This window comes from Chaetodon auriga, chromosome 6 (genome assembly GCF_051107435.1).
Source record: "Chaetodon auriga isolate fChaAug3 chromosome 6, fChaAug3.hap1, whole genome shotgun sequence".
NCBI lineage: Eukaryota > Metazoa > Chordata > Actinopteri > Chaetodontiformes > Chaetodontidae > Chaetodon > Chaetodon auriga.
Genome location: NC_135079.1, coordinates 5478324 through 5530472, shown reverse-complemented (window position 1 = coordinate 5530472; position 52149 = coordinate 5478324). Strand labels below are relative to the sequence as shown.

Here is a 52149-nt window from a genome sequence, read left to right as displayed (position 1 = left end):
AGCTTGTCATTAAATTAACATCACAGCAGGCGCGCGCCCTGGCCCTTGCTTCCCGGAGCATTGTGGTGCACTGAGGAGGAAACTCATTCTTTCAGGGGATACCAGGTCAAAAAGCAGGGGTGGTATAGACTCGTCCCAGCAGCCTTGGCGTTGAGGAATGGGAACAGTCGCCGTGCCACTGTGTTGGTCCTCGCAAGGCCGAGTGTTGAAAGGACAACCTTTTAATCCCTGGCAGCCGTGAAGGACAGAGACAGATTTGCTTTTTGTTTTTGATGTTGTGCCACTTTCTCGCCATATCCACCCCGAGGACAGGACTGTAGTCCACGCCAAGGCCTCTGACCACTGCTGTGCCTGCTACACTTTTCATTGCAGCGAGGCCGTGTTGGCCCGGATCAGAGATTCATGAGCTGTGCACCTGCTCCGAGGAAGTGTCTCGAATGGGTTCCCCAATGGTTTTCCAATAGAAAGATTTGTATGGTGGTAGTGCACTGCCTGGCTCCTGCACCAAAACAGTGAATTGGCTCCTGAGCAGCACTGAAACGCCGTTTAAATAAAACAAAAGCTAAATTATTTGATTTCTTAGAAAATGGAATACAATCACTTTACCTTCCTCATCCTTCAAAATAAATAGACTTGGACTCCAGCCTGTGTGAAAGGGTTCACTGAATTCAGACAATTCTCTTCGCCTCATAAAAAAACTTTCTGACAAGCACAAAACAAACAAAACAGCCCCAGCGCCACAGAGGAAGTAAAGAGAGAACTCCAGCTTCAAGCAAATTAAGAGCAGAGTTTAACGAAATGTTTGCGCTGTAGCTTCAAGTTTCCTTTTTACCCACTTGTCCTTCCAGTTCCACAGTCCATGACCTTTAACCCAGCGAATACCTGCAGCTCTTCCTTCCAGGCCAGCTTGCATCATCAGCCCTGGGTCTTTACCTTGATCACACCTTCACGAGCACCACCTTCACACTGAGATCCTCATGGTTGGCTGAAATCCTGTTGTTGTAGCATAAAGTCTGCTTTGCATGAATATCTTGTGTGGAGTCCACCTTAAATGACCAAAAACAGGTGCAAACACACCCCAGCTGCTGTGTTTGGTGCTCCATCGCGTCCTAAAAATACGTGTCAGCTATAGTTCCTATCACATGTCGTCGCTTTCTTGCTTTCCTCACGCTTCATATCGTTCTCTGCCGTCAGCTGTTAAAATAATTTGCCATGAAAAAGGAGACAATGCTTCATCTTCATGGTAGCATCTGAGCTTGCCATTGTATTGTAGAAATCTGTATTAAAGTGATATGATGAGCTCTTGCCTTTGTGCCTCTGCTGCTTATCATCCATATTCCTGATAATATCCCAGATATAATAACACCAATACCACATGTGCCATATGTTTTCTCAGCTCGTTATTGCTTCCTCTTCGCTGGACAGTCTCGTCTCTCTCTGACCACCTTGTTGGTAAAACAAGGGGCAGCATAGACCACTGGGCAATCAGGTTAGAAAGGCCAGTGAAGCGAAAGAGGTCGGATAGACGAAGTGACCACAACGCTACTGTGTCTGCTCGTCCCAGTAACGTAGGCCGCACGTGACAGGCCCTGAAGGGAAAGGCACAAGGGGACAACTTTCCTCGTTTCTCTGCCTCGCTTTGAATTCCAAAATACTTCACGCAAAAATAACAAATATCTCCACGTGCTCCTCTGAATCTAAAACCCGGTGTGAAGAATGAAAGCTCTTATGTTGTCTGTCACCGTGAACAGACGACTCATGTAAATGTGCAGCCGTGGCATCAGTCGCGCAGCAGCGACAGGGCCCTGCTTGGAAGCTTTTGACTGTATTTGCTCCCGTCTGTCTGGTCTTATCTTGCCGCCCCACTCTGTCTTTAATCTTGTTGCCTCGGAGCTGCATCAGACACAAAGAAGCGTCTCTCGGGAGTGTCTGGGAAGAAGCGGAGCAAGTGACGAATGGCAGCGAGGAGTGGGAGGCTGGAGCGTGACTGGATGTGGGGTTTTCAACTCAGAGCTCTTTCAAATGGGCACTTTAGGGTCTTTTAGAAGTGTGTCCGAGTGCATCAGAAGCTCCAAACATGCCTGCACCAGTTGATTTGTCCGCGGGCTTGTTACAGTATGTGAAGGCTGGTGGGAGTCAGAGTGGCTGTGATGTTTGTACAGAGGACACATTAAAATCACTGTTTTTAACTTGATATACGGCAACTAAATAACTGCTTGTAGGCTGATCTGTAACTGAGGACACTCCTGTTCCCAAAGCAAAAAAACCTGTGAAGACCTGAGCCGACGCAGCAGAGCCAGCCCAAGACGTTTTTGGTCTTAAGCAGAAGTTGACCTCCCACCCACCACCTACATTTATGCCGATCTATTGGCAGAATATGGAAGAAATGGAATTTAATATTTGTGAGTAGGTTTTCAATAATGTGCAACCTCACAGTCCACACAAGATTTTGGAAGGACAAGCTCACCTTCACCAGCCTTTCAACCAATAGGCAGACCAAAAGTCTAAGTCTGTTCATCGTAACATCACAGGAGGGCGTGGCCAGGTGTGATCTGATTTGTTTCTGATCACACCCAGCTGTGACGTAGTGAGGTACTATAGTGCCACACTGCTTCCCTGCTGCTCAGGAGCGAGCCAGGTCATTGGACTGGGTTTAAAAGTGGAAAATCCCTTCTATGACCACTGGAGAAACTGTTTGCCGATGAAGACCACGTGATTTGATGAACAGCTCCATAGCTGATATGATAGCTGGTGGCAGTAATGAGTCAAGAAATACAGCAACATACCAACAAAAGGAGGCAATACTGTACTGTTACTGTTCGTTCCATTTTTTATTGTTTCCTGTCATTGAACATGAATACTTAATCAATGCAACTGATGAGTAAATCCTACGTTAACAGCCGACACCAGGGTTGCAGATGTGGACGCTGAGATATCCACCTACTGTACTGCAGATACAATACTCACTACAAATAGTTACAGAGACATTGCTACTGTTTGTGGAGACTATGCAGACCAATGCTGAGCGATTACACTGGATAATTTGCAAATGTGTTAGCGTGTTAGCGTGACAGAGTGTTGTTGGGTTTAAACAAGCTGTGGTCCAACTGGGTTTCTGCCTTGTCCCGATGAAGGTCGCAGAGCTTCATTCCCGGATGTAAATTCGTGTGCACACGACGTCGTCTGCCCCAAAAGTCTGCAGGAAAAAAGATGATGATGCATTTTAGAAAGCTGATAGTGATTCGTCCTTACATCAGCTGACCAAAAATATGTTAGATTAGCGTTAAAGCTGTTTGCTGTTTCACACATGCGTTAGCCTGTTAGACTTCAGTTAGCTTTTATGTAACAGGGATGACAAGAAGACAGTTGAACCAGGCTCAACATTTGCTGCAACACAACGGATGCCATCCAGCAATGTGCTGCACTGGTCAGTCAAATACATGTAAGCACGTGCGGTGGGCTCTTAAAGATGAAAGATGAAATAATAGCGACGATGGATGATTTAGTTTCCATTTGAAAACATCATCTGGAAGGTTTTTCCAGCAGGTTGGGAGAAAATGACTGAAAGCAGCATCACCAAATGGTTTTGTTCTGCTTTGTGGAGCTAAAAGAGAAAAACCAGAGCATCTGATCTGAAACCAAAAGCATTTCTGAGAGGGAGTCTGGTGCAAGACCACGTTGTGCCTCATAAACTAATAAAAGAAACAGCTCAGAATCGGCGTAATGCTTTCTCTCTCTATCTGGCCTTAGTCACCAGCTGGGCAGCAGAATTTTCAATGAATTGTCGCTGATTTATTGTGTTTTTCGGTAAACCACAGACGAGAGCATTACAACAGTCCAGCCTGCCAGTTATAAAAGCCTCAGCCTCTCTGTGCGGCTCAGACAGAGGAATGGCCTCGCTTTGGAGACGCACCAAGAGCACAGTGAGTGCCTTCAAGCAGAGGCTGTCCAGTGTGCACCCTCGTCCTAATTGTACCGATTATCATTCGAAGACTACAAAGACGCATAAAAAGACTTTTTGGAGGCATGCAGTGTGTGTGTGTGTGTGTGTGTGTGTGTGTGTGTGTGTGTGGCCATTGATACCAGGTAAAAACACACTAACAGATAAGTCTCTACTGTCGTCTGTTCCTCTCAAAACCCTTTTAGAAGTACTCTTTGCATTAGCTTTTGAACAAAGCGTGCTTAAAGATTGTTGAGATTGATTAGGACATTGTTTTCAGTAGGAGGGAAATAAAATTGGTGGGCCTAAAGCTAAATCTCAAAGTGTCAAGAAAATCCTATTAAACAATGATGCATCGCAGCATCACAGCCGAAATGATGGCCATCAATCTGAGCCACACTGCAAGCTGCTGCTGATGAAACCAAAAGAAACTGACGCGTCCTTTGAACTCACAAGCTTGAAGTGATCGAGTCCTCTGATGTCATTTCTCGATTTCATATCGGGCCGACGTAGCTGGAGAAGATCCACACCACTTTGCCCTTAAAGCGTTTTCAGACTAAACCAATTAAACGGATCATGCAAATTGTATGGAAATGTGCCCCACTTACAGTGTGAACTGCCACAGACAATCAGACCATTGCTTTATGATCTCTAGCCCCTTCGAGTCTCCAGCTGAAGCTCTGGTCGTCTGCGTGTCTGGGGCTTTTTTTGGAAGCAGATAGACTGATTCAGATTCAGACCGTGTTTCTTTTGGTTTTTCCAGGTGCTCCTCCGAATAGAAAGAGGCTGTCTGGGTGCAAAGATGATTCATGCCTCCTTTTCTCTTGAGGTGATTAAAATCTCACAGGATTTTGGTGATACACTATTTATTTAATCAGAGTCTTTTGCATTTGCTAACACTAATAGACAGGCAAGTGCATGAGCAGGTGCTTTTTAGCTTTTGGTTTGAACATCTAGCAGAGGACTTAATATGTGACTCACAGTCAAATATTGATGAAAAATATTAGATGTGTTGCAGGTTACAGGACAACTCTGCAGCTGCAGCAAAGAGACTCTAAATACTGTGAGATTGGACCAAATCTCACTGTGAAACAATGAACAGTCACCTTCTGATTTTGAGAAAACACTCACAGCAAGGTGCAGACTATTTTGGGCTTCAGTGCAAGTCCATCAAAATTAAGCGAGTCGCACAGCTCCAATAAGCTCTTATTCCCTGAAAGCTTTTTGTTTTCTTGCCTTCACCAGGAGATGCTCTGAACAAAGCCAGAAAAGTTATTGCCAAAGAAAACAGGGTTGATAAACATACAGGATGGGGTCAAACAGTTTATTTTGCTATTGTGAAATTGTAAGTGTGTGTTTGTATAAGGGTTGCTTATAAGTGAGCTTTTGGAGGTATTCTTTTCATATTTAGAGTACAAATATTTAATATATGATGCTAATATTCAATATTCCTACAACTAACTTCTTCCAGGCCAAATTATGGTAAGAAATTATTAAACCCTGGAAACTACAAAGAGATCAACCTGCCAGTGAGGCACTGAAGGTTTTATTTCCAGTGTTTTACAGCACAGGATAACTAGCTTTCAACACTTAGTGTGGCCTTAGTTCAGGCAGAGCACTGAAGTCTCTGAGTCATTAGCTGATGGCCATCACCTGTGTCACTCCGCTTCACATTCAGTGGCTCATTCACCAGCTGATTGGCACCCAGTCAGATTCATGCAGAGTGTGAGCAGTGCGAGCTGAGACTTTCATGATTACTCTGCTGAAACAGTCAATGCTGATTCAGCTTCCTTGTTCAGTTTTGCAGCTTTTAGTAGTTATTTTAAACAAGATTTAATGTTTAGGTGTGTTTGTTAAGGAGGGTTTGTTTTATCAGCAGGAGTTCAATATTTTCTGACAGGTGTACTGTGTATTTGACTGAAATTTCTTCCTATATATGTCTACACTAATTTGCAACTGCAAATTTGTAATGCCAGAGAGATCACAATGCCATTAACATAAGGAAGGAAAGTTGTTTATTACCATATCTGATGCAAAAATGGTGACATTGCATGTGACAGCGAAATGTTCACATTTTCAGTTCATTTCTGACACAAATGTAATGGCAGCAGAAACTGCATTGTTAAAATATTATATAATATTAATATTTTGTTTAGGCACTGGCAGCACTTGGTTCAGGTTAGGGAATGATCTCGGTCTTGGTTTAGTGACTAAACCGAACCACAGATGGGACTCAGGATGCAAACAATGGTGTCAACGTCCTGCAGCTGGTACACCCTCCGTCCACCCTGACCCCTTCCCTGTGACCTTAATTCACTCAAAAATAACGTAAAAAACACGTTGCCCCTGAATATAATCCATATTTGGCACCACAGCATAATTTTGAAAACTATTTAGTCATATATAAACATCATTTTTAGGAGACAGGGTTTCAAATTCTCAGTTCATTTCACCTTCTGTCTGCCCCTCTTCCTTATCATCATCAACACTATCAATCTGCTGTGGCACCACAACTAGGGCAGTCGTCTCAGGTGAATGATGACGAGATGTACCTGTTTGTGTTACCATGGCAACAAATCCAAGCCACACGCACTGAAAACCAGCTTCATACCATTTACCGATGTGTACACTCGACGTCATGGCGGAGGAGGGCTGGTTAGAAAATGTCAGAAGTGGGACTCTGCACTGTAAACACGGTCTGTCTGCTGGTTGTGCGATGGTGTGACAGCAGGGAGGACGGAGGTGAGAAGAGCCGCAGAGAAGCACAGAAACTCGGCCAGATCAATCTCCATTAGTACAACAACGCTGCAGCCTCTCCAGGGCAGCCAGGCCAAAGTGTCACCGGAGTGGTATCTCTGCTTTTATCACCCAAACACTGGAAAAGATTTCACATGTTCTGCCTCCTGCTCAGCCTGAACAATGAGGAGCTTCTAGTGGAACACTGAGATCCCATTTAAGCATTGAAGGCCTGACTGAAGCTGCTCCTCTTCCCGCTTCTCGCTGCCGTCCGATGATATAAAGCTGCTCAAACATCCTGTGATTACTTTCTCAGCATCTAAACTTTCTATATTGTTGTTTCGAGCTTTTGCCTTTTGGACATTCATCTTAGAAGTACTCGAGGAACAACAAAGCCGAGCGTGGGAGCGCCGAAACAGGAAAGCTGTTGATTCCCTGAGAACTGCTTGTCCGGTCCATTGGTCTTGGACTGCTCCCCTGCACATCGTTGGAGGGGCTTTAGACCCATTGACTTCTGCCCATATTAATCTGGCTAAATACAGGGGTATTACTGCGATGTCAGCGTAGCAGCTCCCCTTGTTCTCCTTTCACATCTCTCCGCGGGGTGGATGAAAGCTGGGCTCCTTGGGAAACGGCCTCTCTCATTTCCTTTACAGATGAATCTCCAGGGTGACTTCATACACTCTCTGCCTGGTTTCATTAAGCACTTCTCAAACACAGCACTAGCTGCTCGAAAATCCCTTCTCAATTCATCTAAGGATCTCCATGAGAACATGCCATGCAGCAGACAAACCATACAGATCAGCTGCCCATCGGATCCGACTCTCTACCAAGAATAACATTTTGGAAATGATTTTTTTTTTTTTTGCCTTTTGCCTTTTTTTGTTGAGCCAAGCACAGACCTTGGCCTGAAATGAGAGTCCATTAATCTACTGAACTTTAGGGCTTTTGTCTTAGCAAAGAGGGCATTTTTCTCTTTCCTAAGCAGTAGTCTATTCAGAGGCTTTCACTGAGATGATGAGTCACTGCTCACCAGTATGAGCTCATCGCCGTTCAGCTCCCGGGTCCAGTAGGTTTTGGGGCCATCACCATCCACCAGAGTTTGCTGACAGCTGATCTTGTTCTCTGACTCCCAGGTGGCGAGGCTCTGCGGGGGAGGGACAACGAGGTGGGAAGGTCAGCATGACAGAACAGAACTTTAGCAAGATGTACCTTTTAAAGATTCACTTAATACCAGGCATAACAGCAACACTTATCGCATGGTCAGAAATGTCATATTCGTAACCACACCCACCAGCTTCCATCTATGTGGTTATACTTTGGGGAAGGCCGGTTCCTGTTTCAGTGGCTGGCCTCACTACTGGAACAAATCCCTGCAGCCAGGATCTGAAATCTGCTGGAAAACCCCTCCAGATGACTGAAGACTGTTTAAGTAGCTCATAAACATTCATAGATGTGTGCAACGTCCACAAACTTTTGGCCATATATTTTACAGGCTACTTGAAATCTGTCCAGTGCTTATTCATCCATGGCCAGACCTCAGTGAACAAAGCAGTATCGTATTATAAATCAGTGGCATGAGCCCTTTGCAGACTGAGTCAAAAATAATCCACGTTGGTCAGTCAGGGTCTCCGTCTGCTAATTCACTTCAATAATATTTCAAATGACTTCAATAGGATTAGTCAGAGTCTGACTTCAGGGTGAATTTCTCCTCCAGTAATTGGCCCAAATTGCCTATCAGAGAGTTAAGAATTCATGAAAGATCGGGAGAAAGGTGACCCCGCGGTGCTAATTTGTGTTACTGGAGAGGATTTATCTCTTTGATCGGCTGAAGGCTCCATTAGCTGCACTCGTATTTCATTTCCTCGACTGTCCACTGTCACAAAAGCTCTTCTTCTAGAGGTGCACTTTGACACTTTTGGAAATTATTAACTTTCGTACTCAGGATAAGATGAGGAGTTTGACACTACGCACATATTGGCCTGATATAAAGCTGAAGCCAGGAGACTAGCTTCAATCACCAGAAACAGGGTGAATTAGCTTTATTTTCGTGTGTTTAATATATGCAAAAACCAGAGTGTTAAAACAAATTAATTGGGTGCTGGTAGGCAGATTTTCTTAACTGTGGACAGAGCCAGGATAGCTGTTTCCTCCTGTTTCCAGTATGTATGCTAAGCTAGGTTAACCAGGCTGCAGCTTCATATTTGAAGGAAGAATTAGACATTTTGTGAGAGGCGCTGATTTGCTTTATTGCCAAGAGACAAATAAATCATGTCTGTCCAAATATGAAGCTGGACTTAGGAGACAGATGCTAACTGGTAATGAGGAAATTGCTAGCTTGACTCTGCTAGCATTGGACAACTGTCGAAAGCTAATTCAATATCCACCAGCAACTCGAAAGCTCACCATTTAACATGTTATATTCTCTTTGTTTAATCTGCACTAAAAGTGAAGTGTAGAAATTATTTAGTGAGCTTTAATGGCGTACAGACAGGCTAGCTGTTTCCCCCTTTTTCCGATCGTCATGCTAAGCTATCCTAACTGTACTGAATGTAGCTTTAGGCTAATGGACAAGTGTGACAGTTCTGCCAATCTTCTCAGCTAAAACTGCAAGAAATTGCATGTGTTTCTCCCCAAATGTATATTATCGTCCATAAATGGCTATTTTAGGGTTAAGTTTCTCCAGTCTGTAATCCAAAGATTATCTTATTATTCACATTTTCTCATCAGTATTGGCTTCATGTTGCTATCTGACTCTGATTATATTTTCCCACACTGCTGAAATTAGTTTTTCCTCTCAATGAAGCCAGCTGCGTTTTCCTTTTCAACGTGGCGTCTTAAGCTAATGATCCCACTCCAAAGCCTGGAAGTGATCAAAGCAGCCAATGCTTCATCCAACTCCAACAAAATGAAAATCTGGACCGACCGCCACGAACGCCCATGTTTGTTCAATCATGGTAGCATAATTGCAGTGTTGCTCATAGACAATTTGTTTGACAATTTGTACAATTTAGTATTTTCCAAAGCACCACTGCTCAGTGTTGGACGAGGCAGCAGCCTGGGTTTCTCAGAGGCGAATGTTAATCACCATATCAAAGGTAAGGAAAGCCATCATGGATCGCTGCGGGCTGCCGTCCACCGACTTTGCCAAGCCGAACAACAGCAGGGCTTTTCTACAGCGACAGCTCTCCCTCTGGTTTTTCTCATCTAATAAAGCCAGAGCCCAGAGAGTCGATTAGCCACGGCTCCATTTTAACATTATCATCTGTCTTAGCCTCTGACTTGGATGGATTTTCTCTCATTCTCTCCATTGCACATTAACTCCCAGACAAATTCTCACACAGTCTCTCTCCTCCAAACAGCAAAGCAGAGCTTCTGCTGACACGTTTGAGACCAAGACAAACTCATCCAGCTTTTCCTCTCAGCGTCTTACTTATCACAACATCTGCTGCCTTTGGCTTTGGTTCAGCCTCTCACAGACTTCAGTGTATCTGTCGCTTATCAGACACAAACAGTGTGTCGTGAAGTGGGAGAGCATCTCATTTCCTGTTTGGTTTAAAGCTTTTTACGTTGGATTTTACAACATTTCTCTCAGAGCCTGAAATAACACGCTCGCTCCCACTCCGACTCCTCTCTTCCCACAGTTAGATCACATTATCCCTCTCGTGTCAGCCTTTGCTCATCGCTTTTCCCACTCTCAGTAGCTCATGCCTTACTCTTGGGACAAAAATGTGCAGCGCTGTTGCTCTTTATCAAATCAACTCGTGGTTTACCAAACAACAAAAGCAATGAAGACATGCAGAAGTGCCTTAAGCTGCATTTTCTCTCGTAACCAAATGGGAATTTCTAGTATTTTCTTGTGTACTGTGGAGAGGTGTGGGGCTTTGTTTCCTGTGTGTCTTTTTGGGCAGAGGCTGGGCGTGGCTCTCCAGGTGGCTCCAACACAGCTGGGACTCATCACAATCAAGCACAGCATAAAGACTGTGGACTGCAGGGACTCATTGTCAGAGTGTTTCTGCTGTTTAGTGCACTGATCTCCAGCTTTAGTGTCTCCACCTGCCTCGAGCCTCAAGTCCACAACTATCACCACCTAGTTTCACCTGTGCCTCTACCACCACCTGAGCTCTGTGTGCTCCAGCATATCTCTGACCTGCTCTCCACCTCAGTGTCTCATGTCTCACCTGCTAGTTCCCTGCATACCTGGATTCTGCCTTCGTTATCCATTCAATAAATTCCTATTTATATTCCAATGCCTGTCAGTCACTTTAAAGGGCTTTTTGGGGCATTTGTTTGATTGGCAGATGTCTCAGCCTATCTTTGCTCCAGTCTACCAAACCCACATTTTGATTCCTTACTCAATCCAACCGGAAGCTTAAAGTCCCGAAGTATTTTCATGTGATCATAGATTTCTAATTACTCCGGTGGTTTTGGTTTGTAGAGAGCCAAGACAGTTTCAGTGAAAATTGGTGTAGTCTGTGTTGCTATACACTCATTCATGAGTGTAATTATTGAAACTGTCACTTGGAGTTGCCAAAGACATAAAGTCTCAAGTCCTACAGATGAGGATTTTCTAGTAATTGTTAAGCTTTTCATATCAAACCCAATTTTTGATGCACATTTTTTTTTGGAAATAGCCATTCATTGTAGTTCTGTGTTCTGTGATTAAATGTAAACAGCACAGCGCTGCTTCACTGCAGGCCTGCTGCAGCCTCTCCATGCTAAATGACATTGTCAGCCACACAGGGATCTTCGTATCTGTCCTGGAAATACAATCCTACTTTTATCCATTTACCCAAACCTGTAAAAGGCTGCTGAGCTTCACAGATGAGCATCACCTGCATTATCACATCACAGGGTCACCTGTCAGCGGTATGTAGTTTGGAAATACATTCGTCATCTTGTCCTTCCTTTTATCGCTCTGGCAATCAGCTTTTGATCCTATCACACAACATCTCAGCATCTCCATGTCGCCCCATGGCAGGTGACTGATGCTAAAAGTCTGTCTCTATAGCAACCAGCTGGGTTACGAGACTCCATTTGTCCACTCCATTTGCCCAGAGGCGACATGAAGCTAATGTGTTCAGGTGAAAACGCTGCTGCACCAAAGAGGATGCTTTATTTCTCGAAACTCAACTTGTGATTCAGCAAAAGTCAACCTCAGCAGCACAGGGCAGGAAAAACTCCTCATGTCATGTTTTCAACACCTCCATCCATCAGAGCAGGTACATCATCGCCTCATTATGACCTCCACTCTGCACTAAAGCTCGGCTGGTGTCTCTGAGACTGACGGGAAGCGCCTTATCACTTTCTCCTCCTGGAAGTGAGAAGAGGCCGTCTGATCCCACCGCGCTCACGCAGATTAACTGGAGCTTTTTAACCTTGTGGCGGTGTTAATCAGCCCTCTGCTCTCCGCCAGCCACAGATCAGCGTGTAATCCGTTTAACCACAGGGGCAGACGGCCTCGGCCAAAACCCACTTAGGGCTCTGCTGCCAACCACCACCTGAGAGTCCGCCAACACCCGACGCTGGCCCCCTCGCCCCTCGGGCACATGTGCCAGAGTCAGTGGGCGCTGCCTCCCGCAGGTTTAGCTCCACTCTTGCGTATGATTGCCACACAAGATCACGACGTGCTTGTTGCTGAGAGCCACCTCCCTGATTTCTTCTTGGTACAACAATAGGCTAAATATGTCGTACAATCAAACGATGACTGTGTGACGTTTGAGCAGTGTGAGAAATGTAGCTTGTTCAACAAAGCCTCCAAATTGTAGGGGTCAGAACAGAATTGGATGAATTAACATAAACTTAAAAATTGGACTAACCAAAGTATGTTTCCCGTGAACAGGGCGGCTAGCAACAACACCCACAAAAAATTACCACCCGACTGCAGTTTCTCTAACGCTACGTAGCATTTTAGTTTCTTTTAGCTTCAGGTTTTGGCTTTCCATCTCACAACTTTTACTGTTTTGTTTAAAACCCTCTATAACTTTTGAAATCAACATTGAAAAATCGTCACCTTTTAAGTGGATATTGTGAACTTGTTAGCAAACAGTAGCTTCTTCACACATCCAGCAGTTACGGAGCAACATTAGCGTTCATACGGAGTCGTGTTTGTTGTCAACACCTGGAGAATTAAAGTCCGATCTTCACTTTCTTTAAGCTCTGAATTTAGGCTCTACCAAATCCTGAGGAAAATATCTGACTCTTGTGCTCAGAAAACAGCACTATGAGAGCAGTGAGAATGAATCATCATAGTTAAATTACAGAGGGGAGAGCTAAACAGTGAGCTTAAAGTCACTATAAAGCTCCATAAAGCCAAGTGGAGCTGTAGATTCAAGTGATAATTCTCTTTACATCACTAAATTCAACTGCCTTTAAAGGTTCATCACTCCAACAAACTTGTTTTCAGCAGCAACAGGCAGCTCTTTGCCGAGGTTAGCGACTAGCGGGTGAACACAGTGGAGTATTTGGCAATGAACAAGCCAGATGTTATTCTCAGGAGTTGGTAGCAGCTGCTGGACATTGGACTGGCATTAATCAAATGGGCAGAAACACAACTTCAAGTGAATTCTACAGTTGTTCAGTGTCATCCAGATGTGCATTCGCCATAACAGTCATATGTCAATGCTTGTCCTACTGCTTCCAAGTGCCAAAAAAACCCCAATTAATGCTGCTTTTCAGGTCATAAAATTTCATATTGTCGCATTTGTTTGCTCGTTTCAGGTGCTTTTTCTCTTAACACTGAAACAGATAATCACACTAAAAATCAGCTCAAGAGTCACTTGATAAAAACATTTTTCATTAACTTCAGCAACTTTGTACTGCATGGACAAACAGTGTGTTTCATAAGTTCTTCATCAGGCCTGTGCATTAATTAGGAGACGCAATCATAACGTCTAATCAAAAGCTATACTGCCCTTAAATTTCATATGAATAAAAATATCCACCTAACATGGATGGAAAGCAGCTAAAAACCACTTTAGCCTCATTCTCATTTTCCAAATGTAAATCCGGTGCGCTGCAGTGCAGAGACACAACAATGAAAATCACTTCTTATCAGTATCAACACCCTCCGACTGCACTGTACCAAAAAAATCCTTTTTGCAGGCTTTGACGCTGATGCTCAAACCCAAACAAGTGGATGTGGCAAACGGTTGATGACAACTCGACTTGTCAGCCTCGTAGCAGAGAGGCGTCATGTGGCCAAAAGCCACACTGAGAGCCGTCTAGCCCTGCCCAGTACCCAGCATGCCCCAGGGCACAGACAGAAGGAGCCACGCTGTCTCCTGGGACCTGAAATAGGTCATGTCTGCTCTCCTGACTGCAACATGTAGTTTTTAACCAGGAAACAAAAGTCAAATCCAAAAATCCTTCAGATTTCAGCTGTTAAAGCATCTATTTTACAAGCATTAATTGAGTAAAGCGATAAAGCTGCGCAGAGCAAACCCTTAATGAATTCTGTACAGCACATGGGCAGAAGGACACTGTGGTTTCCATATAATACATATCTCCAGTTTCTCAAGCTTTTGGCGAGCAATTACGCATTTTTCCCGTTCCATGTGCGATATTTCCTCTCCACAAACATGAATATCACTGCTTTCTGTTGCCCAAGAATTTTTGGTGGTGGCGGTGAATTTCTGTTTTACATTTGAGAACATAATCTGAAACTGTTCAGACCTTTTGGAGGACAAGCCTTGGAAAAATCTGAAGTTTATATATTTATATCAAAGAATGCTTGTTTTCAGAGGTGCAGCCTTGCAATAGGAGAGAAAATGCTTTCCTCAGCTCATTTCTAACAGGTCAAGTTCCTGTAATGATCAGAATTACACTCTCTAAATGATGATTCTTCACCTGTGATTTAAACTCTGCCGTTACATGTATATCCCATTTTAAGTATCCAGTCAATGCATTTGCAGATACAGCTTTCAAATGTCAGACCATACTCAGCTGTAAAATAAGGCTTTTGTAAACGGTTACTGTATGAGTAAAAAATGTATTGCAATTTTTTTCCTAAATTTTCTTAATAGATGTATAAGATTGTTGAACAAAATCATATGATTGTAGAAAGTCGGTGAAATGAGGGGGATACCGTCCCCCTCGTTAGCTGAATGACCAATGCATTAACCTGCCATCCCCTCTCTCCGTCCCCTCGTAGCAGAGTTGAGTCTGACTGAGGTTTGTTAAAGTTGGACTCTGTAGCCTCGACAGCGGCTCTGGACCATCAGTAGTCTAACTGCGCTGTGTATTGATGAATGCATGGTGCTGTCCGTGGTGCTGAAGTAGCAGACTGATTTGCACTTTTCTCTCAGTCCCGCCCTAGTTACTTTTGTCTTGGATCTACAATATTACATGTATTATATACTATAAATACTTCACTCTATAGAGTAGTGTCACCTTCATGATCAAAGCAGCAGCATGTGGTCACAAAAGAGGATCATAGAGACACACTGCTGCCTGTAGTACTCCTATAATAGTCCTTTTATATTTCTGTTATCGTTCAGGAGCATCTGTGTTAAATACACCTGTAGTTCAAACAGTGGAGTCGAACAGGTAATGAGGGAAGTAAGATGTGCTGATTACACCATGTTACATCATTTGAGCTAAAGTTCATATTGACAAAACAGGGTAACATGTTCAAAATAAACAAATCACTGACTTATTGTAGAGATCAGTAGTAATGCTGATATGAACATTTAACGTGCACGGATTGCTTTCTTCTCCTTAAAGAGAAATGGTTTTCATAACCTTGACAGATAATAAAACCCCAAATTCATCCTGTGGCTGTTGAAACTTGACGAGCTGCACTGCTACAGCCGGCAGCCTGGTCTTTGTGGAAAGTGAGTGAAAGATGGAGAGCATGTTGCAGCATCGCACTCACTTATTTCTTTTTTTCAAGGGTGTTACCTGCACCTGTGAATGCTGGGATGACGCTAATGTGAGAGACTGTCCTGCTAACGTGTCCTTTAGCAAGACCCTCAATCCCTTCTAGCTCCAGGATTTTATGTTTACATAATTACAGTAATTACAGTGTAATAACCCCGTCATAATGTCCACTTTAAGAGCCTCTGTTTCTTCAAATAGACCTACTGCCTTGAACTTTATTCAGTTTAAGCCGATGATCCATAGTTTGCATCACAAATACTCTCTCAATATGCCACACAGTGAGCTTCTTCTCCGGTAATGAGAGAGCTGTGATTTAGCACTGTAATTTGTTAATATTGTCTCCTCATCTGTCTATCTGAGGGGATAACGGGATTACACGTTAATGTTGTTTACACACTGTGTCCCCTCAGGTTGCCAGGCAGCGGGCGATGAACAGATGTCAGCCTCTGGACCGTTAATGCCAGATTCTTCTTACTTAAAGCGGCTTCCTGTTTTTGCCGTGTCTCTGAATTCTTCAACTTCGGCGCTCTGACCGCCGTCATTGTGTGAGTGCAATTCAGCTGAACTGAGCGCTCGTTCAAATAAACCAAATCAGCGGCACGAACATCGCGTGGAGAAGCTCTCTGGGAAAGTTTTGCGATTTGTATGTAAAGAGGAAATATAAAACACCTCTGATGAGAGAAAAGTGATTGATTGACACAGATGATGTAAACGTCTCGTTGTTGAGATCATATTTATGTTTCCTGTCATTACGCGGCCTTTACATCAGGGCTTTTCTTTAGTTTAAAAGCAGAGTGTGTCGTGAGTTCCAGGAACTTAGAAGACCTTGATGTTCCTGAAAAATAAAAAATTTAAAGCATATACGTCTCTGGCTGCTTGCCAAACCTGTGTAGGAGCTCTGACAGTGTATGAGGATGTGAGAATCCCCCCTCAGGGACTGAAGAGGTTCAGAGAGAAACTCTCCCAACTCTAGATGCCCTTAATCCGGCTGCACAGACGTGAGGATGATACCAATGGATGAAACTGCAAGGAGGTATTAATTTTTCATACAACCCTCGACAACAATGGCATGCAGATAGGTTTGAGGAGCTTGAATACACTCGTAGAGCTGCAGAGAGAATATCCAAATGTGATAAAGCTTATCTGTTAGGATTAAAGTGCTGCTCCCTTTGTGAATACAGAAGCAGATTCAATCACTTTACCATTAACCAAGTGTTACGGTGAGACAGACGTGTGGCTCCTGGAAAGAAAAGTCTCGACTGATACCACCGTGTTTATATTTCATGATGTCTCTGCTTGACAAAAACCTTTAAAATACGAAGGTTGCAGTGAACCTGAGACGTGTCCACACACACATTGGCTTGTTTTTGTCTCTTGTGCAGACGTTGTAGTGGTCTGCATCACTTTCCTGGAAGTCTAGCTTAACTTCTCAGCCCCAAACATGATCTTGATCTTAATCAAAAACCTGTTTTTTGTCACCAGATGTGGGTTGAGTGTGAATATATTAACTGTAAATTCATCTCAATTTGCGAACACAAAGGCCCTTTAGGCTGCGCGTCTTACTCCACTTCCACATTAACAAGCACTTCATATACGAGTGCTTCATCTTTCAGACCTCTGATTTCTGCAGTCCTCCTTTACCTTGCACTTTCGTCCGTCCACCGTCTCCTCGTTGAATTCTTCCCCGATGTGGAAGTTGATCTCGGTGGTGCGCACGCTGGTGGATGTCTTGATGTAGAACTGCTCCCCGTCCTGGCGGATCTCCACGTGGGGGTTGGAGGCCGCTGCCACGGCCACCTTCCTCAGCATGGTGTTCACTCCTGGACCGGGAAGAACCCAGACCAGATCAACAAGAGGGAGAAACGGGGGTCAGCGTCACCATTTTAACAAGATTAATTTTGTTTTTAGAGGGGCAATTAGAGAGAAGTATAAAATATCCTTGTGGAGGTTTTACGGTTGTTGATCATTATCCATGACTCAATAATTACAACATGCTGACTTTCTGGCGCTTTGCTGGGGTTTTTTTAACCGACTCATTTTGTCAGAAAAGCAGGCTCATAACAGTTCTGACTGGTGAGTTAATACAGTATATATGATTTTGTGCTCATTAGAGGCCACCATTAACTGAGTTTATTACCCATCAGACAGACAACGAGAGTCAATTCTCGCTAAACCCCATGAAATCAACTTTAATCCTGAGAGGCAGATGTAGAAGAAAGGAGGGTTGATCTCTGCGACGTACTGAAAAGCTGAGACGAGCAAGAGAAAATGACACAAATCCTCACAAAAAGGACAAAGAGACAGATGAGGCTGCTGCCATTTGATGACAAAGAGCTAAAATTTGCACCCAAACATCTTCCAGTGTGATCTGTTGTCTGCCTCCTCTGCCTCTCCCTCGACCCCACCCAGATTTTAGACCTCTCCGGGCCCTCATGCCAGCTTCTATCAGACTCTGGACCTTAAATACAGGAGCACACGCTGGCTGCATGTCTCCTCGTATTGCAGTGTCTGCTGGACATCAGCATCTCCTTGAGCTTAAATTTTAACTGACGACGACTGAAATTTAGATGTTTCTGAGTAAAAACACATTAGATGTTCTGACAGAAACCTCAACTATTTCTCGAAACTGAGAGAAATCTGTGGAATTTTGGCACCGAAGTCGGTGTGAGGGATTATTCGACCGTGCTGAAAGGAAAAAAAGTCTTCAGATGTCAGAGACGGCCGGCGCTGGCCGTCCTTTTGTCTGGTCTGTAAGAGTGATCCTGCATGTGGCACCGTCCAGGCTTGTGGCAACACTTTGGCACGCCCGGCTTGACGCTGCAAGGCCATCTGGCTTCATGTGCTGCCAAAGTCCTGGATCTTTTATTTTATTGCCCTCTCCTAGAATAACACAACATATCGAAAGCTAATATCTTTGCAAATGAGATCAAGTCTTCAATTCTGAAAAGTCTTCGTAGATCTTCCAAAAAAATTCAGTCTTAATTAGTTTTGAGAGATCCTCCTCATCCCAAAACCACTGTGGTGTCGCCTGGTCAACACCCAGGCATAAAAACATATTAGTTTGACAGCTTACACTGGACCCCACCCATGATCTGAGCGGATCACGCCATGTGTTTTTATAGCATCAAATATGTATGAGCATCGGCGAGCCAAACAGTCTGTGCCTGTTTCTGGGAAAAAAAAACAAAACAAAACACATGTCCAGAATTTAGTTTGCTTACATTTTAGGTATTAGAGGCATTAATGCATCATGAACAGTCTGTCCGGAGCAGAGGTAAGAGGACACAAATCTGCAGGTGCTGGACCACCGTAATTACAAGCAGCACTTAGAGACCAAGGACACGGTGGAGAAAGGTCACTACATGTCCTACTAATCGAGTGTTTCCACTAATCCCAGTAATCAAATCTCATCAGTTTGTCAATGATTTGCATTTTTTGACTTGAGTCCACATCAACTCAGACACGGCTCAACAGTAAAACTGCATTTTCACCGTCTTTGATCGAATGCAGACACACATGCCTGCTTTCAATTAGCACACTGTGAGTCTGATCACTTCATACAGCTCTGTTCGCTCAGCATGTTCCTCTGCTGTCTGCACCCTGCATCTAACAACCTCCTCCGACTGAAGGGAAACCTCAGACTCAACAGATAATTACGAAGATGTTGATGGAAAGTGGCGGCACTGGAATCCACAGTGGCTGCCCGTCGCAGCTCTCCATTGACCGAAGCCTTCTGCGAGAGCGAGCGAGTGATCTCCTCCAGCAGATGTGGTTAATGTGCTCATGAATGGATGAAGTGCTAAACGGAGAAAGTGTCTGATTTCTCCCAGACTCACAGTCCGGCTGGGGGGGGGGGGGATTGTCGCCTTATGGACCATCAAAATAAAAGATTTGAAAAGGTGTTTAATCAAAACTGAATTTAACAGCTTTGAAAAACAGCACTGTGTTCGTCTGTCTCTCACTCTGCACTGAAGTCCAATTTGTGACTCAAACCAGAGTAAATAGTGCATTTCCTTGGGACTATTTTCAGCTGCGGATTAATACACATTTGGTATTTACAGCAGCAGGACGGTGTGTTTGGGATTTGATCCATCATAAAGCTCTTTGGCACAGAGGAATCAGCTAAGCTATAACACATCAGGATACAAAGGCAATGCTTTGTATTTTTGTAAATTCATGGCTGGTTTTGGTTCTTTCATTGGATTTATTGATTGATTTGTTGGTCTAGAATATAGCCACTTAAAGTATGAAACAGTGCAATGCATTATAGCAGCCGTTCAAAGGGAGATTGCAGCCACAGAGAAGAAGCTTTCAGGGTGAAATAAGTGCTCAGATACTCTTTCATGTTCACCTTTTAAGTGCTGCAGTCATTCACAACCAACTAAACTGCTTCAGCGTTTCAAGCTACCAAACTGCTTCAACTCAACTCTCACACTGAAACAGTGTGAGAGTCTGAAAAGTTGTGATTGTAATTCAGTTTGGCGTCAGCAGCTCGAGGAGCGTCGTGGCAGCAGCTCGGTGGGACTTCTCCCTAAAGATTTCCACATTATTCTAAAGACGCTCAGCCTTTTGCTGTGTCCTGTCTGTTTCAGCGGCCCCGGCGTGACGAAAACACTGCAACACAATCGAATGACCCAGTTAAACTGCTCCAAATCTAAAGCATCACAATCATCAGTTAAGACTAAGACGGCTGAAAAAGAATGAAAAAAGATAGGACACAAGAGAATAGCACCGGGCTCCGCAGACCTCCCCTGGCATCGCTAATGCATGCCCTACTTAAATGCTTAACATGAATAATGTTGTGCCCCCCCTCCTCTCTTCATGTAACAATACCACGTCTGTTTGGGCTGGAATTCAGCATCCAGTGTTTCATATCTCCTGTAAAGCTGAGGGATCTCCCTCCAGCAGCATCTCCCCGTAGATCTCTGCCTTCTGTTCCCAGGGAGCTCCTCCGAACAATACGATGTTGTTGGAAGTCAGGCGTGCCATTCCCAAAGAACAAGAAAAGCCTTTTTCTATATGGACATGATGGATAGTCAACCTCATGCAGGGATGTGGCTCTGGCTAAGGAGGGGAGAGAGGAGAGTGGGGGAGAGTGTGGGGGGGGGGGGGGGGGGGGGGAGGAGAGGGCTTACCCAGGGCTTTGAGAAGTTCATCAAAATTCTCACTCCTCTTCATCTTCCAGGTGCCGGCAAAGTTAGGCATGTCTGCTGAGGCTGAGTGCTGCCGAAAGAACCTGTTCCACGCTCTGATGCCTCTCTCCCTCTCTGTCCTCCTCCCTCTGTCTCTCTTTGACTCTTTCTCACCCTCCTCCTCCTTCCCTGCGCTCCTGCCTCCTCTGCTCTGGGCTCAGCGTCGCGTTCACACTGCTGCGCCCGAGTGTTTCTCCGGGTTTCTGTCCTCTTCACGCACTCTGGCTTCGTCTCGGTGTGCTGGCTGCAATCTTGTCTTCAGCTCCTTTATAGCTACTGTCCTTAATGGGAGTCAGAGGAGGTCCCTCCCCCTGGAAGCTCTGTCCCATTAAGACACTACAGCACAGAGTGACGTGTCTGCTCGCTGTGGGGAGAAAACCACTAAATGCGTTATTTTAGAGCATGTTTATAATGCTTCAGTTTGTCAAAAACTTGATTATCTCTTAAATGTGGAGGTCGGTTTTCATTATTGTTGATTATCTTTTGAATAAAAAAAAATCATGTTACTGTGTTCACAAAGGGAATAAAGTTTGTTATACTTTGGTAACTTCAAAAAAACATGTATTTGTATCCTCCTTCAAGCTAACCAAACTGATATTAGAGGTATTAAATACCCAACTTGTTAAACTCTTGCTCCTAAACAAGGGCGACAAATGAAAACTTTGAGTAAATTTCCCCAAAACTAATCCTGAAGCACAAACACGGATCAAAGAGCTGCTTTATTGCACCAACAGTGAATCATCTCCATGTTTCCTTGCAGGGTCCTCGCGGACATTAACAGAGATTTGTGTGTTTATGACACACGCAGTCGTTTTGTATTGTATTGCACTGTATTAATTATGTATTGTTATGGAAAGTGTGATCCCCCTCTGACCTCGCAGCAAACATCCAACCACGGCGCTCACACTGTTTCTCTTATTCTTCTTGGTTCTCTGTGGATTTTCTGGTGCGACTCACTCTGATTTGTTCTGCATTGTTGACTAAATAGCTGCGAGATACTCCAGCAAAACTTTGAGCAAATTAGCCTCCAACCAATCCTGCACCACAAACATGGATCAAAGAGATGGTTCATCGCTGATCCCGCTCCAAGATTTAACCAGGAATTATGTATTTATTATGTATGCATTGTACTCTATTATATTAATTATGTATTAGTCTGCATTTCTATGTAAACTGACACCAGCGTTTAAAAAGTTTCCCTCTGCTGAGCTTTGGAATAACTTTTGCATAGTGCAGTCAGAAGTGCTATCCTGCAGTGTCGTGCTGACAGTAAACTACAGTTGAGGTGTTGGGCTGTAATCAAACACAGCGTCTCTCTGCACAGATTCAAAATAGTACTTCATACAACTGGGACATGGACTTCAGAGTCAATGACAATTTGCCTTTTTTGACTAATTTTGGCTCATTTAGGGGTTGTTTTTCCCCGTCGATCGATGAAAAGTGTCTAAATAAACTAATAAAATAAGAATATTGTACATGTAAATGGGCCGTTTAATGGATTATATTTGGTCAAGACAGTATTAGACTATCCAGAAGTTGCTATATTATCAGTGATAATATAAGATCTTAGATCAGACCTTAACAATTGCAAAGTATTTTGGGATATTGTAAACAATGTGTTGCTGATTACGTACAAACAGAGTAAATTTACTTGTTTTTTAGTGCAGACTTGTTGAAAAGCAGGCTGCTAAATGAAGACACGTTCTGTCTCTGTTTGAATTCGTTGTCTCTGTCCTTGATTCGTCTCTGCGTCCACAGAGGAGCTAAAGATGACTTTGATAGGAGGCATACTCTGAACATCAGCTCTCAAACACACATTAATGGTCGAACGTTTCAAAGTGCACTCATCCAAATTCAAGAATTTCACATTTAATCTTGAAGCAGGGTGTTGGATCAAAAATATCTTCAAAAGGAGGATTTAAATGTCTCAAAACCTCTAAGAAACAGACACCTCAGCTTAAAAGTTTCTCCCTTTTTTTTGGATTAGTCATTTTTATTTCCATTGACACATAATCTGCTGAGACCAGATCCCATAATCAGGCTGGACTGATCATTTAAAAGCCCAGAAGAGGAAGATGGAGATTATATAAGCAGCTGACACTGTTAAAGACCTCTCCCTGTCATATTCCATGTTGGTGTCAAGCTGTGCTTAAACGACAGACTCACAGCGGCTCCTCCGTGCAAGAATATTAAAAACATGAAACATCTCCCAAAGTTAGTCTGTGCAGGACAAAGCTTTGATCCTGACTCATTTGTGCTGATTAGTGGTTGAACTTTATGAGTATTTATTAATCTTACTTCATGTTTTCAGTCAAAAAGAAGCATTTAAAGTTTTTTTTCTTGAAGCAAAAATAGAAAAATCTGCTCCTCACCTACAAACAGCGTGATTACAAAATTAGATGGATAGATGTTTGGATGTTTTCTATCGTTCTGCTCTCAAAGCGCTTCATTTTGTCATATCAAAGATAATGACAACAGACGCCCTGCTCTCCTTTCAGCACGCTGCAGCTGATGCCATTGCATGAGGTTCATTACCCACCATTATTATTGCCCTGGAAATACGAATAAATCACTTGGCTGAAAATAGCAGCACTGTGATCGTTACTGCCTGCAGGACCAACAAAAGGAAAAATGCAAGAGCCTGAAGAAGAAGTTAACGGTTCCAGTCCACACTGGAAGAACAGATCCAGATTTCAGACCTCAGATACTTCATGAAAAGTCCTGACGGGAGAAGATAACCTGACATTTTCAGAGCTCATGTAGCTGAAAGGCTTTCATGCATGTCTGCAGTTCTTCAGGTGGTTCATGTGTTTGCAAATAATGAGAAGAAAAGGCCTCAGTGCACTCATTATAATCAGGAAAATACTCATTATGTACACACGCATGCACAAGCAACAACATACAAATAGATCAGGCTTTTTTTTTAACCATATATGGAAGTTCCTCATGCAACAACAGCTACTTAAAAACCAGCATGTCCAATCGACAGCTGTTTATTCACCAGTTACAGATGCTTCATGGGAGAATTGTTAACAACGACAGTAATAAAACGTTTTTAAAAATCTCCTTACATCTGTTTACAATTACAATATAGTGTATTTTAGTGAGCCTTTTAACTGCTTATTAATTATTACAATCCTGCATATAAATGATATGATAGTAATTCAATGTTTATTGGTGAGGAAGAGGAGGAATTTGTTAAACTGGAAGTCAAAATTTTCATAGTACATGAGATTAAGTTTTCTAAAAGATTGTGTATACTTGACGTTGATCAGAGGGGATGGGTAAAAATGTAAATGTGGTACATTAGAATTTTCATGGGGTTCAATGGAGGATTTTGGCATCATGTATCATGTGATGGATTTACTGCTATTTTAAACGCTTTCTGACTTTTTTGTGTGGAAATGATTATATTGCGAGGTACTTATATCAGCAAAAAATGCATCTGAGTCAAGGTCTCTCTCTCTCTCACACACACATACACACACACACACACACACACACACACACACACACACACTGTTTTAAATAGGACAGCTCTCATCTTCTTCACTCAGGCTGTCAGGAGATTCACACTTGTGTCCTTTATAACCCAACTGCCCATTTCAGCTTTACTTTAGTGTTTCAAAACACACCGACTGTATCTGCAGCTTTATTTTAACTGCATTGTTTCGAGTGTGTGGAGCTCAGACTGCTGCTGCAGCAGCTGTCAGAATACAACGTTTTTCTGCTTACTCTTCAGGCTCAGGGCACCTTAAATGAGGCACTACCAATATGTGTTTTTCTGAAATCTCCTCTTTGCACACAAGAACAAAATATATGTATATAGCTATATATAATAACATGAGCAAATATCAATGAAACACATCAAAAAACAACTTAGGCAAATTGACACCAATTCCAGTTTTCTGTCCTTCTGTGAATACTAATTAATCAAAATCCTTTCCATTCACAAATTTATGTTTTTGTACTTGTTTATTTTTTAATTATCTATACATTTTCACAGGGTGTTTCGCTGTCATCAAGTTTTGTCATCATGCCCATGTCGATTCTACCTCACAGCCATTTAACTGGCTTATATTCTATATATTTACCTGAATCATTGTTCACCTTTATCAGTTCTATTAATTTAAACGTCTAGTAAATGAATCATTTTGCAAGTGTTTTTTAAGATTACATGAATCGTTTCAAATATTTCCCCATTAGTAATCGCTGTAGGAACGCTTTGCCTCCACATTTCCGCTGGTAGCGATAGTGAGCTTCAGACTCTATTCGCCATCTGTCACGTAACGAACGAAGAAGACGGAAGCGGAAGTTACGCCGATGTTGTCATGGCGTCTCACATGTAAATCACCGAGTTCCAGAAATTGAATAAAACATCTTTTAAAGAAATTTAAAGGTACGTGGGCGCATATTATGTCATATAATAACTTATCTATCGTCTATTTAGATATACTAGCAAACAGGGCGACCACCGGACATTCTGGTAACCGTTAAAACAGCAAACCGCACTTTATTGCCACCTGGACGCAGCGCTAACCTGCTGTGATAACCGCTGCAAGTCACTGCTAGCTTCTGTTAGCCATAGCATTTTAGCAGCTTTTAATTTGTGCAGCTGCACAGATGTGTTGCTGCTAAACTTCAGTGCGGTTTATTAATCGTTTGTTTGTTAATTAACTGTGGGAAGTCTAGGAATGTATTCTCTTGTCTCATAAAATGTGTGTCTGTAGGCAGCCAAAGTAGAGGAAGTAACGTTACTGATATCCTTAAAAAGCACAGTACTAATGTCAAACTGTAAAAAATACTCTGTTACAAGTGAAAGTCCTGTATTGAAAATGCTGCTTAAGTATAATCAGGAAAATGTACTTGAGGTATCAAAAGCACTCAATGTAAATAAATGGCCCCGTGACTGTTGTGATACTATATATATTCCATCATTGAACTATTATTACTCATTAAAGTAAAAGCAGGATTTTACTCTGGTAGCTTAATGAGTTGGAGCTAATTCTAACTAGTCTGTAAAGGAATACAACTGTTTTCATTATGGACTAATCTGCTGGTTATTTTCTACATTAACCAGTTGATTGATTAGTTTGTAAAAATCCAGTAAATGCTGTCACAATTACCCAGAGCCCACAGGGACACCTTCACAAAGCTTATTTTGTCCAGCTAATAGTCCAAACCTCAAAATTAATAAACAAAATTAGTAGAAGGAAAAGCAGAAATGATTGTTAAAACACCTCAAATCTGTACTTAAATACAGTGCTTGAGTAAATGTACTTAGTTACACTCCACCACTGTAAACTAACAATGAGCACGTCCTGCTTTGTCAGAACTAACACAGTCTACTGTTGATTTCAGGTTAAAGTCATCTAACTGGCTCTCCGACGCCCAGCACTGAAAAATGAGCACGCAAGTAAGCAACGACTTCAAATAACTTCATATTTCCAACATGTCCTCACTTTGTTTTCTGTGTGGAAGATTAACCATAAGCTTGTGCTTTGATTTCAGTACAGCATCCTATTCAAGCAAGAGCACGGTGAGTCACATGGTGGACAAACGGATCTCCTTTCTCTCTAATCGAATTGACGTTGAATTGGCATTTATTTTAGTCTGCAATGGTGTATTCTGAAAGTGTGTGGTCAAACAGAGAGGCAGTCATATGCACGGTTGAAAACAATACAAAGAGATTTCTGTGGTTCACATTGAAGGTCAGAAAGTATTCAGACACATTGTCGTTGACAATAACAAAACCACAGAATAATATCAGATTTGATCTTTTAGATGCTTTTCCCATCAGCCCTGTTAGGTTCAGGTGTGAGCTGCTGCTTGTGCTCACACTGTACTCAGAGTTTTAACCCGTGTTTGTTTCCTCTCAGCACACGATGATGCTATCTGGACGGCAGCGTGGGGGAAAAGTGAGGCAGATGGGACGGAAACTATTGTCACTGGTTCACTAGATGATATGGTGAAAGTCTGGAAATGGTCAGTGTTTTGTTTTAACACTACTTCTCACTTCCACAGTTAATTAAAATCAACATTGTGACAGACAGGTTGTCTTAAATCTTTGTTGGATGTGCTACAGAAATAAACTTGAACGAAAACGATCGACCAAATGTTACATTCAGTTCCTGTGCTGCACTTTGTTTCACAGTGATGCTCTCCTTTTGTCTTGTGTTATAAATCCAGCGCACCCTTTTCTTTTTCAGCTGTAAAAGTAAATAATCCTGATCTCAAACTGACCAAAATAATGATGATTATGATTTTTGCCCCGATCGCATTTTAGAGCTTTTCATGGCTTGATCTTCACCAGCAGATGGACTTTGCCCAGTTGTCGTGGGACGTTTGAATCTCTTTATTCTGAGCGCTTCTCGCCCATGTTGGCTGAAAGGTTGACTTTATTGGACTCGACGTGACGGAATAATCTCTGCGCCACGCTCTTCCTGCAGGTCAGACGAGAAGCTGGAGCTGCAGTGGACTCTGGAGGGACACCAGCTGGGCGTGGTGTCAGTGGACATCAGTCACAACGGAGCGATTGCTGCCTCCAGCTCGCTCGACGCTCACATCCGCCTCTGGGACCTGGAGTCTGGGAAACAGATCAAGTCCATGGACGCCGGTCCAGGTGAGACGGGGCCTCGGACGAGCGCTGACTTTTTTTCATGGATTCGTTTGTGCTGGGATGTTTTGTTGAATAGAGAGATCTCGCTTCCCTTTGTGCTTTGACTTCCATCCATTAACTTAGCAGATGAATTATTGATCTCTCAGACTGATCAATGACTCTAACATCCCCACTTACACACGCCGTGTGTTTCTTGTCTACTGAGCTTTATGTCTGGAGTTGAAACAATTAGTTCATTAGCTGATGGACAGAATGATTCCAGATTAATAGTTTTCGAGCAAAGATACAAAATGAATTGATGGTTTCAGTTTCTCACTGTCAGCCGGGCAAAACACATTGTTTGATGACATTTTAAGACTGTTTTCTGACTTTTTATGGAAACCTTTTTATTTTATTATTGAGTAAATAATCATCAGAATAGTTAAAAATGATCATTTCCTGCAGCCTTTGTACTTTTTTTTATTATTAATCATTTCTGAGACTCCAGTAACTGTAAGCAAACTGCTTTTTAACAACCCGCCTCTTAAATTTCAAATAAAAATATCATTTATTTGACCTCGTTCATGCGGTTCATTCAGGTTTTTTTACTGTCTGGCAGTGGAATGAGGTCACTACAAACGAAATGGTCACCCAGTTTAGGATTAAATCAAACCCGCAGGGGGATGACAGCTTGTCTGCTCTGCCGCGTAGCACAGCGAGCTCGTTTTGTTTTTTCCACTCTCACCTTTCAGAAACCCCACACCCAGAATGTGTGTTGAATCAAGCTGTTCTTCATCTAAATGCCATGTCATCTTCCATTAGTGACACTGGCTTTCACTCAGTGGTTGGTCTGGGTCAGTGGATTAAACACCCTTTTTTTTTCCCCTCTTTGGACAAACTGTATTTTGGTGTTTCTGGGTTCTTCTGGAGTCCCATTTGTTTTCTTTTTGTGGATTTAGGCTAGAATATTTAGCTTAGAAATAGAGCAGAAAGTAGATTTGATGTCTTGTTCTTGATCAAATCGGCTCGATGTGGTCATCCTCTGTCTCTCCGCTCTCCTCTCTAGTCGATGCGTGGTCGGTCGCCTTCTCCCCGGACTCCAAGCACATCGCCACAGGAAGCCATCTCGGCAAGGTCAACATCTTCGGCGTGGAAAGCGGCAAGAAGGAGTATTCTCTGGACACTCGAGGGAAATTCATCCTGAGTATAGCTTACGTAAGGGACCATAAATCGTCTGATTGGCTGGGTGGTGGCGTCTCTGAGGGCCGAGGCCTCGCCGTCATGACTTTACAATGACTCAGGCTGTTTTTAAAGGCTTTTAGGACCATGACTAGCTATAACTCACATTTGTCTTTATAATCTATAGCTTATTTTTTTTTAATTCTCTTTTGCCCCTCAGAGCCCTGATGGGAAATATTTGGCCAGCGGAGCCATCGATGGAATCATCAACATCTTTGACATCGCCACTGGAAAGCTGCTCCACACGCTGGAAGGTGGGTTAAAAAATGATTCACATTCATCACTGAGGTAATGACCGAGTGTTTTCATCACAAGTTAATCTTTGAATTGATTTTTTGATTCATGATTTTGATCATTAAACATGAGGAAATACTGAAAGATGCTCACCTCACGGTCAAAGTGGCATCTTCAGAGCGCTCGTTTTGTTCAACTAACGTGTAATTAAATTTAGGATGATGTAAAACAGAGGAAGCAGCAACAATAAAATGTTTAGCTTTTGCCTGATAAATTCCCTGAATCACTTCACCCTTCAAGAGTTTCATACAAGGTCCTGAAAGTTTGAAAAATGCTTAAATTTAACAGCTTTAACAGCTACTGTCAACATAATCTGGTGTTTCATCTCCACAATCACTCATGTAAACCAAAGATCTTTTGATATTTAACGATCCGATGAAACGACATGTTTGTTTGTTGTCTCCTTGTGTTGAAATCGAATCGATTGCTGTGGATATAAAGGCTTTCTCTAGTTTTTATTTTTCACACTTGCATTTATAGTAACAACTTAGATATGATTTTGGTTTATGTTCCTTGAAAAATGCTTGAATTTTGGGGTTAGGTTAGGGTCTTAAAAAGCTTCCTGAACCTTGTAAATAATGTCTTCTTTCAATCGACTCATCAGTTCAAGTTTTTAGCACCAGGTTGACAGAGTTAAAACTTTCAGGGAAGAAGTGACTCCAAGTGAGATTAAGACTAAACAAACAAAGCCAAACAAGCCTCGAGCATGTGCTGGCATGTGAAGAAGTATATTTTTGTTGCTTTAAGCCAGTAGAAGAAAATTTTGCACATTTTGAGTCATTTCAGTAAATACATACATCACACATGTAATTTCAACATATTCATGCACAAAGTGTTTTAGCAGTGAGGAAGAAAAAGAGCCAGACTGTCTGAACCTTTGCACACAGCAGAGCTCACCGTCGTCTCAGAACTCAGCGAGGAAGCTAACTGAGCGACTGTGTCCTCCCTCCTCAGGTCACGCCATGCCCATCAGATCCCTCACCTTCTCCCCCGACTCCCAGCTCCTCGTCACAGCCTCCGACGACGGCTACATCAAAATCTATGACGTGTGAGTTTTGGCTCTTTTTGTGCCAAAGACACTCAAAATATAATTAAAATGAAAGCGCACAGAAAAAGGAGGGAAGGGATGTTACTGCGTGACAGATGTTAGAAATTACAAGCACAGAAATGAACAGAACAGAAGGAGAAAAGAAGCATTTGTTTGCTCTAATAAAGTTTGTTTTACAGGCAACACGCCAACCTGGCCGGCACTCTGAGTGGACATGGATCCTGGGTTCTTAACGTCGCCTTCTCCCCAGATGACACACATTTTGTCTCAAGGTAAAATGAGACTTCAGAACAGCCTCAGGGGTGACGTCACCTGAAGCTGAAGAAGTGTTTTTCAGCTCACAGACGATGACGATTGTTTCTCAGAAGAGCTGTCAAACCTGTCAAATGTTCTCTGTCCTCTGTCCCTCTCAGCTCGTCTGACAAGAGTGTGAAGGTTTGGGACGCCGGCTCCAGAGCGTGTATCAACACTTTCTTCGACCATCAAGACCAGGTGACGCAGATAACCCCGTCTCTCCTCAGCCAGCGTCTTGTAATCAAATTCAGAGTGAGCAAATACATCCGCTGTAGGTGCTGACGTGTTGGGAAGTCGATATGACCATCGTCACGGAGCGGACCCTCGCCTGACCCCTCTGTGATGCTGCCGCTCGGGCAAAACCAATAATCCCAGCTGTCATTAGATCCCTGTTTGCAGACGCCTGTGGGGAGGTCCATCTGTGCTCCAGCAAAGCCTCTAATTGAAAGAGCACGGCTCCTCAGAGAGGAGATCGGAGGCGGTCGACTCTGCCGCGTTGTTTTGTTTGTGTCATTGTGAAATGAGCGCAGAGCCAGTAAACCCACCACGAAGAGCTCGGCTTTGCTTTGTTCTCTTATTCAGAGCGTTCTTTGAGCCCCGGTCTGTCGAGGTCTCTGCTCTGCAGGGTTTCCCATCAGATTAACGGCGTTTGGTTGCGTTTTTGACGCAGTTGTAAGAAGATCAGAGAACAGCATCTGTGACCAGTTTGTCACTGTTGTCAGTAAACAGTTTGTTTTGTTAATAATTGATTGTTTTTAACATGTTTTACACAGTGTCCCAACTTCTTTAGTATCAGGGTTGTAATGAAAACATGTAGTGAATCCTGTTTATTGAATGGGTCCGTGGTCGTATGTCAGACAGCTCCACTGCTGTCCCTCTTTTCACTCGCAGGTCTTTTTTTCTAAAATGTGACGATGGCTTTTTCGTGTGTTACTCAAATCCCGCTCCGTCCTCTCTGTCCCTGCCGTCTCCAGGTGTGGAGTGTAAAGTACAACAGCACCGGCTCAAAGATCATCTCGGCCGGGGACGACCGAGCCATCCACATCTACGACTGCCCCATGTGATGGACGCCGTCCAGCAGGGGCTACAAGAGGGGGGGACGTCCAGAGCTGTTTACTCAGAGCAGCTGAAGCTGATAACTGTGGGAGGGCTGGGGGGGGGGCAAGCTGTAAATGTAAGACTTTTTTTTTGTGCACTGGCCCACTGCGGTCAAATTAAAGGGTTGCTTTTGTACTTTTGTTTCTGTTGTGTTTTTTAAAGCAGTTATTGATCATTTTCATGCCAATGATCTGATCTGAGAACAGCACGTGGAAACCAAACATCTTTAGGTTTCATCAATAGATAATACTGGATTTACTTCCTCACTCCACTGAGGAAACGCAGCTTCAGAGGGCTCTCGTTTCAGCAGCAGTGTGCCGATTGAATATGTAGTGCTCCATCCAGTGGCTGAAAGGGTGTACTGCAGCCACAGATCATAAAACTTACTATTTACTGCAGTGATTCAGACTCCTTTATTACTTTCCATCAAAGATCCACAAGTTCTGCATGTTTAAAACACATCAAACTGTACTTTTAACAATTCTTTGATATTACACACACAGCAGGTAGTTGGCAAATATAATAGTAACACTTCCTCCGTAAGGGGAAACAGTCCATTAATTTTGCTGATGTACTTGTGTCACTGTGTTGTACAAATAGGAAGGTGCCGCTTTCCATCACGACACACGAACACATTTCCCAGTTTATAAAAGAAAGAAAGAAACTTCACTGAGATGTTTTCTGGCAGTCAGTCGCTTGTAAGCATGGCAGCACCTGCATGCTCATTTCTAACAGTGATCATGTTGACATACCTCACCTGAAGGCAACTGTGGAGCTGTAGGTGCGTCTGCTGGTGCTGCTGCTGCCGTCAACCCCCCCCCCCCCCGCGTGTGTTAACCAAACAGCAGATTTGGCTTGCAGGTTTGATCCCGTGTCATCCCGAACAGTGTAAATAACACACAGCGCGCTTCAGAACTAGTGGTCACTGTGGAAAACGCTGGATTTCCACCCGTTTGATGTGGCCTGTAATGTTACGTTAACACGTCTTCACGAAAAGAAGAAACACCTGCCTGTTTGGCCCAATCAACTCATCTATACGTAGAATTCACCATGATACCTGCACCACTGACTCGACAGGAAAATAAATTACAGGACACAGCGACAGAAAGGCTTCAGGTTGGACTACACAAACCTGGGCCAGATTTCAAAAAGACCTCAAAATGAAATATTTCTTGTCCTGTGAGTGAGCAGAACATCGAACAGGATTTAAATAAACGTCCGGAAGCTTAATCATCACACTGAAGATATACTCATTTCTTCTGTACAGTTTCACAACATTGCTATAATATCAAATCTAACCTCTTCATTTAGACCAAAACACGCATTGTTAGCCAATGTTTCACACCTCTGCGTGAAGTTTTGGATTCACTGGAATGCACGCAGATGTCAAGCTGTTCTGCTCCTTATCTGCTCAGTGGGACAAACGGCATGTGTGTCTCCAGACTTAGGCACATCGAAAAGTCATTACGCTGGCCTCGTCACAAAGTCTCTTAAAATACACAGTTTGCTGCGGAGTAGCTCCTGCTTTTAAAAACTGAACCCAGCTAATGTGACTTCAGAAGGTGCGTCAAGTGTTCACAAGCTTAGGCTGCCTCTGTGGAGTCAGAGCATGACACAGTGAAAAAGCAAACAAAACAAAAAAAACCCCTGTACTGCTGCATGTCCAGGCGTGGAAAACACACCGCTTCAGTCGTTCCACATGGTTAAAAAATACAGTACAGGCGGCCTTAATCAAAAAGAGACTCGACTGACCTGCCGTCCTTTGAGACTTCTCAGTCATTGGTCGAAATTTAAAGATCCGTCATGTTTTCTTTTTTTTAAATTGGGGGAACTGTAGAACATTATATTCACATAAACCTTAATGTGGTACAGTAACAGTTAGGCCAAAAAAAAGAAAGAAAAAACAGCAGAAATGGGTCTGAGAAACAGAAACGGGCTGAGTCGTAACACCTGTAGCTCCCAAACGTACGTCAAGACAAACATCACCACTTGCACTCCGTTGCATCATACCTGCATTAAAACAACACAGATCTAAAGGCATGTGGAAGCAGCTGAGCAGAGACCGGCCACAGCTTTGGGTCATTGTCTCCTTTCCTGCCCGTCTGTGTTGAGGTGAAGTCTGGCCCCTCTGGCCTTTCACCAGTGTCTGGACTCTATCAGATCAGCTCGCAGGCTCAGTCTCTTCAGAGTCTCGTATCCCACCACGATGAGCACCGACGTGGGCAGAGAGGAAATGATGCGGGCCGACAGCCCCTTGGTCAGCCCCCAGACGCCCTCCTCCGCCAGCAGCTGCTTGAAGGTCTCGATAACAGATGATCGTCCCTCCACCTGTAACAGACAGGAGAGGGTTAAATCACCTGCAGAACAGCTGCTAAATGGGCCTCATGGCCAGACTGCTTTGTCGACTTCTGTTTCCAAAAGTCAAAAATGAATTTCTAATCTCAACTTTCAGCATGCACGAAAAGTCTTTATGGTGAACAACATCTGCTGAGGGTGAGCGCACTATACGATCAAAAGCTCCGGGGCAGCAACAAAACTCTTACATCAACTAATTTTAAGGGACATAGTTTCAAGGCAAAATCTAATTTTAGCTCTGTGGTCTTTGTTATGAAGTACTAAATCAAACCAAGTGATGAGAGGAAGAAAGGGAAACTAATAAAACCTGCAGAGTCTACAAAAACATAAGAGGAACATGCGTGTCCAGCACGGGCGAACACACACACACTTCCACCAGCCTGTCCAATCAGCTTAATGCTGCGCAGCAACCAAGAGCAAGTTGAGAAACAACCGAGTAATGTTAGGAAACAGGAAGTGTAGCTGCAGAGAAAGGCAGCTGACTCCAGCTGTACTTGGTGTTGACAGATCTCTGCACCGAGGGTCTGATTCTGTGGAAAATCTGTTGCGAGGTGCCAATTCAATATTTAAAGAGAGGTGACATTTATTTAGTGTAATCTGTGATTTATGGACTAATAGACTGATGCTCTCTACACAAACCAGTAGGTGTAGAGAGCATCTGACATTTATTCAATGTTATCTGCTGATTTATGGACTAACAGACGGATGCTCTTTACACCGACTGTTGTTGGCTTGTACATATGAAGGTTCACCCCAGCTGCTTGACAAGCCTGTGTTCATTCATGCTTTCTCCTCTCTATCAGGAAAGTAAATGATGAACATTTACTGGCTTTTTTACTACCTTAACTCTAAATACAAATTAAATGTCAGCTCCAGAGGTGGCTTTCAGTGTTTACCTGTACTCTTGCTCGAACAACGTCCATGGGGTTGGTGATGGTGGAGGCGGTTGCTGCTGCCATTGGTCCTGCCAAAGCCTGCAGAATCAGATGGGGGCACTCGCTTGGTGCCAACAAGGACAGCTGCTCTGTAAACGCAAAGTACAAAAAAAACAGTCAAAGGCCAATATATTTAAATTAAAAATAAAATTATAATATTTAAATGTAAGAGCACTTGCTGAAGTGGAGCTGTAACTAAGCTGAACTGTAACAGAAACACACTCTCAGAGGTGCTGTACCGTGCAGGTGACAGCTAAGAACACCTACTATAAACCAGTTGTCTCACCTGCATAAAAATGATAAAAAGGCCACCAGAGTGCACTGTTTGGGATGTACGTGAGTAGCGACGCCACGTAGCCTCTGTAAAATCCCCTGAAACCATCGGCTGCAAATATTTGCACCGTTATGTCACGAGTTTGCCCGAAAGTCAGTCTGCGTTTGGTTGCCGCGAGCATCATTTTGGGTTTGGCTTTGAAGCGAGTCAGGTGTTCCCCCTGTCCTTGCATCATCAGCTGCTGAGACACCACGTCTATGGGCACAGTGATGGTCTGGGCCACCAGGGACGCTGCCCCTCCAGCCACCACCGACTTCACAGTGTTACTGGGTGAGTACTGGGACACATACTTTCTCGCCAGTTCATAGGTAGTGATGTAAGCCTGTCCTGAGATCAGGGTGAACGTATTGACCAAAAAGCCGCGGTAGAGGCCTTGCACGCCCTCAGCTCGCAGGATCTTGCAGAAGGCATCGAAGGTGCCGGAGTAGAGGGCCTTCCCCTTCTGGACCTGGAGCCGAGTGCGAATGAGGCTGGCCGGGTAGACAGTCGCCCTGGTGGTCAAGGTCATGAACACACCCAGGGAGTAGAACTTCCTCTTGTCCAGGTCCTCCCATTCGATAATTTGGATCGCACCTTTCTGCTGCATGATGCTGGCGAGGGAAGCACCGCACCCCTAAAGCCACATATCTGCATTCGCCAGCCCTCTGACTGTCGTCACATCTGTAATCGAGAACATTCAGCTTTAGTAAATCTCTGTGACCAAATGTAAGAACCTGCTGAGTTCACCAAAATATCCAGTTATTCTGAATTTGGACTGTTTGATCCCTGGATGACTGCAAAGAGGATTACAGACTAAATCATAACTATATGTGTAATAATGTGGGGCTGCATCACAGAGTATCAATACAAGGCACTCACACAATTAACATCTTGAGTAAAAGTGCAACTAAAAATTATTTCCAATATCAATTAATCTGCCAGTTATTTTCCTGCTCAGTCGATTCATCATCTGGTCTATAAAATGTCAAATGCAAAAATACAAAAGCTGATGTCTGAAAATTGTTTTGTCTCTGTAGCAGCACAAAATACAAAGACAAGACAAAACTGATTAATCAATTGTCAACTTGTTTGAGTCCTCAGTAAGTTTCAAATCTGTTACATATTGAACCTTGAATTTCATGAATCATTACAATCACCAGGGTAATTTCTCCTCTTTGCAGTCCTTACCTAAGCAGGCTGATCGGCAACTGGGACAGTATGACCTTGTGATTAAGTTATGCAATTACTATTAATTAAGGAAAAACATAAAACATGGTATTTAAAAATCAGGAACTCAGTAGCTGAGCAGACCGAAAAGGCACTGCATGAATTCTTAGTCCACTAAAGCATCCGATGAATATGTGGAGAATGAATGAATTAACCCACTGACGTATGGGATTTGGGGAGTTACTGGTGTGTGTGTGTGTGTGTGTGTGTGTGTGTGTGTGTGTTTAAGTCACATTCAGAAACAGCTGTTGTAACAACACTTTTAGGGACAAGTCACAACCTGGTTGACCTGACAGACTTGTCACAGCTGCTTGTTATCAGCGAAACAAATCTCATCCACAGAGAAGAATGCAGAGGCTGAACTAGCATGCTACATTACAGAATACATATCCAGCACGCTACTAGCATGCTAATGAAATGAACCGCACGGGGCAGGAAAACTTCAGTACAGCTGCTGTCCAAAACAGTGAATGTCAGCATGATCGACAGCGACACGAACACTTGATTTGTTCTTATCTCCGTCTCTGACCACACATTAGCAGTTTTCAAACACCACCATGCTAAAGTCTAATCGGCTAATCTCGCATTCGTATTGTTGTCTAGCAGCGGCGGTGGAAGCACGTGCAATGTCACAGCGTGTAACTCGCTCGCGCGGTGTGCTGGCTAGCTAACAACAGGAGTGACACTTTAGCTGCGTTGAGAAGTCCGAGATTTAATGTCGACGCAGCGAGTAAACTCACCTGTTGGGGGGTCATGTAGCTCGGGTTCACCTCCCGCCTCCACAGTCACTGTTGCGAAACGGAGCTGCTTTGTTGAACTCATACGGCCTGCTCTGCTCCGAGGTGGGTCATGTCTTCCGTCCATTACTGCTGCGGGCAAACATTGTCAAAGGTGAAAGGTCAGAGGTTATGTTTTACTGCAGCGTGCTGTTCGTGTCATCACAAACTTTCCCGAGACAATTAACGAGCTCTGAAAATGGTTTTCCACTCCACATGACCGTTGTAACGTAATGTTTACTCAGCTAGAGGTTTGTTGAACTAATTTGATGACGGTGGTGCGTTCATGGCCCGATACAAACGTAGGAGTTTCAAAAACATGTAGAACTAATAGACAAGGAAAGCTTTAAGAAGGTCTCAGACCATTTACTGAAGTAAAAGTAGTGAAACCACCATATAAAAATACTCCATTACTAGTAAAAGCCAAATGTGTATCAAAAGTATCAAAGTACTCATGCAGCAGAACGGTCCCTTATCACTATTATCACAATATTATTTTGTTATTATTGCTGATACATTAATATATAAGAAGCATTTTAATGTTAAGCAGGTCTCAAGAAGCATTATATGCATGCATTGCATTATATTTTATAAACTGACAATAGGTTTTTATGCTTTAACCTGGATAGTATCTGCAACGGTCAAATAAATTTCACCAAGCATGGAGTGTGTGTGCATGTACTATGTGGTGTGACTAATAAAGGGATGTCTTTCTTGTAGTTTAGTTGTAGTTTTAGTTTTAGATGTAGTTTAGTTGCAAATATTTCTCTCTAAAATGTTTGCATAAAGTAGAAGTGCTGAAAGTATGGTTACTGCCTCAAAATTTTACACAAGTACAGTATTTGAGTGAATGTAAGACAAGTTAAAATACCTTTATTGATCCCTAGCTGGAAAACTTGGTTGTTGCAGTAGCACAGTGACAAATATAAATACAGATAAATACAGCAAGTAAGAGAAATAAATACTAGAGGTATATATAAAAAAGAAAATAATATAAAACAGAAACTATTCAAGAATATTTGGAGTGACACTTGTGCGATTAATAGCAGCAGAGTCAACAAGTCTAACTAAACAGTAAACTGTGGCCAAAATTAAAATAACAACTTTGAAAGCCGCTTAAACCTGTTGGAAATCGGAGGTGTCCTGAAGGCAGCGCAAGAGTCTCGTCTGCGCTGTCACGTGAGACTTTTGGGACCGCACTTTTAAAGTCACAGTCACACAGACGTGTTCAGGCACGTTCACAAATTAATTCATGTGCGTGTTTACACACGATGGCAGACGTTTTGATTAATGAATAACTGGGCAAAATGGCTCCTGTTGGTCATTTACAGTATGACTTTCTTTGTTGACACCCCACCATTTCTTATTTCATAAGGATGTCACATACAAAATGTATTTTTTACTCTTTTTTTGTGAAGGCTGGAAATTCTTTATCTTCTTAAAAGATGCTTTCAGTCATATTGGTGCTAATGGACTGACTCCAATTTTAAGGCAGCAGCAATATTTTGTTAAAGGCGTCAAAAGCATGCGATCATGTATTGCTGTAGTTCAATTTTACTCCTTTTTTTAGATACTATATTCATTTGTTTAATACTCTGGTTGTATTTGCACATATGTTGTATGTAGTACTGTGCTCTCTCTAAAAGGTACTCAGCCATCCAATATCCAATAAAGAGTCCAACAGCTGTGTAACTATAACCTTTATGCAAAGCAAAACGATCACCAAAGATTCATGAATGGCCTTGATTAATTTTGTGTTGTATTTACTTGTTAAACTTTCAATATCATACAATGCCAGCATCTTTGTTTCAGTGATAAATGCATGCACATTTGCTATCTTAACACTGACCCAGTAAACCAATGAACCCATTTTAAATGTCAAACTACCGTTTCCAGTGTTAGGAATGAACTCTCAGGCACCTGTAGCTCGCAGTAGTAATGGTGGTATGAACTAAAAAAAATTCTTGCTTAGCAAGGCATGAGTTCAAAGTTGTCGAACGACCCTGATTTCCTGTAAGATAAGCGCGTTACAAAACGTTCGTTCAGGACTTTAAAGGGACTTTAGCTTAAAGATTTACTGTTTTTTATCTGGTTTTATTCTTATTTGTGAGTGGGCGTGGCCGTGGGACTTTGTGTTCTGATTGGTCGGCTCAGTGTTGCCAGAGCCGTCGTGAGAAAGGGTCGTGTTGATTTCAGAAGTCATCATGGCGCTCACTTCCCCAGTCAAAGGTAAAGCGGTGTCTTCTGCTAACCTTACTATCAAGCCAGCATCCGATCAGCCTTACACTTCTAAAGGCAGGAGTAGATTAAGAAATACTCAATTCTCCTTAAAATGACCGTTGTTAGCTGTAATTTAGCGTTACATTAAAGTGTACCGGCGTCATACTGGGGGGAGATATAGCAGCTAACATTAGCTAGCTTACCAGTGTTCGCTCTACATCTAAGCAAGAGCTGTTAAATTAGCTAATGCCACAAGCTAAATGTGCCTTTGCTTTGCACAAAATGTCACAATTTTTGCCCAGTTTCTAGCTAAACTTATATAGTCGGCCAATTGCTTTGTCTTATCTCCTCAAGACGTTCAGCCGTCGCACGATAAGTAGTTAGTTAGCCTGAGTGCGCTCCCCGATAAGGACCAGTGTTAGCAAGTTGAACCGTAGCTAGCTTTGTAGCTGTCTTCCATACTCTGTCATCGGGACACATGCAGAGATGGTTTGATATAAGAGAATGTGAACATACAGCATTGTAGTCACCACTTCAACAATGTTTATACCACGTCAGCTTATCATTACAATGTGTGATTTTACAGTTATGTTAATCGCAAGGGTTGTGCACAACAAGACATGGATTGCTCTTTCTTTGAACACCTAATGGATCTGGTCAAAGTCGGATTTTAGGCCACCGTGGAAATGACATTGTCTGATAAAGCAAACACCCAAATGGTGTAGCATAGAGTCAGTTCTGTGACATTTTTCATTTAAGCCTGCCATTAAAAACAGGTACCCATAAGGAGTTATCTCCATAGGATCTCTCTAGTGAGCAGCCAGTGTTGTGTTTCAAGTAGTATGATACTGCATGTTTTCCATTCTGCCTGCTTTGCATTGAGTCTGATGATGGCTTTTAGTTTTTGCATGTAGTTATTTAAAAGCACGCTAGCTGACAAAAGTCATCTCAGCGCAACAGGATAATTTAAGCTTGAGCAAAACCTGGGAGCGATCTGCAAGAAGCTGTTTTTGAACTATCTGACCATAATAAGTTAAAGTCCACATACAGTGTTCAATGTATCATTTGACATGGTTGGCTGCATGAGTGGATGTAGTGTATGTTTTTAAGGTGAACTCATACACTCAGTTTGCTGCTAAATGTGTTGTGGTGGACTCAAGAGCACAAACACCGTTCTTATGTCAGTATTCAGATGATAAAAGCTTTGTTTCAAAGCTTGTTTATGCCTGCTTAGTTAAATTGAGCTAAATTACAGCGCTTTGTTTATGTGTCGTCTTCAGCAGCAGTGATCACGCTCTTGCTGTGGTGCCCCACCGCTAGTGAAACACTGTTTAGAGGAAATACTGCAGATGAAGAAGATACGAAACCCCCAGTGTGTCGTTCACATTGGTTTGTTTTAAGATTGTAGGAATTAGACCAAACCAGTTGTGTGACGTGCTTACATCTTTTCAGTGTGCGGGTCTTGACTCTCACCTCTGCAGGATTGCATGATTGTTCTTCCTTTTTGTTTTTATTCAATTAATACATATTTGGGATTTTGGAAGTCAAAACTACAGTGCATGCATTAAAAACAGCAGCACGTAATGATTTCAAAAGCAATATTTAATAGGTGGGCAAGTCTAGCGTGCTCTCTGCAGTTTCGGTTATAACAGTCACAGAAATGTTGCTTTCATAGCTAGGAACCTGAGAGCCAGCGTTACAGCACGATGTCCTGTTGTGAGACCAGTGAGTTGTGCTGTGCCAAGAATCAAAGAGTACTCTGTGTCCACAGGGGCTCAGCACTTGTTTAGCTTCATTTTACACCAAGTCTTAAAGGAGAATATCATCAACATTAAACAGCTACAGCTTAAATTGACCAGCTTTTATCTTTTGGCCCAAACCGATGACAGTACAGAGTTTCATAATCCTCAAATACAGGAGACAGGACAGTTTTAAAGCCAAAGATATTTTGCAGGGCTGCAGCAGTCTTACTTTTCTAATGTTTTGGTTAAGCTAACCACATCCTGCATGAACTCACTTTTCTACACTTAAAAGCCACAGAGGCAGGAGTAAGAGCAGAGAGATCATTTTCATTTCTGTTTTCTCTGCATTTTTATTCTGCTCATCGCTACATCATCATAGAAACTTCTTTACAGTTCAGGCTAATTGAAAATTTGGCTTTTCAACTGCTTCAAGGAACATGGTATGGAATAAGTCATTGCATTGATGCCCTTTGTGCAGAAACAGCACAAAAAAAATGGAGGCCTCCTGCCAGATTCTTAGATATGTGCCTCCTTTTGAGGAAGTCCTCACTGGGTAAATATAAGAAAGGTTTGGCTGGTAAAATCAAGACTGACTGTTTGAACCGCTCTCACAGATTAAACCTGGTGAACCTAAGGCAAAAAAAAAAAAAAAAGATTTGAGAAGAAATTGTCTGTACTTGTAACACGCTGGCTAAAATGAGCCGTATATTGATAAATGTTTGTTTTCCCTCTGCAGAGCACCCATATAGCCATCTAATCGACACACTGAAAGATGGAAGGATCAAGTTCTTCAACCCACAGAAATTAAATGATCCAAGATATGGTGAGTTCAGCCTTAAAGAAAAGGCACAGAGATTTAAAACACAGATGTTCCTGTTTTCAAGTCTGTCTGTTGGTTATTTTACTCAGATCTGCATAATGTAGAAGTAGTAGGACACTGTACAGTAGAATCTATCAGCACAGTGTGCAGTCCAGGCTACATAATAAGGTTGTGTTTACCAATGGCGTTTCCTAGGATCGCAGCATAGACGTATGTTTGTGAAAGGTCTTAAAGAACATGTAGAAAGCCGCCTTAAAAACATTTAAACAAAGGTAATTTTTGAATTCATATTTTAAAGCCTGCATTCGTTTTCCTCTTTATGGTCCTAACAAGTTCTCAGAGTTCTGTCCAGTCGACAGTTGTCTATCAAGGACGGTGAACAGTCAATAAATGATTAGATGTAATGACACGTTGTTTGCTGTGGGAAATTAAACCAGCGTTTTTTGTTTGCTCTGTGTAGACAAGCTGCCTCTGTCCATCCGTGTCTTACTGGAAGCAGCACTTCGCAACTGCGATGGCTTTTACACAAAAGAGGAGGACGTCCAGAACATTCTGGACTGGCAGCAGCAGCAGAATCAAGCCGAGGTGCCATTCTCTCCAGCGCGAGTCCTTCTCCAGGACTTCACGTGAGTAGAACAGATCCAGCGGGAGTTTGCATGTGAGACCTTCTGTCATCATGATCTTTCTTTCTGCTCCATGACACCAACAAGCAAATGAAAATCAGCTGTGACTTATACAAGCTGAGTGTTTCTGTAAATCCCTGAAGGGAGGTTAGGTTTGATTGTCTCTGCTCTCCTGGTTTCCTTTTACAGTGGTATTCCTGCCATGGTGGACCTGGCAGCCATGAGGGACGCTGTGGCCAAACACGGCATGGACCCCGGCCTGGTCAACCCTAAATGCCCCACAGACCTCATCGTAGATTACTCATTACAGATTGATTATAGCAAATGGTGTGTTTGCATTTATATTTTCCCTTTATGTGTTGACAGTGAGCTAAAGTGAGAACATAGAGCTAAAAGATGGATGCAGAACTGACTTCTGCTCAGTGGATCATTTTATTTCATAGAAGCTGGGTTATCAGAAGTCACTTGTTTTGTTACTGCTCTGCTTGATATATTTTATTTAATACTGATAGCTTTTCTGTGTCTGTCCACAGTGCCATACAGAATACCCCAAACCCAGGTGGAGGGGACGGCCCAAACCAGAGCCAGGGTCCTTCCCGATCCACACCCTCCAGGCCCCTGTCCAGAGGAGGCTCACACTGTGGGGGCCAGCGGGGCTCCTGCAGTAAAGCTGCCTGCAGTGACCCTCCAGCCTCACCAGGTCGACCTCCAGCGTCTGTCCAGCAGATCGAGAATACTCCTCTCCTCTGCCCTTTCCACCTGAAGCCTGTGTCTGAGTGAGTTTGACCCCAAACTGTTTATATGGCTTCACGTAGCAGTGAAACATTAATCTGTAACATAAGACATTTCTCATGTCACTAGATTCTGTCAAAATGATTCAAATGTGAGATGAAAGGATGGAAATTACACTGTTGTTTGTCCAAGTGTCGCGTTTTCTATCTCCAGGCTCTCATTAGAACTTGAAGAATCACATGGGATCAGTTAAACGTTGCTACATTGTTTCAGCCCTTTGAAAAGGTTGAATGTGTGGACGCGTTTTCACTGACCGAGTTCCTCTTTAGCATGTTTATTGTTCTTTTTCTGCAGAACCGAAACAGCTCTGAAGAATCAGGAAATGGAACTGATCAGAAACAAAGAAAGGCTTCAGTTCTTTAAGGTACAGCAAAGAGCAAATATACGTTTTATCGTCTCATATCAGACAATCTGAGGGAGAGACGTTTTAAAAGAAAACTTTGACATTCAGGGAAAGATGGATATGACTCTCATGTCTGTCCCCTCAATAAAGAGCTACCGCCAGCAGCCGGCTCACTTAGCTTAGCATAAAGACTGGAAACAAGGGGAAACAGTTAGCCTGACTCTGTCCAAGGTAGCAAAATCTGCCTACCAGCACTCCACTGATTAATATATTGTATCTGGTTTGTCTGGTCCTAACAAAAAGCAAAGTTAGCTGGCTGCTGGCTTTAGCTTCATGTTTACTGTACAGGCCTGAGAGTGGTATCAACCTTCAGATGTAACTCTCAGAAAGAAAGAGAATCAGTATATTACACAGCGTTTCAGAAGAAATACTTCATACAGAATGTATAGTTTTACACTTTTCCAGCAGGTTTGTAGCTTTTATTTTACAGAAAAAGAAAAAGTCTACATTTTGGCTTTTTCCCCTTCAGAGACCAGAACAAAACCGAGTTTGTACCTGAGACACAAAGTTAAATCTTTTTCTAACTGTTGCTCTTTTCCTCTCTGCCCACTACACAGTGGTGTTCTAAAGCATTTAAGAACGTGAACGTGGTTCCTCCAGACGTTGGTGCAGTCCACCAGGTCAACCTGGAGTATCTGTCCAGAGTGGTCCAGGTCAGCGACGGTCTCATCTACCCTGACAGTGTGGTGGGAACCGATTCACACACCACCATGGTCAATGGCCTGGGCATCCTGGGCTGGGGTAAAGCTTTTAAAAATTTTTCTCACCACTTGTTCGTGTATTTGTTGTAAACTTTGTGAAGTAAGCTCAAGTTGCTGAAGAACTATAATGTGCCAAGTGTCTCTAAGATTTGGTCTGTGATGTTTCCCTCCACCAGGTGTCGGGGGGATCGAGTCAGAAGCCGTGATGCTGGGCCAGCCGGTGTCTCTGACCCTTCCTCAGGTGGTGGGCTGTAAACTGGTGGGCTCCATCAACCCCCTGACCACCTCCATAGACATCGTCCTCGGCATCACAAAGGTACCGCTGCTCTGCTGTACTTCATGTGTTATCAGGACTTTTTTTCTGCAGTGAGACACACAGATCACACGTCTCGAGTGGAGGACAGTAGGATTTAAAAACAGTCCTTTACATCAGAATACAGTCAGGAATAATCTCAGCTGTGAAGAATCAAAACTGAAACTGTTTCATCCATAAATGTGCTACAAAAATCTACATTTCCTACAGTCACTGTTCCAGGAAGCAGTATGTGACTATTTACAGGAAACCACTTAACCTTGCCTTTCTTTCAGCGTGTGCTGATGTATTATGTTTATTGATTTTCAAGCACTTACGGCAAGCTGGGATCGCTGGGAAGTTTGTAGAGTTTTTTGGACCTGGCGTCTCCCAGCTGTCCGCTCCGGACCGGACCACCATCGCCAACATGTGCCCAGAGTACAGCGCTACCGTCAGCTTCTTCCCCGTCGACCAGGTCACACTCAAGCACTTTAAAAAGACAAGTGAGTCACCCGAGTGAGACTGATTATTAATAACAGCTGCATAGTGGTTCAGGGGTTTATCCAGTCTGTTCTTGGATTTATTCCTACCTTTCTAATCTGGATTCACAGGGAATTCACTGCTATGTGTCCACGTTTAGAGCTTTAGAGCACTAACACGTCATAATTGTCCTTTCAGATTTTACCCAGGAAAAACTTGAATTGCTGGAGTCTTACATGAAAGCTGTAAAACTTTTCCGAACCTATGAAGACCCCTCAGAAGACCCCCACTATTCTGAGGTAACGTGTCAAACCTTGCCGTGAATCATCAGAGGATTAATAATGAGTAGATGAATGTTTGGAGGTGCCTCACAGTAGCCGTGTTTGCAAAAATTGAGCCCAGGGTGCAGCAGAAGAGGAAATGGTTCTCGTAATAAAGTGAAATTCATCTTTGTGCAGGTGATTGAGATCAACCTGAGCTCCATGGTGCCCTACGTGAGCGGGCCGAAGAGGCCCCAGGACAGAGTGGCAGTCAGCAGCATGAAAGAAGACTTCCAGAGTTGTCTTGATGAGAAGGTAACGTACAAATAAAGCTCGTTAGAACTTTCATGTTAATGTCTGCATCCTTGCTCTGCCAGTCCTCAGACTAACAAGTGTGACTCAGTCAGATATTTGGGTTATAGACCAGTTGTTTATCGTCACTGGTTTCCCTTCAGGTCGGCTTCAAAGGCTTCCACATCTCTAAGGAGAAGCAGGACATGCGGGTTCCTTTCCTGCACTGCGGTCAGGAGTATCAGCTGGTCCACGGCTCGGTGGTCATCGCTGCTGTCATCAGCTGCACCAACAACTGCAACCCGGCTGTCATGTTGACTGCAGGTGAGTCAAAAGATGAAAGTGGGATCAGATTTTGGCTGAGAATATTCCCAGCTGTCGTCCGTGTATGAGCCAGTAGATTTGTTGAACGCTATCGAGTCTTTTTGTATTAGCATGTCTGTTTTCTTCTCACATTTTAAACCGCAGATTGAAAAATCGAGCTTCACTTTCTCTGTTAATACTCTGCTTTGTGATGCTTCCTTTCTCTCCGTGGCTGCGTACCACAGGAACGCTTGCATAACGCAGCTGCTTTTTGTTATTCGCAGGTCTACTGGCCAAGAAGGCTGTGGAGGCCGGGCTCGTCGTCAAGCCCTATATTCGGACCAGCCTGGCCCCTGGAAGTGGCATGGTCACTCACTACCTCAATACCAGTGGAGTCCTGCCTTATTTTAGTCAACTGGGGTAAACAAGTGCACAGCGATACCACACACATGCACAGACACACAATTTGACCTTGGACAAACCTGCATGTGCAGTTCAAAGACAACCTGCACTTGACTGAAGTTTACCACAACTCGAAATGAAGAAGTTTCTAGTCTGTAAATCTCCACTGGGTAAACACATTTTAAATTCGGCCCCTGAATCTCAGAAATATCTGAACAGCATTTTTATTCCAGTGATCAAGGAGTAACCTGTAACAGCAGTGTGACCTGATGAAGTGTGACTGACCGTGTGTTAGTTATTCTGTGTCATAACTCGGGTTTTGGTGTGACAGCAGTGTCAGAGTCTGGTTTATTTGCAGTGGTTTTTTGGTGCATTGCAACCACAATAAACATAATAAGAGAAGAGAAAAAGAATCAAATACCAAACACAGAGGAGTTCTGAATGATTACATGTCTTTATGTCTTCACGTCACAGCTTTGAGGTGATTGGTTACGGCTGTGCCACCTGTGTAGGGAACACGGCTCCTTTACCCGAAGCCGTCGTGGATGCCATCAAACAGGTAAGATCTCCACATCAGGCTGTTTCTGCTCACCTTTAACAAGCACTGCAGTCAGATCTTGATGACCTGCTGTGTTTTAGGGGGACCTGGTGGCCTGCGGCGTTTTATCTGGCAACAGGCACTTTGAAGGCCGCCTGTGTGACTGCGTGTGTGCCAACTACCTGGCCTCCCCTCCCCTGGTGGTGGCTTACGCTCTGGCGGGCACTGTGGGAATCGACTATGAGAAAGAACCTCTGGGTGAGGGAGGCGCATGTCAGCTGCTCCTCTAAAACCTGAGGTTCATGAGGGGATTGTGGGAATTTGGCTGATTACAGTGAACATTTAATGGCTCGGTGTCTTGTGCAGACATGCATGAGCCGCAGAGCAGGTGACAGAGGAGCGGTGTGTTGTCTGATTTTAATATAAAATCAGTTCAGTTTGAATGTCTGAATATATTAAGCTCTCCTGGTTTCTGTTTGTCAAAGAGCAAAATGAAAACGTTCTTCAGACTCAGCTGAGTTCATGTTGCTAACGTCGAGCGTCCTGTCGGTGCAGGTGTGACTTCAGAGGGGAAGGAGGTTTACCTGTGTGACATCTGGCCGTCCAGGGAGGAGGTCCGACAGACCGAAGAGGACACAGTCATCTCCTCCATTTTTAAGGATCTCAGGGGAAGGATGGAGGTGAGCACAGCTTTCTTTCCCTCCTGTTTGTCTAAAGTCTTTTCATTGAACTCCAGTGAATTAATGATGATATAAATAAAAATGTTGTTCCCTCTGTGCTCTCTCTCTCTCTCCAGCAAGGGAACGCATTTTGGAAGAACATTGAATGTCCAGACTCGGTGGTTTTCCCCTGGGATCACAAGTCCACGTATATCCGTTCACCGTCTTTCTTCAGCAAGTTGGTAAGTCGTCCAGCCGTTGTGCTAATCATTATTTTGCCGTGTCTCCTGACTTCACGTGTTGAAGTAAGCACAGCCGCAGTTAAGACAATAAGTGCCTCCTCTGCCTCTGCTTGCCTTTTGTCTCAGAGTAAAGAGGTTCCAGCGCCTCAGTCGATAGAGAACGCTCATGTCTTACTGTTCCTCGGAGACAGAGTGACCACGGACCACATCTCGCCAGCCGGCAGCATCGCCAGGGTCAGCGCGGCCGCCAAGTACCTGCTGAGCAAACGGTCAGTTTCAGATCAGACGCGAGGAAGAGCAGATTAGCTGATCATAATAATGTCACCAGGAGGCCCCTTCACTGAAAGATCGCATGAGAAGTCCAGGCTGGATGTCGGAGTCGCACAACCGCAAGATGATATTTCTGTTTTTCGCTGCGTAAATTCAAATTTATTGACCTCTCACTTTGAATATTTCTCTCAGCCTGACACCGCGGGAGTTTAACTCGTATGGCGCTCGCAGAGGGAACGACGCAGTGATGACCAGAGGCACGTTCGCCAGCATCAAGCTCCAGAATCGATTCATCGGCAAACCAGGCCCCAAGACTTTGCACATTCCTTCAGGCCAAACGGTGAGTGAGGGAACTCAAATGCAGTTTTTCCACCTTTTGACAGATTCTGTGTAGTTCTGCACCTGTCGGCTAACACAAACACCAAGCCTGCTGAAGTTGGCTGTTGCGGTGTTCAGACTTCTGACCTCCCTGTTTGTCTGATCAGCTGGATGTCTTCGAGGCAGCTGAGCGCTATCAGAGAGACGGCTTTCCCCTCATCATCCTGGCGGGGAAAGACTACGGCTCTGGAAACTCCCGGGACTGGGTAGCCAAAGGGCCATACCTGCTGGTAAACTGCAGCACACACACGAACCACACATTCCTCTGACCAAGCCGCATGACAGGCAACAAGTCGCAGTCTCCACTTTCCCGCTCGTTTCGCCCGTTCACCTGCTTCTCTGCGGTCGACAGGGGGTACGCGCGGTCATCGCTGAGAGCTTTGAGAAGCTGCACAAGAACCAGCTGGTGGGGATGGGCATCATGCCGCTGCAGTTCCTGCCCGGCCAGAGCGCAGACTCACTGGAGCTCAGCGGGAAGGAGAGGTTCACCATCGCTCTGCCAGACAGCCTGAGTCCGAGGCAGCAGCTCACCGTCAAGGTAGGAAACAGGCAGCCGGCCGTGAGCTGCAGGAGCTGTCATTCGAACAGTCGGAAAGTTGATTATTTCATGTTTCATTGCTTGTTTTGTACCCAGGACTCCCTGGAAAGCAGAGTTGATACTGAGTGTTATAGTGTTACATCCTAAATTCAGCCCAGCTTCATGTTAATAAAAGCACTTTTTAAATGAGCTCCTTAGTGAAAGTCGTCTCCGTTCTCTTGCAGACGAGCCAAGGAAAGTCCTTCCTCGTCACCGCGCTGTTTGACACGGAGACGGACATTATCTTTTTCCGACACGGAGGGCTCCTTCGATACGTTGCTCGGACTTTTCTCTGAAAGGGCCGGCGGCCCGGTCCCCGACCGGCCGAACGCGCCCGAGGTTCATGAACAGCAGCCGTCATTTCACCAGTTCGTCTTCAGCATGGACGAAAGCCAGCGACATGAAGGCTGATGATTTGTCCGTCTGAGCTGGATGAACGTCTCCAGACTTTTGGGAGTCGTGAGATGTCAGTTTTCAGACCTGAACTGCTTCCCCATCCCAACATGTGGACAGAGGCGGCCACCTTCACTCAATAAGGGACGACCTTCGGACGTCTTTTTGTGTTTCATTGTTGGAGACGAACTTGCAGAGCGCTGAGGGGACATTTCTTTCATCAGGACTTGAGCCGAGACGAAATGAATCCTGTCTGCTTCTGTTGTCATTTAACTAATAAATACAAAACAGTCCTGCCTTTGAAGGCTGACATGGTGCTAGGTACTACAGCATGAATACACACATTATCTGGGTATACCCTGTTTCTCCCAACGTCCAAGTAAATGGTCTAATTTTGTGAATTGCAGGAATTTGCAGAATTGATGTCAGTTGCCCACATTTCTCTGTGGGGCCAAACGATCTTGTAAATCAAATGTAAATCAAAGTTCTGTTAATATTTCTTTCATCAAATTGCCTTTTGCAGAAAGTACAGTTGCCTCCTCACACTCAACTTTTATTATGTGGAAAATGTGAAATCCCTCTTTTTGCTGTTGCTTGTATCACGAAGCTCTCTACATAAACATGTCACCGACGACAACTGACAGTCCTCCGCATCACATTAAAGCTAAATTATCAAAGTGTTTCAGCTTCAGGAATCCGTTAATGTCGATCCACGAAGCAGCTGCTGCTTCGAACAGTCTGATGAATCTTCAGCACTGAGTCCAGTTTATTTTAGGTCTGATTGAAACCTGCAGATTTCACAAGATCACACGTCTGAATGGGTTTTATTTACCGTACGAATCTCCAGAGACCCAGTCCAGTTAAATCTCCGTCTGCAGGCTGAGACCTCGACGACCCCCTGCAGGGTTCAACATTATTTGTACACTACATGTAATACTACTGCACAGATTGTACAAGCTGAAGTCTGTTTACAGGCCTTCAGGAGTTTTACTGCATAAGTTAAAGTTTAAAAAGCCTTTTGTGGCTCCAGACAGAGTTGCATGAAGTCTGATAAATTACCTCAGATGACGCCACTTGAGTCAGCGTCGTTTGGGGCTGAAGATGACGAGATTGAAGATGAAAGAAAAACCTGATGGAGTTAACACAGAAGTGAGCTGAGCAGACCTCCAGCCCACGTTAGCCACTACGAGCATAACACACCTGGCGGAATTGTCGGCCCTCGCGTAGCATTGTGGGAAATGTAGGCGCCAGGTTTTGACAAGAGCTAGTCGGCTTTTCATTCGTAAGAGGAAGAATGTGTTATTTCTCCATTTAAAGTAACGCTCAACTCTCTGACTATCAAAACCTGAAAGCTCACTAATTAACATATTATATCTTCTTTGTTTAATTGGTGAGCTTTAGAGCTGCTGAATACGTCTTAACATCTTCCCACTTTTTACAACCGGACCAGTTTTTGATACCTGGTACTGTTTCCTGAAACCGATTTGGCGCCATGTGACGATAAAAGATAAAAGCTGCATGGAGTGTAATCATATCATCACCCCGTTGAAAAATGACTGATAATCAAAGCTTTTATCATTTCCCGGCTGATCCTGCAGCTTGAACTGAGTGAAGTGAATTTTAAAGGAGCGGACACCAGCCTCACCTGTAGGGCAGGTGTTCCTCATAACCCATCACAGCCGACGTGCCTCGAGGTGCTGGACTCGCTCTTTGTGTGTCTGCTCTGTAGGATTTAATGCTTGTGCGTGTTCAGAACATTTTATTTGGAGAGCCTGATGTTGTGCTGGCTGTGTTTAAGAGACGTTACTCGTTGATACCGGCTGCCTGGAGCTGTGTCGTCTTATTTGGTCATTTTCAGAGCAGCAGGCGTTGTTTTGCTTTGTCCAACTGCCAAAAAAAAAAACGAGCTGAAGCAAGTAGCAGGCCGTCATGTGACGAGAAGATCTCCCACAGTTTCGACACTGCTTCGTGTTAGAGGACGTGGAGGGATCTGAAGCTCCTCGGTCAGGCCAGTCACAGCTTGCCTTTTGCGTTTGGGCGGTTTGTCAGCAGTGAAGTGAAGCCTGCAGCCGAGTGAAAGTTTTATGTGGTGTCACCATGTGCAGCAGCCCGGTCCGCTGCTGCTGCTGCTGCTGCTGCCCATCATCCCAGCTTAGGGAAGCAGCGCATGCAAACCAAGTGCATGGCTGCGCCTGGAGAAGGTGTCTGTAATCATATTGTACTTAGTTTTTAATAAGCAGCGCTCGTGCTGTGGATGTCTGTGAGGTGTCAGGCTGCTGATCACGGGGAGCACGGCTCAGCCTGTGCAAACAGGTGGTGTACTGTCTCCTGGTGGAGTTTGGTCAGGTCTGATAAAATAATCCTACTGGGTTGATGGGAAGATGAGATCATTTATAAAGCAGGAAGGGTCTAACCAAATAAGTTACATTAGGAAAACTGAAGGAAATGGTGTTTTTAAGACTTGTAGGAGCAGCTGAAAATCAGATTATCTATTCATGCTCATCAAACAAAGCAGAAAGTTTTCTTTCTCCAGTGGAAGAAGAAGCAAACTGTCTTGATGTAATAACTGACAGATTCTGGACTTTATCAAGCAAACACAAGCGAATATTAATGTCATGTGCATTAACAATTATTATTATAATAATATCTTAAATGTGGTTATTGAAGAATTGTATTGAACTTATTTATCTGACGTTCTTATACTTCAATTTCTTAGCAACATGCCTGTTTATAAGTTAGTAAAATTCTGGCTTTTGGCGTAATTTGCAGCTCCACAGATGGAGTTAACAGAAGCACCCAATGTGAAGCCAAGTGGACAAATAAGACGCTGAAGTCTGA

At 43.5% G+C, this 52149-nt stretch overlaps 4 protein-coding genes across 4 annotated transcripts; 2 read left to right on the top strand and 2 right to left on the bottom strand.

Moving 5' to 3' along the window:
- Positions 1-2812: 2812 nt before the first annotated feature.
- Positions 2813-21116, bottom strand: crabp1a (cellular retinoic acid binding protein 1a). Its single transcript, XM_076734151.1, has 4 exons — positions 20692-21116; positions 17198-17376; positions 7710-7823; positions 2813-3196 (listed from the first exon to the last, which is right to left on the bottom strand). The coding sequence occupies exons 1-4, from the start codon at positions 20759-20761 to the stop codon at positions 3146-3148; spliced, it is 414 nt and encodes a 137-aa protein (XP_076590266.1). The 5' UTR covers positions 20762-21116; the 3' UTR covers positions 2813-3145.
- A 3935-nt stretch (positions 21117-25051) lies between these two features.
- On the top strand, positions 25052-31718 carry skic8 (SKI8 subunit of superkiller complex). The gene is made up of 11 exons (XM_076733860.1): positions 25052-25147; positions 26110-26164; positions 26260-26287; positions 26628-26733; positions 27198-27370; positions 28413-28561; positions 28746-28839; positions 29834-29927; positions 30107-30199; positions 30341-30419; positions 31196-31718. The coding sequence occupies exons 2-11, from the start codon at positions 26153-26155 to the stop codon at positions 31283-31285; spliced, it is 918 nt and encodes a 305-aa protein (XP_076589975.1). The 5' UTR covers positions 25052-25147; positions 26110-26152; the 3' UTR covers positions 31286-31718.
- slc25a44a (solute carrier family 25 member 44a) lies at positions 31715-37164 on the bottom strand. The gene is made up of 4 exons (XM_076733859.1): positions 36890-37164; positions 34896-35603; positions 34571-34698; positions 31715-33647 (listed from the first exon to the last, which is right to left on the bottom strand). Exons 2-4 carry the CDS (start codon positions 35527-35529, stop codon positions 33456-33458), a joined length of 954 nt encoding a protein of 317 aa, XP_076589974.1. The 5' UTR covers positions 35530-35603; positions 36890-37164; the 3' UTR covers positions 31715-33455.
- Positions 37165-39109: 1945 nt separating this feature from the next.
- On the top strand, positions 39110-49990 carry ireb2 (iron-responsive element binding protein 2). Its single transcript, XM_076733594.1, has 22 exons — positions 39110-39154; positions 41624-41710; positions 42168-42333; positions 42520-42657; positions 42864-43106; positions 43417-43486; positions 44083-44266; positions 44403-44542; positions 44850-45021; positions 45197-45297; positions 45457-45573; positions 45714-45873; positions 46137-46272; positions 46729-46813; positions 46894-47050; positions 47348-47472; positions 47589-47693; positions 47820-47962; positions 48156-48303; positions 48449-48571; positions 48694-48879; positions 49104-49990. Exons 1-22 carry the CDS (start codon positions 39130-39132, stop codon positions 49212-49214), a joined length of 2922 nt encoding a protein of 973 aa, XP_076589709.1. The 5' UTR covers positions 39110-39129; the 3' UTR covers positions 49215-49990.
- Positions 49991-52149: the final 2159 nt, after the last annotated feature.

What these genes read in the sequence shown, in the direction of transcription:
- skic8 (XM_076733860.1), top strand. An exon ending in GACACACATTTTGTCTCAAG is followed by an intron (nt 30,200 to 30,340) that starts GTAAAATGAGAC and finishes TGTCCCTCTCAG; the next exon opens with CTCGTCTGACAAGAGTGTGA. An exon ending in TCTTCGACCATCAAGACCAG is followed by an intron (nt 30,420 to 31,195) that starts GTGACGCAGATA and finishes TGCCGTCTCCAG; the next exon opens with GTGTGGAGTGTAAAGTACAA.
- slc25a44a (XM_076733859.1), bottom strand. Translation starts at nt 35,529, where the DNA reads ATGCAGCAGAAAGGTGCGATCCAAATTATCGAATGGGAGGACCTGGAC. An exon ending in TTTTTATCATTTTTATGCAG is followed by an intron (nt 34,699 to 34,895) that starts GTGAGACAACTG and finishes TTGCGTTTACAG; the next exon opens with AGCAGCTGTCCTTGTTGGCA. An exon ending in TTGTTCGAGCAAGAGTACAG is followed by an intron (nt 33,648 to 34,570) that starts GTAAACACTGAA and finishes TGTCTGTTACAG; the next exon opens with GTGGAGGGACGATCATCTGT.
- crabp1a (XM_076734151.1), bottom strand. Translation starts at nt 20,761, where the DNA reads ATGCCTAACTTTGCCGGCACCTGGAAGATGAAGAGGAGTGAGAATTTT. An exon ending in TGAACTTCTCAAAGCCCTGG is followed by an intron (nt 17,377 to 20,691) that starts GTAAGCCCTCTC and finishes TTCCCGGTCCAG; the next exon opens with GAGTGAACACCATGCTGAGG. An exon ending in TGGACGGACGAAAGTGCAAG is followed by an intron (nt 7,824 to 17,197) that starts GTAAAGGAGGAC and finishes CCTCCCCCGCAG; the next exon opens with AGCCTCGCCACCTGGGAGTC.
- ireb2 (XM_076733594.1), top strand. Translation starts at nt 39,130, where the DNA reads ATGGCGCTCACTTCCCCAGTCAAAG. An exon ending in AAGACCCCCACTATTCTGAG is followed by an intron (nt 45,298 to 45,456) that starts GTAACGTGTCAA and finishes ATCTTTGTGCAG; the next exon opens with GTGATTGAGATCAACCTGAG. An exon ending in CCTTATTTTAGTCAACTGGG is followed by an intron (nt 46,273 to 46,728) that starts GTAAACAAGTGC and finishes TTCACGTCACAG; the next exon opens with CTTTGAGGTGATTGGTTACG.